General features: G+C 37.2%; 1 protein-coding gene across 4 annotated transcripts; it reads right to left on the reverse strand.

Moving 5' to 3' along the window:
• Positions 1 to 33,846: 33,846 nt before the first annotated feature.
• Positions 33,847 to 48,615, reverse strand: LOC125869233 (uncharacterized). 4 transcript variants are annotated; one of them, XM_049549800.1, is made up of 16 exons: positions 48,486 to 48,615; positions 48,323 to 48,368; positions 47,527 to 47,998; positions 47,143 to 47,422; positions 46,128 to 46,420; positions 44,484 to 44,660; positions 43,668 to 44,402; positions 43,469 to 43,563; positions 43,332 to 43,382; positions 43,107 to 43,195; positions 40,531 to 41,127; positions 40,349 to 40,423; positions 37,678 to 37,748; positions 37,528 to 37,585; positions 34,946 to 35,198; positions 33,847 to 34,839 (listed from the first exon to the last, which is right to left on the reverse strand). In XM_049549800.1, exons 1-16 carry the CDS (start codon positions 48,519 to 48,521, stop codon positions 34,199 to 34,201), a joined length of 3,969 nt encoding a protein of 1,322 aa, XP_049405757.1. In that variant the 5' UTR covers positions 48,522 to 48,615; the 3' UTR covers positions 33,847 to 34,198. The 4 variants fall into 4 exon arrangements, with proteins under 4 accessions (XP_049405757.1, XP_049405756.1, XP_049405759.1 ...); XM_049549799.1 differs by having other exon boundaries at positions 34,928 to 35,198; positions 48,486 to 48,608; XM_049549802.1 differs by having other exon boundaries at positions 34,928 to 35,198; positions 47,527 to 48,024; positions 48,323 to 48,588.
• Positions 48,616 to 72,089: the final 23,474 nt, after the last annotated feature.

Consider the following 72,089-nt stretch of genomic DNA (forward strand, 5'->3'; position numbering starts at 1 on the left):
AACGGTAGCTAAAGTGTCAACATGTAACATACATAAAAGGATCTTAAGTTACCAAAATTTAGACTAGATTGAGCTCATTTTATTCGACTGTCTCACTCCACAAGGTATTTAAAGGCTTTTACATTATTTGCATCTAAAGTTGCATTTGTACCATTTGTATCACGTTGGTTCATTTGAGAAAGATATAGTATATGCTTAAAAAATGATTGGTTACCTAGTTACATATATGAGCTGTAGCATTTCCAGGCACATCTTCTTAGGAGGATGTAACCAACTCTTGAGTTCTATATTTCCTCCATACTTATAGGATCTATTCCTATAGAAGTCTTAGTCTGTGATATACATAAAAGTTTCAGTGTTACACATGTTCTCCAAATTGATGTTGTTGAACCAATTTCTTTTAGTTGGAAAAAAGGTAGTGGCACAATCAGATATGTGGATGTATCAGTGCAATAGTGTTACTAGAGATCCCCTAATTGGCTGACAAGGCCCAAATTCTCACCATATATCATCCTGAGTATGTTAATATTTGGCTTTTATATGGTATGTGCCAACAACCCCGAATAAGTACTAATAACATTTGTATTCTTTTCATGGTTATAAAACTTAGGGATAAGTGCGCCAATTGTTGCAAATGATATATGTACATTAGTTCCTATTATGATCTATGTGTTCGCCATAGAGAAGTAGTATGTGACTAAAGGGTAAGGTTAACAAAAGGAAAATTGATTGGTTAGACCTCAGCTGTGATTAGTCAGGTTGTACATAGTGGGATTAGAGTACATGAAGCTACTAGTTTTGATTAAACGGTACTTGTTAGATAGGAAGAATGTGAGAATGAACCTTGAATGACACGGGTCGAATATGTATGTAGAGCTTCTAGTTAGAAAGAGATGGGATATGTCAAACTCCCTAAACATAGGAGTAGGGGTGATATGAGGATGCTATAGAGGAGTGAGATAGGTGGTTATGAAAGTGTGATTGTTAAGTGTATGAGGCAAGAGAATGGTATCAACTTTTCAACCCTAACGAGTTATAATGGCACACCTGGGAACAACTTTGTGAACCTTTGTTAGACAGAGAAGTCAATTTAGTATTGATTCAAGTCTTGATATTTGGTCTTGATAACAACAAGAAAAAAAGAGGTGAATTTCAAGTTACCTAGATAGAAGATATATGGGCCTAGTTCATCCACATCATTAGTACACAAGAGAAGTAGAGCATTATACACACGTATAGAATTCCATCAAATTGAATAGAGCTATTACCGAATTCATTTAATATATGCCTGTAGTAATAATTTGTCAGTCCTAGTCTAGTTAAGGGAGAGGAAAATTGATCATATGCTAGTTGTTCTTATTTTTTATCTTGCATGGGAAAAGAGTCGGAGCACCCTCACTTGTTATAAAAAAAAAGGAAATCTATTAGTATGGCCAGACCTATCTGGTTAAGCCCAAATCAGCTAACTCTAAGACATTATGAATCATGATATACTTTATAGGTACCTGACATTTACATGTTATTAGAGTTTATGTTTTATGGTGCGTTCAAGCTTCACTATTTATTTTCTATTATGACCTTCAAAAGGCACCAGACATTGAGTGTGATGTAACACAAATGAGTAATGAAGGTAAAGTTGACCTCGGCCTCCTACTCCAAATAATGAACTATTGAGGATCTTTCTTTTCTATCTTAACTGGAGTATTTATATTGACCGAGAAGCAAGCCAAGTTCCAATAGCAAAATACCTATAAGAATTCTTAGGAGATTGAAGAGAGTAGATGGGTAAAAATTGTATGTGTTTTGGGGTGAGTAAGGAATATGAGCAGAACTATCCCGCCTGTGACTTAACTCTTAAGACAGTGTGTTTGACCTTAACGTGGTAGAGTGGTTCTATAAGATATCTCATAGATTCCAATGATGGTTTGTTATATAATTATACATGTTGCATGTTCTATAACTTATCTATTTGTATGTCATTCGCCCTTTGTGGATTACTTTCTCACAGGTTACCTTATGCCATAGAATGCTTGCATGTAAGTGTTATCCGCTTCAGAGCACCCTTGTTTATTGCTATATGTTTTCGTAGGACCTTTTCCCTACATGTTATTTATTGCACTGGTTACTTTCCTCATGTCACTTGTCCATATTATGTGGGTACTACAGGCTAATTGATCATATGACTATTTCTATATATTTTACATGCCTTTTAGCCTACTTGCTTAAATATTTGAGCCTTATAGCTTTTCTGTGCATGTGTTATGTGCTCACTTGCTCATATTTCATATGTGTACTCACTGACATGTTAGTCCACCTATCCATGTGATATAACACACTTGCTCAATGTGATTTGTGTTCTGTAGTTCATTTTCTTTTATGCCTACATGTCTTATAGTCTACTTGCTTACATATTATATATTTCGTAGCTTTAGTACTCATGCATCATGTGCTCATCTAGTCCATTTCCTACATGCCTTATAGCTCATTCGCTCACACACTGCCCTATGAACCATATGCACGCGTACACCATATATTTCTATAGCTTAATGCCCGTATATTATGCGCTCCCTTTTGTGCTAATATGCCTATGTGTCATACCCAATGTGACTTATTTATCTGTATACTATGCCCCTCTTTGTATATTGACTTGAGTTTTGAACGTTTTTGGAAATCATTTCCTTGTATCACTAAGTAGTGAAGAATTTAACCAGAAAAGGTTCGGGATATATGTAAATTTTATCACAATCATAGATAAATAACTTAGCATAATGCCTTATCCGAAGGTGCGGCATAAAACTTTAAAGTTTATATTAACAACTATGCATTCTTATAAGACTCACCTTTGAAAAGCGTCATAAGATCAAAGAGAAGGGAAAGTAGAGCCCCGATAGATTAGGCCTATGATTTTATGTGTCAGTTCCATATTAAAAAAATTGGGAGATACTATAGTAATTCTTGATTGTTAAGGCCCGGAAGCTAAGCACAGAAGGTGTAACCTCCATTGAAGTATTATGGAAGGACTAGAATGTAACATAAGATACTTGGGGATAGAAGATGGTAAAGATCCTAAATACCCCTCCTCATTCTAAACATTAACATAAGGATTTGAGATTATGTTGTCCCTCATTCTAAACATTAACATAAGGATTTGAGATTATGTTGTCCCCTTATATGATCATAAGTCCTACTAGCATTTGTTCATTTGATATGTCAATTGCATGTTTTGTGTTTAGGTATATTAAATTCCTTATTTGTATGAGTTCTACTTGTGTATCTTCAGTGAATTACACGGTCAAGAAAAGGGTTTGATTTGTCATATTGTAATTTCATGGACCATATCTATTGAGACGTCATGTGAGACTTATCTATACGTGTTTTAGGTTAGTCTATATATTTTGGATAGTCCTATTTACAAAGGAAACTCTCGCAAATCTCCAAATGAAATTCCAAGGTTAATCAAACTATTAGCTTCACGTATCATTCGAGGACGAATGATCACAACAGAGGAAGGATGTAACACCCTATATTTTACGTGTACTAGTTCTATTTTTATGACGCTTATAAATTGCCAGGTGGTATAGTTATGGACTCAGTTTCCTATGCGACTAGTGACAATAGAATAGGTTTAAAGTGAACTGTTCGTAGATATTAATGCGACCCGATTAAATTGAAATCGATGGAAGTATTTAAACTTGAGATCATAAGGCTGTATTTGAGTCTACAGTTTAAATTGACATAGTGTATATAAGTTTTAAGTTAAGTTAAAGGTATTAAGGTCTAGAAATAGAATAAAATATTGAGGTGCTTGATTGACTTAACTAAGCTAGTAGGTGACAAGTAGGTGCATCACCTACTTTGACTTATTGACCAGCCCAAAGGACCAAGTAGGTGCATCACCTACTTTGGCTTATTGACCAGCCCAAAGGACCAAGTAGGTGCATCACCTACTTTGACTTATTAACCAGCTCAAAGGAAAAAGTAGGTGCATCACCTACTAAGACTCTTTTGACCATGTTATTGGGCCAATTACACTACCACCTACTTGAATTAATCTGGCCCAAGTTGATTTGAAGTATAGATGGATAATTGGCAGCAAGGCCCAACAAGTGTTGAAGTCACAAAGGACCAAGTTAAAAGGCCAAGTAGGTGGGTCACCTACTTGACAATATATGGCCCAAAATTGGCCAAGAAAGTCGGCCAATGCACCTCCTTTTTAAAGGGATAAAGATCAGTTTTAGATTTATTAAGTTTCTCTCTTGGTCTTTCTTGGATTAACACAGCAGCCCTAAATCACCTCAGGGTTCTTGAATATTGTCCCTTTTTTCAAGTAAAAGTTTGAAGGAGAGTTTCAGTTCTTGAAGTACAAGTTTAAAGGATAAATTTCCAGAAACTAAGGTAAGGCAACTTCCCATTTTTGCCTCTCTTTAAATGCAAGTTTTGGGTGGAGAATTTTGTATATATTTGTCAAGAACTCATGGATGGTTATAAATCCTTGAGTTCAATATTCTTTTATTATGCTGATTAATTTTTGGGGATTGATAGCGGCTGCCTTATGTATATTGTTGATGGGGGCAGCCTGGGTATCTTGGCAAAGGATGTATGAAGTTGTATTAATGTATAGAAGAAGGGTGTGGTGGTTCACCATTTGTGTAAGGGTTGTCTGGGCCTACCTTCCATCAAGTGTTTAGCTACTGCTTTTTGTGGGCCTTTAATGTCATTAGCTGCTAACATTTGATTAATCATGACTTATATTGTAGATTAGCACCAAAAAGGGAGGTTGAATCATGATAGTTATATTGGTCAGAAAATAAGGTATGTAAGGCTATTCGATTCCTATTTCTTTGGCATGAATCCAATACTTGTATTACAAAGTAAGATTTCTAAGTGACTAGTGACTGATCCATAGTTGCAGTTCCTACTCCCTAGAGCACTAAAGTGAGTACTCTAATATGAGTTTATTACTAAATTTACGTGCTTACTCTACCAAGTATTAGCATGCAAGGTTTAAACTTGTTTCATCGTTAAAGTACTCTTGGCAAGTATTCCCCTTATATAGATCAAAATGATCCTAGATTACATATGGTACATATGTTTTTATGTTGGATATACAATCCGTACATGTCATGCCAACTTGCTTCACTTGTCTATTCCATCATATATGTCATATTTTCACATGTTCATATGTTCCCTTTATTGGCTATTACTCCCATTGTGTTAGACTATAATGTTAACTCACAAGATTATTACTTGCTCTATTGTACATTTTATATGTACTTACTTGGAATATGTATCCGTCCTTAAGTTGAATCTGCCCACATTCTTCGTTGGTTCCACGTTCATGTACACCTTGTATTTGATATTAGTTAGTGAGTATTTGACTATAATATAGAGTTCAAATCTCTTGGCTGAATGTTAAATGTCTTCACTTGATATGTGCTTCATTTTGAGATGTCAAAATGCTTACTGAGTCATATAAGCTCCTAATTATTACATTTGTGTCACATTTGCTTCCCATGTCATTGTAATTATCGTAAGTCCATATTTATATTTCTTGTACTACTGGTCGATATTGATGAGTCCACAGATTGGACTCATTTAGGATTTTATTTTGATAGAAACAGTGTCCTCAAATGCTTATTTTGTCTCAATATCTAATGAAAACTCTTAAGTTTCAGGTATTTGAAGTTTTAGTGGAAGCATGGACACTTAGGCGCAAAAATGAACAAAAAGGAAGAAAAGAATGAAGAAGCTGAAGCCTGCGCATTGCCAAGCACGCTTGGCGATTCGCCGAGGGGACGCACTTCGCCCTTTGTTCCAGTATGCAAAGCCTTGAAGGAGCAGGATTAAAAAGGCGATGAAAGGAGCAGTCGGCATTTCATTGAATAATTCCGTGAAGCAGTACTAGGTCGCCTAATGACATAGAGCACGCCAATGCTGAAGGCTAGTGCAAGACGACGACAAACTACACCAAAGGGTGAATCACCGAGTTAATCGGTGATTCCGACTAACCTCGCCGAAAGATCCGCCAGCACTACTTTCTGGAGTTTATAAATATGAAACTTGTTATTAATTTTTAAGAGTCGAACCATTATTATAATTTTCAGAATAGAATAGTACTTTTTGGGATATTTTTCTCTCAAGTTTGGAGAGGGTTTTTTTGGAGACTTGAAGAAAGAAGGATTTCATCTTCCCCAAGTTGGAAGTGGGTTTTCCCCATTCTTCTTTCTTTGCTTAAATCAAGGTTTAATTCCTCATACCCATTTGATTTTAGTATCATTTTAGGTGTATTTTGTTATTTCTTGATGTGTGGCTAAAAACCCCACTCTTGGGGTGTGATTTAGCAAATATGTGTTGATATTATTGTTGGGTCTTGCTTGCTGATAGGATAGATGTATTTTAATGGTGATTTCACCTAGTGGTTGTGGTTTAATTTAATGGGTTTGTAGTTGCAAATATAAAACCACTCATGTGTTTTGGGCTTGCCCGAGAGGGAGGTCGCGAAACCAAGACCGCTAGACTGATAGCCTAAGGAGTGGGTCGACATGAGGTTCAGCCCGAGAGGGTGAGCCCTAGTCCCATATCCTAACACTCAGCTCGAGAGAGTGAGTGGGGTAAGGCGTAGGTTGGCCTTCATGCGGCAAATGGGTGTCCGAGAGGAACGCATTTGAAATGGGGTAAGTTGCCCGAGAGGGAACTTATTTCCATCTAAAGCTTAGCCTAGTCAGTATTATCTTGCAAATTTCCTATCGAAAGCATGTACCCAACGATTTATCTCAACTTGTATTGCGGTCACACCCTAAGAACTCTTCCCCATACTTGATTTTCTTGTTATTTGTTGTTTTTACTACTTGTGATAAAACCCCCAATTGATATTTGATACTTTTGTGTCACCCCCTTTTATTTACTATTTTTTTACTCGTTAATATCTTTAGCTACGACTAAGTAGAACTAACTTTTACTTTTCTATTAATTCTCAAAACCACTCCCTTGGGATACGACCCCAACCTTTAGTTGGGTTACTATATTATCAATGATCATAGACACTCGTATCTTAGGTTAGTGTTGTTGGTCATGATAAGCATCAAAATGGTGTCGGGGAGTGGTGTTGTTTGAGAATTGTTTGTTTAATAAAGTTTTTGTTCTTATTAGTGGTAGTTTACTAATTTAATTTTTAGTTTTGTTCTGTTGATTGTGTAAACATTTCAGAAAGCATGAGTGTTAAGGGTAGTAACGGGAGCCAAGTGGGCTATCAGGATGACATTGGCAACCTCAACGATGTCCAAGAGCCCAACCTCAATGATCCACATCTCATGGGAGGTGTTGGAGCCATCCGTCTACCTCCAGCAGAGGGAAATGCGGTGTTCCACATAATAAGCACCATGTTGCAACTTTTGCACCTAAAGGGACTCTTCAGTGGATTAGATCATGAGGACCCACATAAGCATCTTCGAAACTTCATAGATGTGTGTGGACCTTTCTCGTTCAAGAACATCTCTCAGGAATCAGTTCGATTAAGACTGTTCCCTTTATCATTGATGGGGGAAGCGTGCACGTGGCTAGCTGAGTTGCCACGTAACTCGATTACTTCGTGGGAGGAGTTGGTCACCGCATTTAATGTGCGATTTTGCCCTTCCTCTAAGATGATGACTATTTAGGATAGCATCCAAAGCTTTAAGCATCTGAATGGAGAGCCTCTGCACGAAACTTGGCTCCGGTTTAAGAAATTGGTGCTACAATGTCCAACCCATGGTCTANGTGCGATTTTTCCCTTCCTCTAAGATGATGACTATTTAGGATAACATCCAAAGCTTTAAGCATCTGAATGGAGAGCCTCTGCACGAAACTTGGCTCCGGTTTAAGAAATTGGTGCTACAATGTCCAACCCATGGTCTACTTGATAATGTGCTCCTTTAATACTTTTACCGAAGTCTAGACTCGGTAAACAAAAGTGTAGGTGACCAACTCTCGCTCGGAGGATTAATGCAACAACCATATGCAGAAGCAGCTCAACTTCTCGGTGGCATGACAACCATCAACAGGGCGTGGTACACTCGCGAAGACCAGGTCTCACCAGTCACATTTCAGCTATCCAAGGAGCAGGTTAATAAAAATAATGAGAGATACCAAAACATGGCTAAGATCATGACACAACTTGACATTTTATCCAAAAATGTCATGGGGGCTGGTACCCGTGGTGTCAATGCTGTGGGAGTCCGGGGTGAGAATCTTGAGGAGATGAAGTTTGAAGCCATGTATGACGAGGAAGTAAATTTTCTAGCTAACCAAGACGGGGGACTATCGTTCAAACTACCCAAGGCAGGGTGATAACCAAGGATGGATTAGAGATGACGGCTGGTAGGATTGAGATCATGAATGGAGGGACCGTAATCCAAATTGGAAGGATGGGGAGAAAAATAGATATGTACCTCCCCACAAGCGTCAGAAGCCCAAGGATTCAGAAGGTGGTAGGTCCGAGGATATGCTCTCGCTTATTCTAAACAAAGTTGAAGGGTCAAACAAAATGCTGAAAGGCATGAAAGAAGACGTGTCTACCCTCAACCAGACTGTCACCTCTCATTCAATTTTGATCAAGCAGTTAGAGACCTAACCGGGTCATATCTCATCTCATCTCAATCCAAGACAACAAAGGGGTTTGCCTACTGATACTATGGCTAACTCCAAGAGTGAGGTCTGAAGGTGGACTTGCGTCTTGACACGACGTTAACTAAGGCATTGTTTGGGAGGCAACCCAAAACCCTTTAAGTATTTCCTAATTACTAGTAGAATAATGGTGTGTTGTTTGTACATGTTAAAGTAAGGGAGGTGATTGAAATAGTATATGGAGGCAAGCAACAAGTCCAATTGGTGGATCGGCGAACACGATTCTTTCCGCCGTCTGACTCAAGGCACTGTCAGCTTGGATCCTGTAAAACTCGGCGGTCTGAANATAGTATATGGAGGCAAGCCACAAGTCCAATTGGCGGATCGGCGAACACGATTCTTTCCGCCGTCTGACTCAAGGCACTGTCAGCTTGGATCCTGTAAAACTCGGCGGTCTGAAGAAAATTAGTAGCGCATCATCTCGATGAAAATCATCGATTGGAATCCTCACATGAGCTGCAGAGCCTGTTATAGTTGGCAAAGAAACTAGACACTTGGCGATTCGCCGAGTGAATAGGCGAACTTGACTAGCATCGCCAAATGAGAGGAAACTGGACGGTTTATACAAGCCACAAGTTTAAAGGTTCTATTTCATTCACTTTCTCTCCTTATTTCGTCCTATGAAACTCACACCCACACTCTAGCCTTTTATTTCTTGCATTTTTAGAGTATTTTAAGTGTCGGACTGTGCATGGATTTGGATCTCATTGTTGCCTAGCACGTCAGTACTATCTAAATCGGCACCAAAGGTTGGTAATTGAACCCCTCAGTTATTTTATTAGAATTTGTACTCATTTACATAATGATTGATAGTATAAAACCTCTGCTGAGTCTCTAAGTTACTGGGATTGCATATATTATCGATTATGATTTGGTATTTTCTGCATGATTTGAGGGACCCCCACCTAGCTATGCTTGGAGTTGAATGTTGCGCGGTGGAAATAGATCTTTATATGGATCTTCGTTGAAATTGAGTTATATAAGCTTAAGTTGCATTATCTGGGGTTGCGGGGTGAAAATTGAAAGGCTGGGTTGAAAATAGACACGTTGAGCTGATCGACGAGATGAACAAAATCCGCCGAACTGCTCAGTGGTTTGCCTAACGTCCCAATTTTGCCTTTAACTGAATACTTTATGTAATGATTGATCTGTGACTTTCGGTGGTCAGTTTAATTCGCAAAATGCACTCGGTGACTCGCCGAAAATGCCTTGTTCGCCCTTTGTCTACGCCATTGTATCATTTGCACATCATTTTCGACGATTAGCCTAACAGGATAAGCACTTCGCCAACTAGCTTGGCTAAGTGATTCCACACTCAAAAACACCCTATTTGCTCCTGTTTGAATTATTATCTAACTTATCCTCGAAGTCTTTGCAGAAATGGCTAGACCAAAAGTCGCAGGGAGAAATGATCCACCCAGGCGCATAAGAGCACGAGAGTTTAAAAACGATGAAAAGAACCCCCTTTTATTTACTATGTTTTTACTCATTAATGTCTTTAGCTACCACGAAGTAGAACTAGCTTTTATTTTTCTATTAATTCTCAAAACCACTCCCTTGGGACACGACCCCAACCTTTAGTTTGGTTACTATATTATCGACGATTGTAGACACTCGTACCGTAGGTTAGTGTCGTTGGTCACGATAAGAATCAGATATTCCAAATCTCACCAAGGATTATGACCACCAAAACAACAATCTCAAATGAGTTATGATCATCAAAAGAACAATCTCAAAAGAGTTATAAACCCCAAAACAACAATCTCAAAGATTAAAGAAGCTAAGTGAAGCAATCTGTATAATTATGGGTGGCAGCCCAGGGGAAAAAGCCTGGCATGTTTCGATCCCAATTGGTATATAGAAGGGTGCCAGCTCAGGGTCGAAAGCCTAGGATGGGCCTATACCAATTGGTATAGAAGGGTGGCAGCTCGGGGGCGATATTCTAGCATGGGCCGATCCCAATTTGTGTAATTATGAGGACAACATCCCAAGGGTTAAAATGCCTAGCATGGGTCATCCTCTTCTACCACTGATCAGCTGGTCATTTGTATCACATTCCCTACAAAGATTATAAAGTACATAAAAGTAAAGAAAAGAATGTAACATACAAGATTCCACAAGTATAAGCAAAGGTGGTCTCAAACCCTTATCTATTTGTATTTGATTTTATTTGAGCTCTCATTTTACATTATGCCTTACATATTCAGTACATTCTTTCGTACTGACGTCCTTTATTGGGGACACTTCATTTCATGCTACAGGTACAAGTACTCAGCTAGTAGATCTCCCCAATAGAAGCACATGATACTCAGCGGTTGTTGGTGAGCTCCAAGTTGATTCGGGGATTTGTCGAGTCTTTACTATGCATATTTTCATAGTGGTACAGTCATGGATTCCAATAGATGCTTTGTGGACATTGTAAAGCTATCATCTATATTCATAGTTTTACTTGTCACATGTTTTGGTTCAGCTAGTCGACATGTGTTGTATATGCAGCTTCTCATTAGTAAATCTATCTGCATAGTAGTTCAATGTCTCATCATAGATCACTTGTAAAGCATGTGTTCATATGGTACTTGTCCGCCTCACCTTGGGTTGGGGTATGACCAGACAACAACTATATGATATGTATGCGGCAGAAAAAGGAGAAAACAACAATTCTACAAAGATAAGGTAGAAACCTAATGAAATGAAATATTTTTCACCATAGGTGATGTTATTCATATATTAAAATTAAATTATTCTACTGAAGTATATATATAACAATCATTCATGATAACAACCAAGTACACTTTTTTGGTAAACTTACCTCTCTATGATAGTCTTACTCAAATATTAATAGAGTTATAAAGATATGCATGTTACATATAAAGATAAAATATTAAAATATTTATGATAATCCTCTTTAGTGTCATGCGCATACTAAATTTCAAATATGAATATTTAAGACAAAATTTGTACTTAAATGGTGTACATCATTTATGTTCATAACCTCAAGAGGAAAGGCTATTGGTGATATTTTTTGAATGGATATTTTTTTTCTATTTTTTTTTGTTAGATTTTTTTACAAAATTTATTGAAGTAAGAAATAATATTGTTAAAGAAATGTCACTTTCTCCCATATTTAAAATTTGAATGTATCTTGAAATGTTTTAATGATATCTGGTTATTTTGATCTCAAAATACAAGTAACTCTATGTCAATATGTATTAATAATTTAAAAACACACTTGTCCGATGTTCGTACAATTATAAATTATTTACTAAAAAGCTTCAATTTAGTAATATTAATTCTATTTTACAACATCATATACTATATATACGAAGCACATGTGCAATGCACGTGCTGTAAACCTAGTTAACTTAAAAGCATGAACTCCTAACTTGAATGTTAAATTACTATAATATCTCTAACTTAGGTTCTGACTTTTTCGATGAGTTGTGACTTTTCTCGAAGGGTTGTGATTTTTCGAGTTGTGACTTTTCCAAGAATTTGTGACTTTTTCAATAAGTTGTGACTTTTTGAAAGGGTTGCGACTTCACAGAAATGTCATGACTTTTCAGATATGAAGCAAAAAATACTTGTTCATACTATCCTTTGTTGACTATAAATAGAGGGGTTTCCTCTCATTTTCAACCACAATTTCTTTAATCTTCTACTCTTCTTCTTCTTGCATTTAAAAAAATTTCATGTGATTTATTATCGTTGAGTGAGTTCAAAGTTTAACGGAATATGAGGTACCACTATTCTGATAAAGTAAATTATTCTATCCTAAGAGGGTATGTCCCTTAACCTCGAGTACTTGAGGAAGTAATTAACATCTTAACCGAACCTCCACAACTACAACCTGTATAAAATCTAGTCCAACATAATAGTTCACAATTTACATAGCCCACAACTCAGCAACAACAATCTAACAATTACATATTCTCAACAACAATCTTAGTACTCATCAATCACAAGTTCCACAGAAAGGCACTGTTGCGTCCAAATTGCACACGCAAGTGCACGTGGTTGTTCAAGTATTAAAGTGGCTCTTATAAAGAGCCAGGTATCGTACCCATAGGGACTTATGCTTAGAATCACACAGTCTCTAACTTTCAAATAATCGCAAGTGTTACCAAGAGTTCAAAAGTGATTTAGTTTCTAATTCTAGAGTTGTCACAAAATGCAATAAAAGCGATTCAATTTCAAGGGTTTAAAAACAATGATTGGGTGAAGTCCAAGGATGCAGCTTCTATCAGGATTCATGCAATCAATATCATTTATATGGGTATTTATCAACTATCGAATCAATGAATTACTAGGTTAAATGTATGATCATGGTCTCCCGACCTCTACTCGCCTACGATAAATAACACCCTAACTACATCATTAAGCAGGGATAGGATGGATTAAGTACCGAGCATTAAGATTTCTTCCTGTATAGTGACCCAAGCAAGGTTTCTAGGTATATCCCTATCCTAGATACACATTAACCCTAGTTGTTTAGAATTAATCATGCTCCTTATGTCCCACGTTCTATCCTCTTATTCCTCTCCCGATTTCAATTTGGACAATGTATTTATTTAAATGGTGATTAGTCACAAAATACGAAAAATAAGAAAGATTAATATGATAATTGACATTAACCCAATGAAAATTTAATAGATTACAATAATCATGTAGCCACAGCCCTAGAACTAGAGTATTTAGCTACTCATAATCCAAGATACAATCAAGCAATGTTCAATAAACATAAAGACATTGAAAGGAAAATAGTTTAACAAAGAACCCTAAAAATGGTGAAAACGTTCTCCCAAGTCGTCGTTCTTCAAAACCCAGAAAAAGAATATTTAATAAAATAAATAATGACTTATTTATACTAAAAGTCGAAACAGCCAAAACTGGGGCTCAGGAGCGCGACACGGAGGCCTCTTTAAATTTTCATTTGCACATAATTTCACTTCTCTGCGATGCGGGAACTCTACGGAATGCTCTGCCTCAATCTCGCTTCTCGCTAATTAATTTTTTAACCCTCTCCGCGATGCGGAGTGCATCTATAATTTGATGTGCGAGAAAATGCACCCCTCCGCGACGCGGCTGCTACACGGAGGGCTCTACCTCAATTCACCATTTCAAGATCCAAAATAGAATTCCTCTCCGCGACGCGGAGAGGATACGGAGATGACTTTGAATGGCATTTCTTCAATCTTCTTCCTTGTTTCTTTTCTACTCGGATCTTTTGTGTTCCCCATTGTCCATTTCGATCTCGTTTCTCCAATTAAGCTCACCTACACAACTAATCATGTTGGTTAGCTCATAAACACACAAAAGACTCAATAAAACTATAAAATGAGCAAATATTGAATTCAAACTCAGCTTAAATGCGGGCATTGTTAGATTTCTAAACATATAAATATGTCTAAGATCACTACCCCACACTTAGAGCTTTGTTCGTGCTCGAACAACTTACTAACTACTCCTAAACCTAGACTCACTACTATGGTATTTGTGCATCTGCTGTTTTCTTCCAAGGATGTATAACCAGTTAACACAGGCATGATTTTATTCAAAGTATGCATGACTCCTGTAATTGACTTGACAACTTTTAGCAACCAACGCATTCAACAACATGCACCATTACATATCACCTATCCTTCATATAACAAATGCCCCTCACTCTAAAGAATAGTCCACACACTCAACTCAGCAAGCTGAATATATTTTAAGGACTTTGCAACCAAGGTACACTCTCACTCAACAGAAACATCAAATATGTATGCATTGAGAACCATAGGCTTGCCCATTATGTACATCTCTACTAATAAAGTGTGTTATGCTCAAAATCAAACAGGACTTGTTCTGGTTGTAATGTAGGCTTAAGGTAAGGGAGGATTCATTTAGATCAAATTAGTGACTTATCCTCCTTAATGCATCATATTCTACTTTCCTCTTACATTCACAACTTTTTCTTTTTGTTAGCCCCCTCCTTCTTCATAGGTTTCCACTAGTGTTACCAACCTTGCCTTTATTTCTTACTTGCCCCTTTATTTCTACTCTTTTTTTTAGACACTCAACAATAGCTATCCAATTTTTGTTAGGGTCAGGGTCATCATTAAGGTATTTACTAAGTTAGCCACCTTCAACTTGGGTTTCTCCTAGTCGAAGTGCACAATGCCCTAAGGATCAGGGCCAATCTCAGATTCACACTCATGGGGTATCATTTTACCTCCTCTTTCCACTCTTCCCCAACAACTAAAAATTTCCACCCTATTTACTCTTTCCGTTGTTTTCACTTTTCCTCCTAACATGTCCTAGGAAGCTTCTAACTTCCTTCACTGTGATGGGGGGTGGCAACTTCTCAATAACTTCCACCTTAGCTTTGTCAACTTCTAGCCCATTCTTGGAGATCTTGTGCCCCAACACAATTCCCTCTCAAACCAGAAAGTGACACTTCTCCTAGTTTAGCACCAGATAGGTTTCTTCAAACCTAGCAAGAACTCTGTCAAGATTAGTCAAACAAAGTTCAAAAGACTCACCAAACACCAAGAAGTCGTCCATGAATACTTCAACAAAATCCTCCACAATATCATGCAAAATTGCCATCATACATCTCTGAAATGTGGCTGGGGCATTGCACAAGCCGAATGGCATGCGCTTGAATGCATACGTGCCATACGGGCAAGTGAATGTAGTCTTCTCCTAATCCTCTACTGTAATGACAATCTGATTGTACCCTGAGTAGCCATAAAGAAAACAGTAGTATTCCTGACCTGCCAGCCTATATAACATTTGATCAATGAAAGGTACCGGATAATGGTCCTTTCTGGTGGTGTCATTCAACTTTCTGTAGTCCATGCATATCCACCACCCAGTCACTGTCCTTCTGGGGATTAACTCATTCTTCTCATTAGTCACCACCGGCATTCCGCTCTTCTTGGGCACACATTATACTGGACTTACCCATTTGATATCTAATATTGGGTACACAATTCCTGCATCCAACCACCTAATCACCTCTTTTCTCACCTCATCCTTCATCAATGGGTTTAGTCTCCGCTGATGTTGTGCACTCGGCTTATGCCCTTCCTTCATGTAAATTTTATGCATACACAGAGCGGGACTAATTCCATGGATGTCGGACATTTGCCACCCGAAAGCTACTTTCCTCTTCTTCAGGATGATTAATGATGCTTCCACCTGTGCATCAAACAATGCTGCAGAAACAATAATTGGTAAAGTTTTATTTTCACCCAAAAATGCATACCTGAGGTGGACTGGCAATGCTTTTAACTCCAACTTGGGTGCTTCTTCAATGGAGGGCTTAGGTGGAGAACCCAACACCCTATTTAGAGGCTCTCATCGATCTTCAGATGTACCTACAAGTGCCACATCAAGAAATTACACAATTTCATGTGCCTCAGCATAAGCATGAATAACGTCCCCTACTAACACTCGCTCTAACGGGTCCTTCGATGCAATATAGCGAGCCTCTGCCTCAAGATCTATCACAATAATGGCAAACAACTCCTCATATACCACTGGCATATTTAATGTTTTATACATGTCGAAAACCTCCACTTTATCATGTGCTCTCATAGTAAGTTGCCTAGCTACTATATGTATCATAGCCCTCACAGTCGCCAAGTACAATCTTCCTAAGATGAACGGGACCTCAAGATCTGGCTCAAAATTCAGCACAACAAAATCTATTGGGAAAATCAACGATCCCACTTGCACTAGAACATCCTCTACAACACCCTCAGACCTAGCTACAAACCTATCAGCCAACTGTAAGATAATGGTAGTAGGTTTAGGACTACCCAACCCCAGCTTTTTGTACAAAGAAGTCGGCATCAAATTTATGCTAGCTCCTAGATCACACAATCCTCGCGCATGAATGCTCTGCCCTATAGTGATCTGAACCGTAAAGCTACCCGGATCTTTCAGTTTAGTGGGCAACTTATTTTGGATTCTGGAGCTGCACTATTCAATAAGTGCAACAGTCTCATATTCTGTTAGCCTCTTTTTATTTGCCACAATCTCCTTCACATATTTCACATATCTGGGTATACCCTGCAAATCATCTACCAATGGCAAGTTAATGTGAACTTGTTTCAAAATAGAGAGAAACTTACCAAAACATTCATCCTCCTTCTATTTCTTAAACTTTTGAGGAAATGGAGGAGGTGGTTTGACTATTGGTTGCACTCTTTCTTCTTGTGCAACAACTTCGCCCTCCTTGGGTTCGCTTTCTTTATTCGCAGTTTCACTGTTCCTTTTCTTAGGAGCTAAGTCCTCTAATTGCAAACCACTACGAGTACGTACCGCGTTTACCTGCTTAGGATTTGGATCAGTATTTCCCGGTAAACCTCATTGCGGTCATGAGTTTTGGGCATTAGCAAACTGTCTGAATTGCTTCTCCAGATTCTGTGAAGCCAATTGGTTATTTCTCACATCAGCAGCTAACAGGGGTTGATCAACCATGATATTTTTCAGCATCTCTTCCATGCTCATGTTACCAGATTGCTTATTTGGCTGCTCTCGTTCGGCCTGTGGTTGGTACCTTTATGTATTTCCTTGGGGTCTATACTGATGGCCTTGACCCTGATTTTGAGTTCCACCCCAAGAAAAGTTTGGGTGGTTGCGCCAACTTGGGTTATAAGAGTTCCCATAATATGCTGGCCTCCTCCTCGTTGTGCATTTCCTACAAAGTTGGCAGTATCCAGGTTTGCACCACATATCTTTGCGCTATGGTCACCACCTTCGCAGATCTCACACCAAGATGGTGGTTGTTGAACTGCATTTACCTGCGCGGGCTATTGTCCCAATGCTAGATTGTTGAAGTGGGTGGTCATCATATTCTGCATAGCAGCAATCTGTGCAGTTAAGGCAATCGAGGCATCTACCACTAGCATACCTGCAGTTTTCTGAATCACCAGTTTCACCCTTCCTCCGTTCCATTCGGGGTTTCTCTGCGATATCTTGTTCAACAAGGTCAATAGTTCAGCATATGTCTTCTCCAAATCATGACCACCAGCAGCTGAATCAAGTAGAATTTTGGTGTTAGGCTCCAATCCTTCAATGAAGGTATTGACCAACATCTCATTAGATTGATGATGATGTGAGTACCTCATCAACATCGATTTAAACCTATCCCAAGCTTGGTACAAGTTCTCCCCCCCTTTCTGTCTAAACCTTAAGATGTCACTCCTCAACTTAGCTATTTTTCCAAAATCTAATGAGAAACTTCTATGCTAGATCATTCCAGGAGGTTATAGAGTTAGCGGTCTCAGAGTTCAACCATCTTTTTGCCTCCCTAAGCAGAGAAAAGAGGAATAAAGTGAGCCTCACATAATCTACATTCACTCCAGGTGGGGTATAAGTATCACTGATCTCGAGGAAATTCTAAATGTGAACTGTTGGATCCTCGTGCGATAGACCAGTGAACTGTCCATTGGTGTGTAATAGTTGCACCATACTCTGCTTCAATTCAAATCTTCCACCAGCTTTAGGTTTCTGAATGCATGATGTCACATTGGTGGGACGTGGGATTGCCACGTCACCTACCTTCATCTTAGCCACTATTGTTTCAGGTTCCTCTTGCTCAACTCTTTCTACTGGAGATGTTGGTTCACTAGCAACAAGAGGGACCAGATAAGTAAGTCGTCTTTTCCTTCTCTGGTAGTGAACAAATCTTTCCGATTCAGCTAGAGGCGATATTAATCCTTCATCGTCGTCCAGTTTGAAGTTCTAATACAACCTGCAACAATGAAATGCTAAGATCAAGTTGTCAACACTTGCTTTTTAACTTTAAAGTCAGAAAAATCATATAATTTCTAATTCTAAAGTCCCCGGTAGCGGCGCCAAAAATTTTGTTGTGTCCAAATCGCACACGCAAGTGCATCTGGTCGTTCAAGTATTAAAGTGGCTCTTATAAAGATTCGGTATCGTACCCACAGGGACTTATGCTTAGAATCACAAAATTTCTCTAACTTTCAGCTAATCACAAGTGTTACCAAGAGTTCAAAAGTTATTTAGTTTCTAATTCTAAAGTTGTAACAAAATGCAATAAAAGCGATTCAATTTCAAGAATTTAAAAACAATGATTGGGTAAAGTCCAGGGCTGCAGCTTCTATCAGGATTCATGCAATCAATATCATTTATATGGGTATTATCAACTATCGAATCAATGAATCACAAGGTTAAATGTATGATCATGGTCTCCCAACCTCTAATCACCTACAATAAATAACACCCTAACTACATCATTGAGCGAAGATAGGATGGATTAAGTACCAAGCATTATGATTTCTTCTTGTACAGTGACCTAAGCAAGGTTTCTAGGTATATCCCTATCCTAGATACAAATTAACCCTAGCTGTTTAGAATTAATCATGCTCCTTATGTCCCATGTTCTATCCTCTTATTCCTCTCCCGAGTTCAATTTGGACAATGTATTTATTTAAATGGTGATCGGTCATAAAATACGAAAAACAAGAACATAAGAAAGATTCAAATGATAATTGACATTAACCCAATGAAAACTTAATAGATTTGAATCATCTTGTAGCCACAACCCTAGAACTAGGGTATTAAGCTACTCATAATCCAACATACGATATAGCAATGTTCAATAAACATAAAGAGATAGAAAGGAAAAGAGTTTAAGAAAGAACCCTAAAATGGTGAAAACGTTCTCCCATGTCATCGTTCTTCAAAACCCAGAAAAAGAATAATTAATAAAATAAAATAATGACCTACTTATACTAAAAGTTGAAACAGCCAAAACTAGGGCTCAGGAGCGCGACGCGGAGGCCTCTTTAAATTTCCATTCGCATATAATTTCACTTCTCCGCTACGCGGGAACTCTATGGAATGCTCTGCCTCGAAGTCGCTTCTCGCTAATTAATTTTTTAACCCTCTCCGCGGCACAGAGACACATCTATAATTTGATGTGCGAGAAAATGCACCCCTCCACGACGCGGCTGCTACATGGAAGGCTCTGCCTCAATTCACCATTTCACGAGCCCAAATAGAATTCCTCTCCACGATGCGGAGAGGATACGTTGATGCCTTTGAAAGGCATTTCTTCAATCTTCTTCCTTGCTTCTTTTTTACTCAAATCTTTTGTGTTCCCCGTTGTCCATTTTCGAGCTCGTTTCTCCAATTAAGCTCACCTACACAACTAATCATGTTGGTTAGCTCATAAACACACAAAAAACTCAATAAAACTATAAAAGAGCACATATTTAATTCAATATCAGCTTAAATGCGGGCATTATTAGATTTCTATGCATATAAATATGCCTAAGATCAAGCACTCACAAGATCAGCAACACACAAGATCAAGTTCACCAATGATAAAGATGTGCAAGGCAATGTAATGCAATGTCAAGTATATAGTGATGCATGTCTGACCTAATGATACACACTCGCTGTCTATCAGTCCGAGACCCATGGAGGACATATTTGTAGGATATACTGGCTTTCCGGTAGGAGTAGAAATAGAAAAGGGTATAGAAAAGGGTTCTAAGAGTTGTTCAGGGTTGAATCTAAACTTCACTGCAACATAAGGAGTCACAAAAAACAAGGTAGCATCAGGGTCTAACAAATAATAAACATCAAGGGAGAAAACATTTAACATACCGGTAACAACATATGGGAATTTTCCTGAACCTGATGAGAGATAAGGCATATAAGCAATTTCGGCCACCATTCGCACTTGAAGTAGTGCCCTTTTGTGCATTTCTGCCTACTAGAGCTGATGATGTAGTGTATTGAATTATTTTACCTCTATTGACCTGCCTCATAGAGGGGAAATCCTTGAGCATATGTCATGCCTGATCACATTTATAATACCCATCCCTACCATAAATTTAGTCACTGGGATGATTCCTACCACACTTGTTGCAAACATGGTAAGGTGAGTACTCTTTGGCAACACTATCTTGTGATCGAGAGACGCACTATTTTCTCCTCTAATCAATTCAAGGTTTAGGTGCTGATGCACTAGTTAAAGATGGAGTTAGAACAAATGACCTCTTCTGAAAGAATGATCGATACCCATTTATGTTCCTCTGATGACTGCACTCATGGTGTGATGTTCTAGCTCTCTTATTAAAAATATGTTTCATATCCTTCAACTTATCCTCCTTAACCTACTGCCCATGAATCACTAGCCCGGATATGTCCATAACCCCAATCAACATCATTGTCTTACCCTTCTTTCTTGGAAGATAGGGGAGTCCCGACACAAAAAAGCTCAAGGTTATACTCATGCACGCTCATAGAGTCTTACTTCAAGTTGCAGAAATCTCTGACTTTTGTGATTAACTCTCGAAAAAGAAGCATCCCATGAAGGCATCTTCAAACGCATCCCAACATAGAGGTGGTGTATTTTCACCCCTAGTCTTCTTCCACTAATCAAACCATATCCTTGAAACATCCTTAAGTTGGTAAATGATTCCATCTCTACACTCTCTACATCACAAACATGCATCACCTGAAAGATCTTCTAAACCTTATCAACAAAATTTGTGGATCCTCATGAAGCTTAAAACCTAGGAACTTATGTGGATTCATCCTAACAAATCTATGAATCCTTGAAGTGTTTGGCACACATTGACGTCCAACCTGAGTTGTAACAACCTGAGTCAAATATGGATGGCTATCGAAACCAAACATTAGTAACATCAGCATTTGGTTCCTGAACAGCAATTTCAGGAACCCTTGGTCCGATGGGAACTTGTGGCACTTGGGAGTTTTCATCTTTCCAAGTAGAACATCATTTGTTCCTAATTTGCGTCATATATATAATCACTCTTTGTGCAGGCATGAGCTGAAACATGAATAAGCACAAATTAGAAAAGGTGAATATAGTTAAACTCTATCGCACAAATGATATTATGAAAAAAGAAAAATGTTTCCTCATTATCCTGTAGCCTCTCCATTATAAGTGTGGTACGCTTCACACCCATAAAAAAGACTCTACTAGATGCGAATTTTTAGACATTCTAGACACTTAAACCTAATACTCTAATACCAAGTTTATCATGACTCAGTCTACACCTTAGGTGTGATTGACACTCAAGATTACGAATACCCTAAGGGAACCCTTGGTACTGACATGTTGCTAATGAACTGATAGGGCATTTTATGAAAATACAAAGGGAAGTTGAAACTTAGTTAGTTGAAAACATGTTCTAAATATAAATATTGAGTAATATAATCATGAGATCCATAGAAATGAAAAAACTAATGTTAAAATAAAGACTCTATTGTCTGGAATAGAAGCAATAAGTTTGTCAGGACATGGCCCCAACTACCTTAAACCAAATAATAGAACTACGATAAGACTAACTACTAACTAATCCATGTTGTCCCTGAATGAGAACTCACCAACTACTTACTGAAAAATTACAACTTGTCTAGCCACAAGTCTGAGAATGAATGCCTGAATCTACATCATAAAATGATGCAGCGTAGAGAGAAACATGTGGTCAATACGTGGAATGCTTAGTGAATGATATATCGAAATCAGTGTGTAAATACCACATCATACAAAATCTTAATGATGATAGAAGTACATAAAATTATTAGTAACTTTATTGGGGAGTACAATGAACATAAATCATGTGAGCAACATGGGGTCCAACAACTAACTCAGTTGGGAGGAATTTCCTATACATTTCCAGGGTATAGAACCTATCTAATGTGGATTCAATAATTAAGCCTCAAAGGGATAAAGGAGTTGACTGACAAAGTATCATACTCAAATCCTATGGTTGCACCTAGTCATAGGACTTGGGTTTTCCAAAACTGCATCCTCAACTAAATAAGCCTCCTAGAACAACATACTTTATGACATGCTCATAATTAGGTAAACTAGCTATATGTATAAATAAGGTGTGAGATAAATCTCAAATCTTTCTAAAATCATATGATAAAATCTATTTCTAAAACATATCTTTCAAATCAAGTTCATAGCTTGAACCATGAGAAACTTTATATAATAGGCACATCTTCTGATTTCTCAAAATAATTTCAAAACTGCATAACGACTATAAAATTATGTCTTGAAATATAAGCCTCATAAGTTATAAACAATATCATGTCAAGAACCAATAAGGATGACAATGAACACCATATTAGGTATGAAAGAAAGTGCAATAGTCAAGAATCCATAGTCATGAATATATAGTTCAAGAAATTATGTAATTCGGGTTATAAATATGGTGAATTTAAAAGTGGGTTTGATAATCTAAACTATTGAATTAACTTCATAAAAATTGAGAAGTTTTGGACATGAAGATGAAAGTAATTCCTCATTGAAGGATTACATACATTAAAGTCTCCTCAAATCTTAATAAATAATTCTAACTTGATGATGAATGATCAAAAAACCCTTTCTTGAGATTCTTGAATTCACTTCTTGGAAATCTTATGGCCAATGATTAAGATTTCTATTAACAATTCAGGTTTAGACAATGGAATTTCATTAGAAAGCTTGGAATCATTGGAGAAGGATTTACATTGATGAAGGAGGATGAGAGGAGGAGAGAACACCAGTTTAGGTCTAGAAAGAATAGCCAAGGAATAAAAAGAAACAGATTTAAACCGACTTAAAAAAGGTTGTCATTGTTGCCATGTGTTAAACGAAGTTCCCTTCGTACTTGGTATTGTGTGAATCACACAATACCAAGTGTGAATCATACTTTCTTCTATTGAGCAACTAAAATTGTGCGGATTCAAGTGCATTTCGCACTTGGCATTGTGTGAATCACACAATGTGAGGTGTGGGCCACACTTGATGTTAGTGTGTTAGTCATATTGCCACCGCTTTATAAAATCATCATAACGTTTTACTCTAAAATAAAATTCAAGATAGGTTGGCGAAGTTAGAAAGAAGAATCAAAGATATTTAATTTAATAGGTTAAGGGACACATAACTCTTTATATACAAGAAACATGGTCGTTTGAATTTGAACCTTACATAAACTCATGCAAAAAACTTAGCCAATAGGAAAGATTTGAACTCGACTTAGTGCTAAAGGTTCCCTATGACCCTAATTCACAGATACTACACTTAAAACACTTAGTAGAGGACCTTATCACATTTAAAAATTAGAAACTATCGGGTTCAAGTTTATTTGCATATGGAGAAGGTTTAGATCTATGTTTAGAAGTTGGGGGTGTTACAATTACATCGTTAGAGCAAATGGTAAGGTCTTGATTCAATTGAGTTGTGTGAATGAGATAAGTTGTGTGGTGAACTTTTAGGCAAACCTTGAAGGTTTATTTCATTGACTAGAGATGTTTGTAAATGTGCTTTAGGAAATGATGTTCCTACTTTTAATTGAAAATTGTTTATTTAAATGAAAAATAATTTCAAAGAAATGACGTGTTTCTTATGAACATAGCATTACCAATTGAGATTTTTTGTTTGTGTATAGAGTCTTTTATTTTGAGATTGCTTTTTTTTATTTGATTTAAGTTGATATGTGGAAATCCTATCTGCAACCCTTATATCATAATCAGTCCAGTCCAGTGCTTAATAAATGTTTTTCTTGAGGACAAGCAATAATTCAAGTTAGGAGGTTTGATAAGTTGGTATTTTATCAACTTATTTACTTCTTAAGAATGAGTTATTGCCTTGTTTTAATGCTATTTGAAGAAATTTTATGTCGTTATTCTATTGTATGCAAGCATTTATTGAACATTAAAAATAGTAAAGAATTAAAACTGAAAAATAACTTGTTAACTATCAATTCAGAGCACGCGTGCCACAAAATAGAACATGTAATAATGCAAGTTCAATGCAGAATTTGGAGAAATCCTGGTTGCCTACATGTGTGCCACAAGTTGGCATCTATGTCTCAGAAATTCTAGGACAAAAGGACCTGAGAAAAACTGGAATAACATGTTAGTGCACTTGCGTGCCATAAGTCTTAACATGTGACACGCAGGTGCCAGCGCAAATAAGTTGATGAAAATTCAAAGGGAAAGTCACCCATGAAAAACTGTTGTACTTTAAAGCTTCCAAGGTCATTTTGGAGATTTGCAAATAGAGGAGAATTATTCTTTTTCAATTGGATATTGTGCATCGTAGAAAATTAAGTAGTGAATAGAGTCATGGGCGGAGCTACCCTTGCCCGAGGGGTGTCAAGCGACACCCCTTCATCGGAAAATTACGTTGTATAGGTAGGTTAAATTTTGATTTTATTCCTATATATATTGTAGTTGACACTCTTTAACACAAGATGAAGAGTTAGCTTAGTGGTTGAGGGGCTGCAGAATTTCTCCTGAATCTTTGGCCTGAAATTCAAGGATTCGAACTTGGCTTGGTTTTTTTAAAATTTTTTAGCATTTTTTTAATTAAAATTAAGACTTCAAGAAGCGTCTTTTTTCTTTAAATTTTAGAAAACTGAAGCGTTTTTTCCACCAATTTTTAAGCGATTGACATAAATAAAGTTGACTTTAATATTTTATTTTTAAAAAGAAAAAATGTACTTTAGGGATTAAACAAATTCCTAATTTCAAAATTAAAGGGTTTGAGGAGGAAGAGCCCAAATAAATCATTTGTGTTCGCTGCTGAGTCGCTACCTTCGCTGTGACTTTTTGTCGTGCATCACCAAATGATTGTGATAATGTACTTATTTTTTGCTTTCATTAGTAAAATTTATCTTGCTTATTTTTATGTGTACTTACTACTTTGTATTTTAACACCCCTCAATGTAAATCCTGGCTCCGCCACTGAATAGAGTACACTTGATATTACATTCTTAATTTCTTTTTTGAATATATAAACACCATTGTTTCTAAATCTCAAATTTGAAATTGATTATATTTTCTCATGATTAATGTAATTGGGGAATTCAACATTTGTATTATTTTATTTATTTTATTATGAGTAGTAAAATTTTCTTCTAAGAGTGTGTGCGCGCATAAGGAGTGTTTAGATTTGATTGAGTAGAGACTAATTATTCTTAAAATTAATTATAATGCATGAATCTATTATTGTCTTCAAATTTTAATTCAAAAAATAATGGTTGCAAAACTTTAATTGAGCTCTCTAATTAATTTTACTTTTGCTTGAGAAAAAAGGAGTGATATTGAGTAAGACTTCAATTGTAACGACTCGGAAAATGATAGGTTGAACTAGAGCCTTAATGTGAGGGTTAATGTCAAGAGTTAAGGGGTTTAGTTGCTAAACATTAAAATAAGTACTATACCCCTAAGTTAAGAAGACCTTTTAAGGTTTGTATGAGGGTTCAAGGCCAAGAGCCAAGCCAAAAAAGGGAAAGCCTAAGCCAAACGCCAAGGCTGCCCCAAGTTGGCTAGACACTGCCCAAGGACCACGACCACTTTCACGACCAGTGGTCTTGACCACAGTCCATGAAAGGGCTCATGAAGGTCCCTTAGGCATATGTGAGGCATGGCATTTAGGACTAGCCACTACCTAGGAACCCCGGCCTTCACCACGACTTATGGTCTTGACCACGGAGCGTGGGAGGTGTCGTGGTCTTGCGTTGGCATTATGGGAGCCTAAGGTGCATCAAACACCATCTAGAAACTGACTAACCTCACCACGAGGGTCTTACAACCCGTGGTGGCCACCACGAGCCGTGGTGCCACCCGTGGTGGCAGGACAAGGTGCTTAGAAATCGTGACAAGATAAGGCACCCTTCACGAGCTTCACAACTAGGATGAGAGATTGCCCAACACTTTCGGCAAAAGGGAGAGAGTCCAAACAAGCTTCTCATGATGGCCCGGATCTTGATGCTCCAAAGAGAAACCACTTTTATGTGCTTCAAGCTAACAAGGACAGTGGAGTGGATGAAAGTACTGGTAAGTTGATAGTTCCTTATGGTGTGAATGTCTTATTGAGGTTGCTTTGTAGTTTTCATGTTGACCTTAGTATGAGTTTGCTCTTAAGTGGGGGATAGTATGTTGAATAGTAGGTTGTGGTGAGTGTTGATATCCTTCTCTCTTTCCTTCTATTCCTATTCAAGCTTGAAACCAAGAATTCCTTGTAGCTTGTTTCATGTTTTTGGAGTTATGTGTGATTTTGTGTTTTCCATAGTCTCCTTATGTTATGCATGTTCTAGTTGAATCCTTGTTTAAATGAGAAAATGAGTTTTCATGTTTTATGTTCCTCATGTTGATGTGCATTTGATATGAGTTGTCTATATGCTTCATGAGGTTAATTGTTGAACATGCCTAAATGTGCTTTTAAGAGTAATTGCATAATGTGCTTATGATGTTATGTTGAGCATGATGTGATTTGGAGAAGGAAGTTCCTCTAATGAAATGAGAAATGTTGATGTTTTGATGCATAATGAGTTGGTAGATGTTGTTCCTACTTTCTTGTTGTGTTTTGAGCCTTGTGATGTGGAGTTGATGTTTCCTCCTATGTTTATGCATTGTTTATGATGTTGCTTGATTGTTGGGCATTGTTGGGCTTCTAGTATTGAGTCGTTTTCCCTTAATGTGTTTAAAGTGTCATTCGAGGAAGAATGTTCCTAAGTGGGGGATAATGTAATGACTCCGAAAATGATAGGTTGAACTAGAGCCTTAATGTGAGTGTTTATGTCAAGAGTTAAGGGGTTTAGTTGCTAAACATTAAAGTATGTACTAGACCCCTAAGTTAAGAAGACCTTTTAAGGTTTGGATGAGGGTTCAAGGCCAAGATCCAAGCCAAAAAGGGGTAAGCCTAAGCCAAAGGCCAAGGCTGCCCCAAGTTGGCTAGACATTGCCCAAGGACCACGACCACTTTCACGACCAGTGGTCTTGACCATGGTCCGTGAAAGGGATCGTGGAGGTCCCTTAGGCATGTGTGAGGCAGTATTTAGGACTAGCCACTAACTAGGAACCCCGACCTTCACCATGACTCATGGTCTTGACCACGGAGCGTTGCAGGTGTCGTGGTCTTGCCTTGGCATTGTGGGAGCCTAAGCACGAAACACCATCTAGACACTGACTAACCTCACCAAGAGGGTCTTTACGACCCGTGGTGGCAAGACAAGGTGCTTAGAAATCGTGCCAAGCCAAGGCACCCTTCACGAGCCACTTCACAACTCGTGGTTATGACCACAGATCATGGGAAGGCTCGTGGGGTGGCCTTAGCAAAGTGGGAGTGGTGCATGATTGAGGAGGCTACTGCTTCAAAGACCACGGGCACCACCATGAGCCGTGGTACCCTAGACGGTCCATCAACTTGAGCGTGAAGCACACTTAGCCTCAAGGTAAGCAAGGCAGCTTTCACTAGCTACTCCCTCCATGACCACGAGCATCACCATGACTCGTGGTCTTCACCACAGATCGTGGGAGCTCACGTGGTCCTCCCTTATCCCCTTGAGGGCTTGTGAGGATGGAGAGGCACACTAGTCAAAGGACCACGGGCACCACCACAAGCCGTGGTGCCTCTCATGACCCGTACAAGTGGGCGTGGTCCTTGACTGGGCTGCCCAAAATTGGGGCATTTAAGTAATTTCGTTTGGTTTAATTATTAGGTGGGGTTGATTTTAAATGGTTTATATCACTAGTATATATAGTTTTAAGTCCTAAAATAAATCATTAACTCCTTATTTCTCTAAAACCCAAAAGAAGTTCCTCTTTTCAAATATTATCTCTCTAAACTCAAGGAAGAAGAAGGAAGCCATTGAAGCTAGGGGTTGGTGGATTTCCATGGTGTTTCTTCTTCATTTTTCATGGGGAATCAATAGCAAGGTATGGTAGTCTTGATCCTTGTCTAACTTTTCATTCAAGGAGCCAATTCAAAGGAAATTTCAAACAATGAAAATCTAGGGTTCTACTCAATCTCATGGGCTCTTTCATCAAACATTTTCAAATGGTTTATAATGTCAAATTAGTATTATATTGATGTTTAATTGATGATTTAAGATGAATTTTACTCTATGAACCCATGATTTCTCTCAATTTCTAAATTGTGACTTATGAAGTGGGTCTATTGATTATGAATGAATGATGGTGAATTTATGATTAAATTTCTTTAGATTATTGAATTGTATCATCATCTATGTCTAATTATGGTGAATTGTGGTGAATTGAGGAATTGTGATCATAGCCTTGAAAGGGCAAGTTTCACCTAATTTCATGATAAAGTAGAATTGTTTTGAATTGTTGATCCACTTGAAAGGTGGATGTGTTTACTTATTATGCACATTGTGATCATGGCCTTGAAGGCATATTGTGAGGAATTGAAGTATTATCATGATGGTGTGATGTGAAGCATGTGTGTGACCTAAATTAATGAATGAATGAAGTCAGATAATGTTAATGATGAAGTACTATTTGAAAGGCTATTCTCATATTGTACTCTAATGACTGAAAAGACATGTTGGGAAAAGACTTTCTCACAATATGGGATTCTTAGGTGAAAGGTTGTTCTCATCTTTGAACTTATGAGCTTTCCAATAAATGAATGTTGGGTTGGGATGGGTACTCATCCATGAGTTGAGGCGGAGTACCTAGTAACAATCTTTTATCCCATAATTGAATTAATGTAATGAATGTAATGCACTCTGTGGGGAATAATGCTAAGCACCGAGTGGACATGGCTTGAGATGGGTGCTCATCCGGGAGTTGAGGCGGGGGTACTTAGTAGAAATCTCTTGAGATGGATGCTCATACGTGAGTCTCAGCGGAGTATCTAGTAGTAATCTCCCTATCCCATAAACTTTATGCCCACATAGGTCTAGCTAGTGGAATCCACTTAAGCTAAAGAACAATGGTCCTACCTTAGGCAAGTAGAAATCCCTTATCCGGTGAGGGTGACACTGGGATTCCATGTCAAGCTCTCATGGTCTGTGTCGGTTAAGGCTTACCCCCATAAGAATGTTAATGAACTATGGATTCTTAAGGATGTACTACTTAGTTTGGGTGGTGGTATGGGACGCCATCTATACATTGCACAAGTAGGCATTTGAGGGACGTCATGGTGTGTTCCTTTATAATGGTAATGAATGAACGGACTCTTATGCTCATGTTAATGAAGAATGTTGATATTGCATCTAATGAATGAAGGTGTTCTTAATGAAGTTAATGAATGGTGACTTGAATGGTTGTATGAGTAATGAAAGAATGCATGCTATGTTTTGGATTGTATATATGAGTACTTCCTTGTTATGACTTGTTGAGTATGAATGTGCCTAGTCTATGGTGGCTTCAAAGGAACACTTAGTGTGAGTAGTAGTATGGGATGCTACTTGCACATTGTACAAGTGTGACTTAGAGTTATCTTAGGCGATGGTCCTTATGTAATGATCATGTCTTATATAATGTTTATGTCTTTATGAATGTATGTTGTTGAAGGTGGAAAGGTTGAATGGCAAGTTCACTTTTGGTGACCTTAGGGTGGTGCCTTGGTGTGGATAGTGGTATGGGACACTATCCATACATTGCACAAGGTATAGCCTAAGGGTTACTTTATGTGAAGAGTTATGTAAAGGTAATGGGTTATATGTGTTGAACATATCTCTATTGTGATAAATGACTTGTATGTTGGTTATGATTAAGTATTATGACTCTTATACTTGTATTTAATGAAGTTTTACCAAAATAGCATAAAAGCATGTCTTTCAAAAAAAATGTCCTTTTTAAGCATGTTTTTGCATGGCAATCATATTTAGTACATTTTGTGTGCTAACCCATATTTTCTTTACTCTTATGAATTGTAGGGATTGGCACTCAATTTGAGTCCCCTTACTGAAGCTTGGACTAGACTCCTTCCAAGACATCTTTTGGGTATGTCCTCATAGACCGAGGACAAGGACTTTTCATGTTTTCTAGTTTTTTTATATTTTTAGACTTTTGTTAAGACTTCGATTGTAAAGGGTCGTGACCCTATCTTGTATAAAGTTTTGTCTATGATGGCCATGTGAGACTTAGTATTCCGCTGCTTTATAAATGAGTTTTCGACTGTTGGTTTTATTAAGAAAAGTTTTAAATTCCGCACTGTTTTTATTACCTATGCGATGAATGAATGCTATGAAGCTTATATTAAACCCCTTCAGGGTCGAGTACGCCATGTTACGACTAGGGGGTGCTCTTGGGTCGTGACATCAATGGTGAGGAATTGAGGTTTTAATCAAAGGATTAGAGTTAGAAGTAGTCTAAATCGGATGGGATCCTCATTTAAGGGATTGAGCTAGAAATAGTTTATACCCGTTCCAGCTAATGTTTGATTATTTTAAATTATTTTGGGATTCAAAACACAAAACAGACTCATTAATTGGGTTAAAAAACATTGAACGTAGTTCAAGATAAATGTTATCCATGTGATAATTCATTCTAAGATAGTTAGCCAAGACTTATCAAATTGACACCCCGTCGAATGCACACCTCTAATCTATCCAATCTTGATAAAACAACATTTGTGTTAGGTTTGCTATTGAAATATGAAATTGATCATTTGTGACAAATAAAAACTCCAAATTTACATTAATTCATTGTTAATGCAATATACATGCTCTTGTGAGTTAAGAAACAAATCTTGCTAAATTCTTACTTCAATCCACACGGGATTCGACCCTCACTCATAGTTGAATATTTATTTTACAGTAGTCACTTTCTTAATTGGAAAGTTGTCTTGGACATTATAATATATAAATATTATGATGGGCTAAGGATATGGTTATATTAATTTTAGTCTAAAACACTAAGGGATGACCCAAAATATATATTTAAAAACAAAGTGAAGTATCTCAAACTGAAACACGGTCATACATGCTGAAAGACTAGAGTCCGCGGAACAGGACATGCACCACGTGTTGGACTTCGTACCTCAGGTAATGGTGATTGAGAGTTTGGGGAGAAAATTTGATGCAATGATTTTTCAATGCACCGAGAAGAAGACAAAGAGGCAAGATGGACCCTGAGGTGCAAATCCCCTACTCTAATGGCCCTCACGTCGCATATCCCTATTTTACAAATTCATAGCTTAACAAGTTAAAGCAGAGCCAAATTGAAATTATGATTTCAATTCTATTATTATAAATAGGTTATGATGACGATGTTTTTGAGGTTACACACTACCATTAGAAGTTAGGCACTATCGTTATAATAGAGTATTCATCATTCTTTGTTGCAAACTACTTTAGAATTGGTCTTATGGTTAGTTACTACTTTCTTATAAGATTATTATGGAATGAACAAGATGCTCTTGTAAGAGTTGAACTAATCAAAAGTTTAATTTACTTTCTTTCATCTTAATGTTCATTAGTTGTTTAAATTACTTTTATTATTATTCACATCTAGTTATGAGTAGCAAAATCTTATAACTAGGGTAATGGAACTTAAAGTTGGGGTAAATATAATGAAATCTCTACATTAAAATATTCACATGAAGGGGTAATCATTGTGTATTAAGGTTCTTTCATAAAGATTATTTTTTAATAATTACAAATATTAAGAACTCGATCATATTCTGATTAGCGTGACAAAAAAAGTTAAGATTAGGAAAGAGAATCATTGACAAGGAATTTAGGGTTACCAATTTCCATCTAATAGTTTGAGTTAGATATAGGATAGATAACCTGAGGCATATAATGAATGCCCAAATTAATTCGGCACCCTAGTGTCGGCAAGGAACTAGGGTGAAATTATCTTAATTGGGCTGAGGCTTTAGGAGACCAATAGATTCGTCAGTTTTGCACAGTAAACACACCTAAATTGAGTTGATAGTAAATTATTTGTTTGAATTTTGATATCTAAAAACCGTAACTCTAGTTCGTATTTAATTCTTGATAACAACTACATTAATATAATTTAGTTAATAATTCTCCTTTTAACACCTTCAATTAAAATAGTAGTGTCATTAGTTTGAATTTCATTTGCAAATTATAAAGTTCCCTCACTCTTTGTGAGATTCGACCCCAACCTTGGTCGTTTACTATATGTTAACATGGACCGCTTTATTGTCATTTGATAGTGTAATTTAAGTGTCATCAAACTCGTATATTTATGGTAGTTGAGGTGAAAATATGTCATGCCCTATATTTGATTAAAATAAGATTTATCAGCATTCCCTATTTTGTGGATATCATACTATGCACATGCATTACATGAGATCGATTATGAATAAGGATTGTGCATCCAGAGATCATCCGTATTGCAATCGTTTTATGTTTTTGAACTGAACACGTGAAGATCGTCCGTGCAAATAATTAATTAACTTTTTGATAATGTGTTGATATCGTCCGCACGAGCATGTAAATACCATCCGTGCTGGTACATGAAACTCTCTAGTCCTCCATGGATCCCAATTATCAAACAGAGAAAGTGGATGTATGTCACATTTTGTCAGTACGGTGCATTCTCATTTTGATTTAATGTTAAATTATATATTAAGATGGCTATGGTACTATTTGACTTGATACATCTTGATACATCTGATACAACAATTGTGATATTATTAGTGGTCTAACTGATAGTTTTGAAAAAAATACTTGTTTTAATTTTCATAATGAGGTGATTTATTTTATAACATAATTATACTAGTGAAAAAAAATGAAAATATTTCTCATTATTGTGTCTAGAAAGGGTTAGTAATCAAAGTTTGCCAAGTACACATGTTTTTCATACCCACTCTATACTTGCTACATCATTTTGCGTACAGAAACTGAGTCGAGCGACCATATGGGACCATTTAAAACTTAATTCAGACAATACACATCTTAGAAATGAAGTTACACAAATACAGATCAGAAAATTATGGCTTTTAGACAAAAACCATACCTCCATCCACTGATGTAATCTGAATCCTGGTTTGAGCTAACAAGTGTTCCATCAAAGCAAACAAATGCAGACTAAATCTATCATCATATTTCAAGTCATAGCTAAATTAAACCAAATACGATGATATACAAACATGAAGAGTAATGTCCCATTCCCATGATAGTTTGTGAAGATCAAACCAATGCTTTAACATTGCAATTTTCTGACAGAATAATCTCCTACAATCACACGTAACAGAATGTATAGAATTGGGAAAATGATAAACATAAATGAAAAAACAGGAAAAAGGTCACCACATAGCATTCCCTAAAACTACCACAGCATACAAGCACAAAACAAACCTGAACTGTAAAACCTTACAGAGACCGATATAGCCACCATGACCGTTGAACATGTAGAGTAATAAGACAAATAAACAGAGCAGGCAAACATTCGAGAATGGGATGACTTATAAGAAGTGATCTTATTGAAAAATAAAAATCTATATACAGAAGACGTTCCCTGACCTGTATTTCTAAATCCAAAGTACAGTGCTTCTACGATACTATGACTAGGGTACTGGTTGACCATTGTACAAAAAGATCTTTACAGTCAAAGTCATCAACTTATACGAACAAAACCCTTCTCCTCCAAGGGTTCACTCAAAAATGTAGCAGTACACAAGTAGCCCAAAGAATATGCAGCCCTAATTATGGACTTCAAAGTCACACAACCCACATGTAACTGGTGGTCATATCTGGACAACAAGGTTTCTCCAGTGAAAGATAATAAACAGGAATATACATCAAAAGAAGCTTCAAACCATCATATTCAAGTCTGACAAATCATCCATTGGAATCTCAAGACCCAAGAAGTCATGATCTTGTAATCCGTCATCATCAATGTTCAACCATGAGCCTATGTCCTGTCCCTGACCACCAAGATCGTCAGGGTCACCTAAAACATCCATTCCTGGAAGTTGCAGGCCGGATAAGTCAATGGGATCCTCTAGTTCCTCCAGGTTACAATCAGTCCTAGCATTTCCAGTGCCAGTGGCACTCGTACCACTTGATTTAGCTGTTGAAGATCCTGGCAATTTAGGCTCCGACATCCTGCCAAAAAGCCCATTGACAGAGGTGGATAACTGAGCAGTTTTCTGCTTACCTTTTGTCTTGGGCTTTCTTTCTCCCTTGACATTGGAAGAGGCAAGTCGACCAATTTTGGTTGTTCCATTGCGGGATAATGCGTCTCTGCCACTTCCTTTTCCTTCTCGGTCTCTCTCACTTCTCTTCCCTTTTGCACTGCTTAAAAGTGAACCACCTATGCCTGAAGAAATACCAATGGTAGTACCGAGAACATCATCCAACTCCCTCCGCTTGACCCTACTTACTTCAGAAGGCAAATTGACTTCAAAGGATATGTCCTGTTTCAGCGATGGGCTCTGCTGTGCACCCAAAGCTGTAGAAGAGACATCACAAAATTATACGACACATTTTAAGAGAGTGTTATACTAATTAACACACCTTGCTTCAGCATTAATAAATACCTGAAACTCTAGCTTCACCTGAACAGCCGGATGTGTTGATATAAGATTTTCCAGCTTCGCCATCAGTGTTCGAATCTGTTTGTCCATCACTAAGGCGGGATATCCCAGAAAGGAATATATCCTTGTACAAAGGCTCACTGAAACAACTCTTTCTTGTCTCCTCAAATTCTTGGCATCGATGGAAAGTTCGCTTGACAAAAGCTAAGGCAGCTTGCTTGGCCATTTTCCCGCTAGCACTCTTCATCCCATGAACATTTGGACCCCAACAGCTCTGTCGAGGCAGAATCATTTCAGTTCAACAACTTCAAGATTCAAATTACATGATTTAAAAATACAGTATCATGCTTCACACAGTCCTGAAGTGCAGTACAGCAATATGTACAATTATGTATATATCTATCAACAATGATACTATTAGCAGCAAAGTTACTTGCTGTCTACATAACTATTTGAAGAACAAGAATGAAGGAAATACAAATATAAGCACAAAGGCGATAAAAACTCTGGTGGGCTCTTCTGCAAAGACACAGACCGAGCACATTGACAGAATATCAACTTGCACAAGAATAATACATGTAGGGCACAAGAAGTTACAAGTATTAAAATTATAACTTCAACTTCCTGATTTCTCTTTGGGGATCAAAACTAGATGAACATGGCAATCAGCTTTAGTCTTAACACAAGTTGAAAAGTAAAGACATAAGTTTAAAAGAAGTCCTACACGAAATGATTATGAAAAATGTACTTCTAAAGCAAGGGGAAACTTGCAACTGATACAAGTTGGTGTAAGAGCTGTATAAATATGTTACTGAAGCTACCATTACACAGTAACAGTTCAAGCTTTTTATCCGGAGACAATAAAAGAAGAAGATCAGCAAGGATCAAAATAGAAAACTATTATCTTGGTAATAATAGTTTGACCATATTTCACATGACGGAATCTTGATTTATCATTCAGCAATATGAAATGAAAGTTCACACCATAAACAAATTACAATATATCTGAACTAGATAAGGGGTGTGTTTGGTAGGAAGGAAAATGTTTTCCAATTTTCTCATGTTTGGTTGGGATAAATGTTTTGGAAAATGTTTTCCAAATCAACTCATTTTCCTCAAATTTAAGGAAAATGACTTCCCTTCAAAACTTAAGGAAAACATTTTTCAAACTCTCTTCCAACTTCCAATTAAAAAAAAAATTGTTGAAAAAATCAATTTATTTTGTCCCTACCCTCAAACTAGCCCCCCAACCACCCAAGAAAAAAATAAATTTAAAGTTTGTTTTTAAATTCAATATTTTTACCCCACCCTCACCCCTACCCCCACCCCCTACCACCACCCCTCCAAAAATATATTAAAAGTTGTTTTTAAAAGATATTTCTAATTTCAATTTTTTATTTTTTTACCCCCCACCCCCTACCCTCCCCCCCCAGCCCCCACCCCCTTCAAAAAGAAAAAAATTTAAGTTTGTTTTTAAAAAATATTATTTCATTTTTTCACCCTTACCCTCGACCCCCCTACCNATATGTGTCATTTCCTCGTAATAAAGGGGAGTGAAATGGCTAGACTTGAATTTAAGACTAGGCCAACTGAATTTCACTTATAACCAATCAAACTTAAGAATTTAGTTGAATTGATGAAATTAGTAAATTCAACTAATAATTAAGTAGAACGAATTTAATATAACTAATTAATGAGCTTCTTAATCTTAACTAAATAAAATAATTAACTCAAATATAAACTAAATAATTTAGAATATAAACTATTATATAACTAAACTAATTAACCAATATTTAATTAAAACAAAATCCTTTTGAGACAATTTTTGAATATTCATAAAATATACTAATTATATACATAATAATGTAAAACATATATACTATCTAAAAATCACAACAAGTGACAAAACTATTTAAAATAACTTGAAAACTATATTTATTTTTTTATTTTTTTTAATTTTATAAAACTAATTATTTTAAATTATTTGAAATTGTAGAAGCTAGAAATGATTAATTTATATTGTGGAGGTCCAAAATTGGGTGTCAACACTTGTTAAACTGTAGATGATTGTCAATTGAACTTTCATTTTTAGGCCTTGTCATGCTTAACATCAAATAATAATCTATTTAATACACAATGCTCGCTTGAACAAGAACCGAAGGGACAAAAACTTAAATAAAAAAATTTAAGTTTTTTTTAAAAAAATATTTTTAATTTAAAATTTTTATTTTCACCCCCTCAATTCCCCCCNCCCACCCCACCCCCAAAAAAAATTAAGTTTGTTTTTAAAAAATATTTTCAATTTCAAAAATTATTTTCTACTCTAGTAAAAATAAAAGAAATTTTTCAAAAACATTTTTCATTCATAAATCAAACAAAAAAAATCTTTTCCAAAAAATATTTTCTATTCACCAACCAAAATGAGAAAATAAGTCAAAAATCAACTTGTTTTCCAAGAAAACATTTTCTAGGAAAACATTATCCGTGGAAAACATTTTCCTTCATACCAAACACACCCAAGTAGTAAGCTACATTTCATCCCTTTCTCCAAGGATGTAAATCTAAAATTTAAGAACAAATATTGCTTAGAAGCTTCAAATTACCATGTATTTTTCGTATGTCATTGCAACCAGTTTATCAAGAGCACGCTGTTCGAACTCCCTATAAGACAAATAATTTGAAGTGGTCACAACAATGAATAGTATTAAGCAACTGTCAAGGTTAGGCATCTGAAAGAAGCATAAATTGTGTACTTCTCATGAAACTCTCTCATCTCTGTAGATGAATTTAGCAGTTTCCCGAGCATCATTTTCTTCTTAGGAACCTGCAGAGTAAGCAATCACATGAGTGAGGCTCCCAATAGAAAAACCAATTGCTTGAAAAAGTTATAACAATAAAGGAGTCCAAGCCCCTATTTATTTTAGTTAAAATTAAGATGTCCAATTTTGAACTTGTATGATCATTATGAAGTTTGTCTCTAATAGTAAATAATTAAGATTTCTTGTTCTCTTAGTGTTTGAATTGATTATTTTCTTTTGGCTGAGAAAGTAACCTTATTAAGATTGGAAACAACTCCCGTATACAAAAGATATACCAATAGGTCGAGAATCTACATCAAATACGAAAGAGACCCAATCATCAATACAAATTGGAATCATAAGCGTGCACCAGAAGCAATCAAAACAAAAGGATATTACTCAAATGTACAAAATCATTTTCAATCCTCTCAAACATTTCTCTCCCTCCATATGACCCAGATAAGAGCTAGAAATCAAACCACATGATTTATCTTTGTTTAAAATCTATATAAATAATAATTAAAATATTGGCAAAATACATAGGTAGGCCCTTCAAGTTATCCGGTTAGACATTTAAGTTAAGCCTATGACCTATTGAACACTTGATCTATGCTCAAAATGCGCCTATTTAACACAAGTTGAAGTGTGTATTTCACTTGTCTTTGACCAGACAAGTGCAACCAATGAAAATAAGACAATTCAAAAAGAAACTTCAAATTAAAAAAATTAGGGGAGAGGAGTTAACGGGAAAACAATTCCAGCAGGAGGTGACCTGAGCCGTTTCATGGCAAATCGAAGCAGCTCGGTAACAATCCCCAAGTCAAGATTTGAGAGTTACGAAGGAATGTTGCCGGAACAACAGAGATTGACAAGGTCTTCATCGTGTTGTCTAAAGAGGGAAGAGCTTCCAGAGGATCCATGCGTGCAGATACATGAAATGAAATGGAAATGGAAGGAATCTAGGGTGGAAAGCCAATGATCTACGTCGAGAAAGAAACGCTCACCTTCTCTTCAATCCCAGACGTTGTGAGAGGCACAATCAGTAAAGAACCAAATGAAATCAAGGTAATAAGCACTGGAGAAGAAGAGGGTAGAAGAAATGACGTTGGTTAGGTATAGAAGGAAGGAAGGGCACCTGAAGCTATTTGAGGGTGGTCTTCAATATGGTGATGCCGGGGTCTCGAAGGAACATCCACGTGGAGAAATATTCATCAAAGAATAGAAGCAGATGAGTTGGATTGAAAATGGTCAGAAATTAATATTCTGGTGAAACTTTTTATTTTTCAATATTTACGTGCTCAGGTTCATGTGTGAGACATGCCCCTTGCCATGTCACAAATGGGTGTTCAACGGACACATTTTAAGCACCAAATCAGGTGTTCAATAGGTCATAAGCTTCATTTAAGAGTCTGAATGAAAAATCTGGCATGGTGCTGTAAGAACTTTGTTTAAGGTCCTCTAAAATATTATATCCACAAGATATTAGAGAAACATTAATTTACACGGTGCTGGAAGGACTTTGTTCGATGAAGCACACCTGGCAGTAGGGGGGTTTGGGGGGGAGTGACAATGAAGGTGGTTCATTTTGGAGGCTAACAGTGGAGGTGCTTGACGCTGGTGGGTGTGCAGTGCACCTGGCAATGGTTATTGTACAATGGTGGTTGTGTGGTATAAACTGATGGTGATAGCCGTGTGATAATAGTGGATAGTGTAACGATAAAAAATCACCTTCACATGAACTTTTAGATTAAGCATCTTACTCTGTACAAGATTAGACTTGGATGAAACAGACCTATTAAGAGCAAATGAGTGCTTGTAACAGAAGAACTGATAAAAATAAAAACAAATGCACTTAGAGCCCGTTTGGATTGGCTAAAAACGTAGCTTTTAAGTTAAAAATAAAAAGTCAAACAGAAATGACTTTTAAATCAAAATATAAAAAGTAAGGGGAGACCTAATTTTGGTTTTTGACTTATTTAAGTCATTTTTAACTTATTTTAAGTCATTTTTCACCTTGTCAAACACTTCCTAACTTATTTTAATCATTTTTGACTTATTTTAAATTTATTTTTTATATTTGTCAAACACTTCCAGAAGTCAAAAACTGACTTAAAAGTAGGTTTGACCAACTTTTAAGTCAATCCAAACACCCTCTCAGTGGGGTAAGATTGATTCAAATCCAGGATTCTATTAAGTGGAAACAAACTGCCTTATATCATTAAATCTGATTGCAACAAATAAGATAAAGCACAAATGTAAAGATAGAACACAGAAGCTGATAGTCAAAAATATTCTATGAAGTTCAACTACAAATGCCTAATCGCTCGTGAAAAATATAGATAGAGACAACCAAGATTCACGCTTATATGTTATAACATCCAACCTCATAAGAGGAGGAAGCATTCAATCCCTTCTCATTTAGGATGACAGGATGCATGAAGTTGAAAAGCAAACTCATTGTCAGCCCACCAGTTAACTCAACGAATCAAGGGGAGCAAAAAGAAATGCAAGGCAGACAGTGACAGGCAGAGGAAGAGAGATTCTTCTTTAGTTTATCCAAAAAACAAATTAAAAAAAAAGAAGAAGAAAGATTCTTCTAAGATACAGAATTCCAAAAAGTACCAACCATTTCCTGGTGTTCCTCTCGCAATTTACTGATCTCTGCACTGATCTCTTCATTTCCAGACTCAGCTAAATCAGACTACATGGAAAATAAGGAATCAGCAAAACAAGGAACAGTGAACTCTGAGAAGATATAGCACAAAGTACACACCACTAATCCAACATACTGAAATTCCACCAACCTACCTGCAGATCCGGATATACTCCGATACAGTGGATCTCCAGGAGAAGTCGCTCATGAATTGACATCTCATCATACTGATACTCGGAACAAACAAAGCCAGGCACTGTTCGGTGTTCTCGAAGTAGACCATTTTGGGACTGATCATAGCTTGAAAAATTCCCCACTTCTAAGGTGGATGTAACATTATCAGCCTTAATGTAGTCCAAGTTATCAATGAAACACCCATTGGCATCTATCCTGAATCCATTAGAAGCACAGTATTGTGACGTGTCACTGCTATATAACATCTGTGCACAGGAGGTATCGGATTCTGAATCCATCTCCATTTCAAATTCAGATCGATAAACATTGGAGTTAAGGTCTTCCTTTCCATTGCAATAAAGCTCTTCAGGTACTAAAGCAGCCATCATCCTTTGGTACAAGGAAATGCTCTCGGGTTTACTTTTTCCAGAGGCTACATGTTCTGAGGTATGATCAAAACTCTGTGTTTCATTTGTCTGTCCCCCAACATCATTCAACCCAAAACCACTAATTAAACTGGAAGCATCAGCATACATAGGCACAGAGGCTGGTGCTGCTAGATCAGTCTCATGATTTACCTGTTAAGAAAAGAACAATAAAGATTAGTATATATCGGAAAAAGTTATCTGTAGAGGCATTATTTTTATATTAAGCAACCATGGCATTGTTTTACAGTATCAAATGGTTTGCATAATATAACATACTTTTTATTGATCAAGTAAAATTCATGAGTCCTATGTAACTGTTCTTTTTCTTTTTTGACTGAGAGATCTGTGGGGCAAGTCAACCTTTAAGACCAACTGCAGCCTTCAAAACCTGGTGAATTAGTTTGCATGGTGTGGGGCTATGTTACTTTGTATAGGTCAATTTCAAGTATACACTGATAACTAACTGCAAGACAATATGGAGGAACCTATCACATGTTGCACAAAATAAACTGCAAGCTTGTGCACACGTTCATCACCCAAACAAAAGGAAAAGGAAACATGTGATTTCAAATTGAAGAAACATATATTTGCACACACATAAAAAAATAGTAATGGGGACAAAGAAGCTTCTAGCAAGATTCTTGGCTTGGTCACTCTCCCCTCAAGGAACAATTTCCCAAACTCTACAATGTTCCTGCCAACCCCTATGCGGTGATTTCAAACTTCAGACCTTACAAGGTTGGGACATCACATTCAGGAAAAACTGCAATGTTTGGTATCTAGAGGGGGTATGTTCTCTCTTATAGCTTCTGAGCAACTCCTCCAACTCAGGTCAAGACTGGACTATCTCTTGTGGATGGGACAATCTAATTGTCAATGGAACATTCCAATCATACTACTCAATCATAGTGTAGAAGTGAGTGACTATCTCATCTGAAAGTTTAAGCTATGAGGCTTAAACCAAGAACCTCTACCTACTCTAATACCATGAAAATAAATAGATCTTGAGTTTTCACACAACCCCAAAAGCTAGTTGATGAAGTGAGAATCGCCCAAACCATATAAAGAGAGCGCAACCATTCCCCAACCAGTATGGAACTTACCACTCCTCCGCATCCCCAACACTGGGACAAACAATAACAGGGGTTGATCTAGCTCGGTGTTGTCAAAAGTGCGCTTAAGCCCTGAAGCGAGGATCAAACGTGTTGAGAGCATCGCGTCGCTTAATGCACACTTCAGCTCATCATCGAGGTTCTAAGGCATACTTTTCCTTGCTAATGAGTCTCTTCTGAAGAGGCAACACTAAAGAATTAATATTTCACTTTATCATAAATTTTTTTCCAATTTTTGTGTACATATAATTGGCATTCATGATTATTATTATTAATCTTGGAGTAAACATATATTTTTATGATTTTTCTCTCTTTGCGCCTTTTTTCATTAAAACCCACGCATTATTTCCCCAACGAACCTTACAGGTTTTTTGACTGGCCCCTCTTTTCTTATTCAACTTCTTATATTTATGCCTGATGACAAAAGATAGCTAGAAGACCTGAACTTCATTGCTTATCCAGTTTTATTTTGAGTATTAAAAGGAATACCAAATGAGAAGATGGACGTATACTACTATCCTTCTTTCTCTGCTATTACAAAAAAGACTACTATAGCTGTATACTATGAATAGAATACAGTACAGGGAAAAAATAATTGTCACAAGATATAGCAACAAAACCAGCCACCACTTGACTCAACAGAGAAAAGTAATATGGAGTGGAGTGAGAAGAAGAAAAGTATATATCTCTATGGAACTAACATGCATATGTGATAAGAACTACATAAAGGACTTCCAGATTTCTTTGTTTCCTCCACCGAAAGTTATGCATGCAAATAGTCATACCAACAATTTCCAGTTCGCATAGCAGCACCCAAAAAAGATACTATTGATGTGTTAAACAATTGGCATGGCAGGAAGACAATCTTGCCATTAATTATCTCACCATTACAACGCCCAAAAGAGTTCCTCATATATTCTAAGTATATTAATATACACGAGTTTGAAAAAAGAAGATGAGTTGCCCATATGCTCATAAGTAGATTAATACACAAGTTTAACAAAGAAGACTTTTCACCTGTTGCCTCAGAAAGGCTGTGTCTATTTCAGAAATAAAACAAAAAAGTGGCTCCATTTGCTTCCAGAATGAGCTCGAAAGGGCTTGAGCTGCAATAGAAATAGGATCACTAAGTAAGATTTTTTTTAAAATCAACCAATCAATAAATAAGTTAATAACAGCAGGTTCAATTAGTGACACAAAGATAGATGCTTTCACAGAAAAGCATGGTGGCTGATGGTGTACCAGTGTTGGCAACAGCACTTGCAGCAGCCAGTAGCTCTTCATGGCCATCATCTGAATATATAACAATAAAAATTAACAAAAAAGAAGATGGTCATTCAGCACCTATAATAATCAAGCCTACATTGCTTCTACATTACCTAGAAAATCCGCTGCAGCATCCATCGTTGCATGCTTCTGTCGTTTATAAGCCCTACGATCAGAGAGCTTTCTTGTAGGTGGTCTGCCTCCCTTGCTGCAGAAGTAGTTGCATAAAATCAAGAACAGTTACTCTATTGCACTAAAAGGTAGCAGAAAAGGCATACCAGCCATCACATTGAAAATGAGTGAATGTTCAACCTTTCTGTCTTATCCAGAGAATGTCTAGAGGTTCTAAGTTGTTTTGCATTTCCAACATTGCCAAGCTTTTCAGCCATCAACGGCATTAGGGACCTAGCAGATGTAAAACCTCTCCCACTCCGCCCTTGCCTGCGAATACCATCTCCAAAGTCTTCTCCACTTGCAACCTTACTTTTCCTTGGCGGTAGAAGCAATGTTGACATCTTTTGTACATTCCCAGCTTTCTCATCCACTTCATCAGACCTCTTGCTCTTGTCTTTAGACTTGATTTCAGTAGCTCCTGATTCCTCAGTTTCAGATACAGCAGGAGAGAAGAGATCACTTTTTAACTTTTGTTGGGGGGAAGAGCTAGACAAGCGCCTCTCATTACGCAGAACATCACTTGTGCTATCCAGGGTGGAGATTTCATCATTATTGGGAACAATGGGAAAATTGTTCCTTCTGGCGGGTCGAGAAATCTTTTGGGGCCTTTGGCCGGCCCATTGAGCAACAGGTGGTGATGAGGACCTTGTAGAAGGGTTGCGCTTTCGATTACCTGCCCCAACAGCAGATGGAAGTTTGTTTGTGCAATGAGAGATTTCCCAATCATTAGCAGCAGCTGCCCGCTGAACCGGAGGAGACAATTTTGGTGCAACACCTGAACCTGATCGTGGAGCCCTAGTAGCAGAATTCAATTTTGTGCTCGATGTAGGGCTAGGTGATGTAAATTCTTCACTAGTAGCGGCCTTCATTGTACTGGATGAATAAAATAGATAAAACGTATGAGGAAAGTAAGAATAGGAGGAAAAGAATACCTAAGGAGAGAGATCACCATACTTGTTGACTGTTCTGAGATTCACCCTTTCTTTATCTGAACCAAGAGGACGATCTCTTCTATCTGGGAGATGAGTATGGCTATCTTGGTCAACCTTAGACAAGGCAGAACGCATGCCTAAGGTAACTTGCTGTGTTGCAACATCAGTTTTTCCAACACCTCCAGGAGTAACCCCAGGTCTACTTGAACACAACGAAGATCAGCTCAAAATAAAAGAAGTGTTCTCTAAACATAACAAAAGAATTACATTTTAACTAATTATTATGCATTCACAAAAATGATCCTGAATCTCAAAGGAAAAGAAGATTTAAATGGGCATCAACTAATTATTGTGTATCCCTGAAGTAACATATTTGCTCACATCCAATTATAACTCTTCTTTTTTCAATCTGTAGATAGTTATGATTTGTCCTATTACATCTCCAACAAAAAAGATACTTTCTTCTATAAACTCACAAAACTTGTCTGACTGAATTGAATACCTCCTAGTAAGATAACCAAATTGACTTTCTAAAAGAAGTACTTCCTCTGTTTCAAAAAGAATGACCTAGTTTCCTTTTTAGTTTGTTCCAAAAAGAATTACCCCTTTCCTTTTTTGGAAACACTTTAACTTCAACTTTCCACGTGGCATGTTTAAGGCCACAATATTAAAGGGCATTTTGGTACATTTGACATAACTTTAATTCAGAACCACGTGATTAAAAAGTCTTCTTTCTTTTCTTAAACTCTGTTGCAAGTCAAACTAGGCCATTCTTTTGAAACAGAGGGAGTATATTTTTCGTGACCTTGTTGCTCAATACTTTGCTGGCAACTAAATAGCATGTGCAACATCCAAAATTCACCATCTATACATCTTCAACTGAAGCCTAAGAATCTTCAATTTCTTCAACATCAATACCAAATAGAATATGATGCATGATGTGACACAATCATGTCAGAAATGGAAAAGTAACTTGTCATAACTTGTTAAAGAAACTTCGAGGATCAATATGGTTATGTCTCTACCATAAAGCTGGCAGTTCCATGCATGTGTTAATTTTATACAAATCGATTTCTTTAATCAAAACAAAACTAAGGTGAAATTGAAGAAAATGGAATACATTGAAAATAGAAATTTCTATGTCCCTCCTTTCCTTTTATCTCCTTCCAAGATTCTCCACTCAATCAATATTTTTCTCGTCAAGTTCTCCACACAATTTAGGTTTTGTAACTCTATTTATAAACATTTGAATTACTTTAGCCACTCATATCCATCCTGGATTCACGAATCTTATAAATTAGATCATGAAGGATCCAAATTCAAGGCCTACCATTACCCCAAAAGCAAAAGATAGGAAGGGCAAGAAGTTTCAATTTTACTTACCATTGAAGGACTTCAATTTTTTACTTAAGAGGAGTGTCCGGATACCACTACTTTTCTGGACCTACGCACTTAGTATAATTAGTTACTGAGAGGTAGTTGTTGAGATAAAAAGCACTTCCCAACTTTAAATCAAGCATAGCATAGAAAAGTAGCCTATAAAAGTAACCACAAGTAGCTTGAGGACGTCTACATAATCCTGGAAAGAAATAGAAGAAATGACACAAAACCTTGAACACATGCTTTCCTCTGAGTTTAAATTCAGCATTGACAGTTGAAGCACTACCTGAAGCCGTGGGTATCAGTGAATCTTGATCTGCTATCACTAGGAAGTCGTGGCTGCACTCCTTGCTTTGGTTCCCTGTGGCCATCAATAGGTTTTGACGTCAACGAACTAGTAGCATCTGGTTTAATTCCAGAACGCTTCTTTTTCATCCTCGACTTCTCCCAACCCTCTACAGCAACAGATGGAGTATGATCTTCTCCCTGACTTATGCTACCATTTGGAAACCTCAGTAACTCCCTATCTCTATCTATGTTCCCAGCCGGTCTTGTGGGAGTGTTTGCCCGTACATCAGGCTAAAATCAAAAACAACAAATCTGTCAGTTTTGAGAATGTTATGCCATGTCCAAGCATAAACTCGAATGAATGAATGGATTTAGGTGAGGAAGCATGTAGCCTAGCAAAAGATTAGCATCAAGTAAGGAAAGCGCAATATATCATATATATTATGGGAAAAAGATATGTTTACAGGATACTTCAACAGCAAGTATCTGTGTGGTTGCATATATGTTTGGACAAAAAGGGAACTATTTGAAACACTTCCTAGTAAACTCTGGCATTTCTTTCCACGAACATACAAAAAAAGTTTTAGCAAGGAAGAAAGATTCTATATCAATGCTCAACAATATAAAACTACCATTTTTTCCTGAGACAAGTATCCAACCACATCAGTTCATTTGTCAGTGTTAACCAGCAATTTAGCAAAAAAAAAGAAAAAAGAAGATCCAATCTTAACGCTCAACAATATCAAAGCTTCATTAGGTAGTTACAGTGTTAACCCACATTTAGCTGATCTTACCCAGTCAAGGAGCAAAATTAAGGAAGCTAATCTTCTAAATGAGTCAGTCTTCTAGCTTACTCAGCAATACTATTGCAGGAACAGGAGAAACACAGAAGATTGCAAAGAGAAATCTCAACCGAAGGCTGGCAATGACAAAATACCTCTTTTTGATGAGGTAATGTAAATTAAATACCCCAAAAGTAGGTACAAAAGGATACAAAGAAATTATGAACGAACCCTCATATCCGCCATAGACGTTCGAGTTCGTTTGCTTGGAACAGCAGTTTTAACCCTTTCTTCAGACTTATGTTGCTCAAACTCATAACCACTGGGAGAAGAATGACCCTGTATACTTGTTTTACCAATGCCTGTCCCTGAAACTGATCGATCACTTGGAAAAAATGTCATGGGTCGGTCATTTGATAAGGCATCAGACCGAGATCTCTTCCTTGATGGAATGCTTGGAAAGCATTTGTTGAGCACAGATAAAGATTCGGTGAATATCTTTACACGTTCCCTGATATTTCAAGGATTTATATGAGTACAATATCTCTTAAGAACCTCATTCCAAGTTGACTAGGAAAAGCATATAAGAGAAGAAGACAGTATCCAAATAAGTACCTAGCTTTAGTGCAGCTTTCACGAAGACCAGTCTTGAGGCGTCTGGCCTCCTCCACAGAGGGAGAAGTGAACAGTTTGGCTTTAGAAGACACCAAAGGAGAATCCTCCACTGAGACTCCTAAGGTTAAACTGGTAAGGCGCTTGAAATCAATAATCCGATTAAGCCTGTGGTCGGTAACCATAGCTTTTGGATCAAAACGTAAGCACTGGAAAAAGTTGAGTGCATCTGTACGTGTTACTGTTGAAGTAGTTGTTGTCATGTTTGGAATTGGAAGAGAAGATAAGATTGGATTGTCCATGTTGTCACGGAAGCGATCCAATGAAGCAGTAGGTGCACGCTGACTAGAGGCGTACAATGGCCTATCTGGACTAGTAGAAGATAGATCAAATTTGGTAGATGCTGCTGACATTGCATCAATTTGCTGACACTCTTTGTGTAACCCACCCAGAGAAGAGAGCTGTGCATGGCACTCTGCTCATGAAACCCAACTCAATCTCCTAATAAATGTGTGGGGAGGATACCATCATGAAACCCACTCCACAAAAGTAATAAAATTTTGAGTTCAGAGGAGCTATGTTGTTGAACTTGTATAATTTTCTTTTAATAGACTGCAGTTACTCATACTTTTTCTTCACAGCATTCATCAAGTGGCAGACTCAAATTCAACCTTAATTCTGCTTTCCACTTTTAAATAAATAAATAAAATATAAACTGTGATCAAATACCCACACTACTTAGTTACTTCATCATGCTCCTACACTTTAACTTGAACAAAAAATATTACATATGCTTTACCTGGCAACTTTAACTGTAACAAACAACCGCCTTGGATAGGAAAAATCTGAAATTAACACAAAAAATTAAAGTAACTCAGGGTTCAATTAGGGTTTTAAAAAGTTCGATTTTTCTTTTCTGTATTGTAATTAATAATGAAAATCAATCAAAAGGAATACCGTACACATTCAAAATCAAAATGAATATCTGAGATATGCATGAATGAAATGAATAGAGAAAATTGATTACAGGAAGGTCGAAAGAGTCGTTGATCGGTGAAAGGAAGCCTCCCCGGTCACTGGATCTCTTCACCCGCTTTTTACTTAAGCCCAATAATGAACTTTATCTATTTTGGGCCTCCAGCCCATTTATTTGGAAATACATTCATTACAATATCTACTCATACATTCATATAATTTAATTATGACAAATTACATAAATCACATACTTTTAAGGCAAAATTACAATTTATTTCTTAAAAGTTTATAATTAACGAAATCTCTCAAACGGATACAATAATATAAGCGCCAATACATTAATCTGATGTGCAAGATACATTAATCGTTAAATAAGATACATTACATTTTATACATGATACACTAATCTGATGTATATTTTATACATGATACATTAATCTGATGCGCGAGATACACTAATCTGATGCGCGAAAATGAGGAATTTTGGAGATTTGTAAAACTTATAGGGGATAATAGTAATAAGTAAATTAAAAGGCGGGATTTCTGTAATTTTTCCATTTAATTAATTACCTATTATGTATTCCACTATTTATTATTAATCATATACCAATACATAAATCACATACCACTCTTTAAAAATGGAGTCCTACCACTTAATTATCTATCTAAAATAGAGTCCTGCCGACTTAATTATTCATTCACTCTAAATCAAAACACACTCTAATTATGTACCACATTTGAAATCAGATACATCACTCCTAAAATATAGCCTAAAATAAATTCATACCCATTTTATTATCTCCCTAAAATGGAGTCCTGCCACTTAATTATCTATCTAAAATAGAGTATTATTCATTTAATTATCTCCCTAGTTTATTCCTTCACTCCAAATCAGTACACACTCTCTCATAATTTTTCTCCTCACACGTTCGGACTCCAACATTCTTATAGTAGTAGCAATAACCATGGCTGACAAGTTTCAATTCTTCAACGCCATGGCCGGCAGAACGTCCCCTCATTAGTTTGGTTGAATTTTCATATGAGACGATATAGACAAAAGTGAGAGAAGTAGAGACGGTCTTATAGAAGCAAGCCGACAAGTTTCAATCCATCAACGACATGACCAACAGAACGCCCATCGCTGGTTTGATGGAGTTTTTGTCTAGATACGATGGCATTTGATCGGAGAGAAGAGAGAGACGAAGGGAAGCGGATGAGAGACGGTAGTCAAAATATGTATCTAACAAAATATACGCATGCCGTCAAAATGCCCCTCCCAGATTTGGTGAAGTTTTCACCTGAGACGGCGATCTCTAGCCAGAGAGGGGAGAGTAGGAAAGACGGAGATCAAAATATGTATCTGATACAATACACACATGTGGCTAATTAAGAGCTCAAGTACATTATAAGTGTATATTATCTAAGTTAAGATCATATGTATTTATGAAAACCGATGCTTGAAAAAATGGGAAAAATAGAATTTCAGGGAAGAACACGTGATTTGCTCCTAAATTGATGTGTTTCAATTATATTTCACACTTAGATACACATAAGACGTATTTGCTTATATGTATCCGATATACGTATATTTAGACGTAGTAGATATATGTATCTGAAAATCAAAATATGGAAGGATTGTAATATCGAAAAATCACAGGAAGATTGGTAATTAGCTCCTAAACTAGTTGGACTTGTGTTATTTGCTCAATCACTTTTTAAGCTACTAATTACGATGTAGCCACAGTTACAAAAGTAACTACTTCAAATTTAGTCAATTCATAAGGAATTAGACGAAATAATCCCGAACTAGCATTTGGCCATGATTTTTATTTTTTTGAAATTGAACTTCTTCATAAATCAACTTTTTAGAATTCTCAAGAATTTTAAAACATCAAAAATGTGTTAACTTTTTTCACTCCAAATTACGCACAAAAAATAAAAAAATAATTCTAAGTTGTATTGAAAAAATTACTTTTTTCAAGTTTTACTATAAAACATAGCCAAAGACTGACTAAACCTACCTTCTTACATGCAAAATTTCACATGTTGCCTAGAATATGTTGCTTCTATGTTGTGCTAAAATCATTTGCTTAGTAATAATCATCATAAGTGTAGTTATTCAACATATCTCTATAAAATGTAATGCATAAAATAGACGCATGAATTTATTTTGAGATTTCACTTGGACATCTGTCACGACCCAAGCCTAGGGCCTAATCGTGACCGGCGAATAGGGAACCCGAAGGAACCCCAAACAAGCCTCATAGCGTATCTTACACATCATTGGTCGCGGAAGCAATTAAAATGACCATAAGCGATAAGCATAATCAAGGGGGAAATCGGGACTAAGGGAGCAAGAAAAAAAAAGAAGAAATGATACATAAATACCATAGATGAATCAAGCTCAAACATAATACACAACTTGTCCAACACCACCTCTAAACATAGGTACTTTAGCGGGGGCCAAGACAAACAACTGGGCTCACCCTCATAGACAAAACATAACTAAAAGGAAAAGTCTTATACATAGCAAAAGATCATAAGCAACGTCCCCGGAATGGAGGACTCACCAATAACCTTGATAGAAAATCGTATTAGCCACGCGGAGGACGAGGGTCAAGCGGTGCTCCGGTCCCTACATGGTGACATCATGTAGGCATAGAGTATGCGTTAGTACGTTTGAATGTACTAAGTATATGGGATGCAATGCAATGCAACAAGGGATGGACATCATAGGCAAAATGCATAATCGTACCCGATAGATAGCATATTAATGAGATGATATGTATAATGATGCTTATATAAAAATCATATTTAGTAGGGCATAGTATATGTGTAGTGAGTGACCATCAATATAGTATTTCCAAGGCCTACCACCCCCTTGGAGAGGCGAAAGAGGTACAAACCCCTCAATGTGGTTACCCGGGCCTACCACCCCCCGAGCTAGGGACCAAGGTACAAACCCCTCGATATGGTTATACGGGCCTACTACCCCCCGTACTAGGCAACCAAGGTACAAACCCCTCGATACGGTTATACGGGCCTACTACCCCCCGTACTAGGCAACCAAGGTACCAACCCCTTGATACGGTTACCCGGGCCTACAACCCCCCGAGCTAGGCTTGGTCGACTCACACACTATATAGAGAAAATCATATACATGTATCCATTTCATCATCATTTCAATACTTATATAATCATCCGACTCATAGGACGTACATTGGACCTTCCATTTCATAAGAATTCTATAAATGGCATTTTATCAAACATATGGTGGGCTACTTGTTCATGTAAATAAAATCATGTGTTTCAAGAGTACTAAGTCCAACCAATTTCAAAATCCATATAAAACAGCCCACCAACAACATACATATATATATACATATATAACAACCTTCATAATTTGATCATGGAGGCATGAAAACCATAAACATCATATAATCATTCCATTTCATGATAATATACAAAAATAGACCATAATAGGATGTGTAGTAATAATTCCATAATTCAAGAGTTCATAAATGATCATAAGGACCCATAAACTTGAAGTAAAATAGAGGATAAATGGTTGGACTTGTGGAAAGGAAGGTTTCCACAATCAACCCACATACCTCAACTTTGGAGAATTCTTGATGAAGATTGGAATGGAGAATTGCTTGAGATTGAATCTTGAATCCGGAATTAAAGCTTGGGATCCTTGAATTTGGTTGATGATCTTGGTGGAATTTTTGGAGAGGGTTTAGAGAGAGTTTTTGGATGTTTTGAAGTTAAATGACTAAGTATGGATATGTCCCCTTTTTATAAAAAAACGTCCCAACACTTAGAAAAAAAATTGAGGCGGGTGAACAGTGTTTTCGGCTACTGGAATTTGCATTTTCTGCCGGACAGGTTTTACGAAAATGGTCATAACTCCTTCATCCTAACTCGGAATGAGGTGAAACAAATTGCGTTGGAAAGCTAACTCACAGAGCTTTAATTTTGATAGTTTGAGCTCCTTCCAGTTCCTTGTGTGCTGAGAGATATGCCCCTTTAAAGTTGACCCTCAAAATCGCATTTTTTGCGATATTCGAATTTTGATACGGTTGTTCTAAAATTCGGGTTAGACTCATTTCCCACTCAATTTGACCCCCTGAATAAGAATATGAAGTCGAATTTCCGAAATGATGCACGGATTTTGAGATATATGGAAATTACAATTTAAGGTGTTTTCGAAGCACATTTTCGGGCATTTTTGGGGTCGTTTCAACATCTTAATTGGGCCCCACATCATTTGAACCTTCCAAAAGACTTTTACTATATAATTTGGACACAAAATTAATATGCAACAAAACACAAAAGGTGAATACAATACACGTCAAAATAAGAAATAAAATGAAGACACGTGAATTTTAATTAAATATACATAAGAAAGTATTTTACAAAAAAACATTATTCTTTGTTTCATGTTCTCATGCCTCAACTATAACTGTATCTAAAAAAAAAAGAAGTGAAACCCCCATTCTCTACCCCATCTTTTATTTCTCCTTCTCAACTCTTCCTCTTCTTCAAACTTTCTTTCTCCGTATCTTTATAAAAAAAATTAAATTTTGTATTTCAAATAATTTTTTTACGAAACTCCATTAATTTTGACAAAGTCTACATAAATTCGATTATTAAATTTAATATCAAAGTGAGATGAAAAGTTGAGTCTTAATATTTTCAATAAAACTTACAATTTTTTTTCATATCCAAATAAAGTTACCGACCAAGTTCAGGGGTATTTTCAACACTTCTCTAAAAGTTATAGTGGAAGAGAAAAGAGAATCGAATTTCCAAAGCATATTCTTCATTCCATAACATTAAATTTTACATTGACTTTCTTGCACTTTCAGAAATTTATATTTTCGTTGAAAATACCATGAAGGTATGCCACTTATGCACATTAAAATTTGGACTGAAAAAAATTAAAATGTCTAAAACTAAAAAAAAGTATGCAGTCAGTAAAGGAAATTATACAGTGAATATGTAAGATGACACTAAACACAATCATAAAATAAAGTAAAATAAATGAAAGACATATCAAAATCAGTGTATAAATGTCATATGTAAATCGCTTTCAGAATATAAAAGGAATCTATTCCTGAAATTCTGAACTGAAAATATTGGTCAGGTATTATATCTATAAAATCATGATGATGATACACGTATATAAAATTAATAATATTTTTACTTAGAAGTCTCTTATAGCTGACAAACACCACTTGAGATCATGATGTCGAACTTACGATTCAGTTGGAAGGGCTTCTCTATACCTTGTCAGGGTAAAGAACATGCCTGCCTAATATGGATCCACTAACGGAACCTCAAAGGGATAAAGGAGTTGATTGACAAGGCAACATACTAAAGTCCTACAGTGACATGTGGTTATGAAATTTAGATTTTCCGAATTTGCGTCCTCTCGGTGTTAAACAATCATAATTAGGTACTATTTATCTGAATAAAGTGTGAGACTAAACTCAAATCTGTAAGACAAAGCTCAAATTCTTCTTTCTAAAATCATATGCTGAAATTTCTTTCTAAAATATATCTTTCAAATCTTGTTCATAGCTTAAATCATGAGAAAAATTCTAAAATATGCATATCTTGTACTTCATTTTTATACTTATTAAGATTTTTCATTTCCATCCTTATTAATTAGTTTTGGACAACAATTTTTTTATGATTCATGATGCTTATATTTCAAATCAAGAGTTTAGAGTCTTTTTGTTATTTAAAAAAACCTTCATAAATCATAAACAATGTCATGTCCAAAACAAATTAATAAGGATGACAGGGAAAACCTTACTATGTATAAAATTGAAGTATAATAGTCAAGAATTCATAATCATGATAATTTAAATAATCATGCAATTCGGGTCATACATATGATGAATTTGAAATCGGTTTTGACAACCCTAATTATGGAACTAAATTAATGAAAACTGAGAAGTTTTGAACATGAGGATATAAGGAATTCCTCATTGAAGTCATACATACATTAGTGACGAAACTTGATGAAGAATCCTTAAAGAGTACCCTAAGATTTTGGATGAGAATCTTGAACTTGGAGCCTTTAGAACTTAGAAAAATGGAGAGATCACTTTCTTGATGTTCTTGAGTTTTCGAAGAAGGAGAATTAGGTATTTGCGGGAGCTACAATGCATATTAGGAGGTTATTAGGCTATCAAATAGACTTGGGGAAGTTCATTGAGGGTAAAAGGGCAAGAATACTCCTCTTGAAACGTAAGAAGACTAGGAAAATTGATAAAAATGACCTTTTAATAAATCACGTTGACCAATTCGATGATTTGGAGGCCCCATCACCAAAATTTTTGTTGGATTGCCAAAATTAACAACTTTGAATCGCCAAAGTAAAAGTTTTTGAAGATTTTTGGACAATTCTATGCAGTTCGGCGATACGCCAAACTATTCGATGATTTGCTGAACTGACAAGCGCCATCGTCAATTTTTCTAGTCTAGACATGTTCTAGTAAAATGACTATAACTTTCTATTCTGAACTCATATTAATGAACGATCAGTGGAGTTGGAAAGATGACTTATAGACCTCTAATTTGATAGGTGTGGTCTACCTAACTCTTCATATTATGAGAGATATGGTTACTTAAAGTTGACTCTTGTATGACTCATGGAAAAACTTAATTGGTAGAGAAGTTTTGAACTCAACTTATTGCTAGAGGTCTCTTATGACCCTAAACCACATCAGCTACATTTCCTACACCTAGGAATAGACCTTAACACACATATACAGATTAAAAATCTGTGGGTTCGGGTCTACACACAAAAAAATGATTCTGATCTTTGTTAGAAGTTACGAAATGTTACAATATCTCCCTCTTGGGATCATTCATCCTCGAATGATGGTCGAGCTACATAACCAACTAAAGCTAACTTTTCTCAACCAAAATCTCTAACAAGATCATTACCTCTTAAAGGGAGACACAAAGGAAGAGGATGAATGTAGAAGCTAAAACACTTAGACACATGATATAAATCTTGAACCTGAAGTAAGAGAAAGGTAAGAACCTTTGGCATTTTCATCTTGAGGAGTGAACAATTGTGGGTATCTAGCTTTCATATTTTTTTCGGCTTCCCAAGTAGCCTCTTCAACAAATTGATTTATCCAAAAAATCTTAACTAACACCACCTCCTTAGTTCTCAACTTGCGAATCATCTAGTATCTGAATCAATACCTCTTCAAAAGATAAACTATCCTTCACCCCAATATCTTGAAAGGAACAATGAGTGATGGAGCGCCAACAAACTTCTTCAACATAGAGATGTGAAACATAGGACACACTGCTTTCAACTCCATATGAATCAATACCTCCTCAAACGATAAACTATCCTTCACCCAATAGTCTCAAAGGTAACAAAGAGTGATGGATTGTCAACAAATTTCTTCAACATGGAGACGTGAAACATAGGACGCATTGCTGCCAACTCCATAGGCAACTCTAGCTCATAAGCTACTTTCTCAATTCTGCTAAAAAATATGATAGTGACCAATCTACCGAGGACTAAGCTTCCCCTTTTTACCAAACCACATCACTCTCTTCATGGGTGAGACATTCAAGAAGATTCAATCATCAACTTCAAACTCTAATTCTATTCGCCTCACATCAGAATACGATTTTTGCCAACTTTGAGAAGTTCTATCAACCGCTCTCGAATCAATGTAACTTTCTGCATGGCTTGGTAGACTAAGTCCAGTTTTATCAAAGTAGCCTCACCCACCTCGAACCAACCAATTGGAGAAACTACACCTTCTCTTATATAGTACTTCAAAGAGAGCCATTTAAATACAAGAATGGTAACTATTATTATAGGTAAATTCAATAAGAGGTAAGTGATTATCCTAATTATCTTTAAAGTCAACCGCCCAAGCGCTCAACATATATTCTAAAGTTTGAATAGTGCACTCTGCTTGTCCTTCGATCTGTGGATGAAAAGTTGTACTAAGGTCCACACGGGTGTCTAAACCCATTTGGAAAGACTTCCAAAATGAGTAGTGAATTGAGTATCCCTATCCAAGATGATAGATAAGAAAACACCATGAAGCCTGACTTACTCGCGAATATATAATCTGGTGTAATCCTCATCTGTATATGTATTCTTAACAAGTGATATGCCCAAATTACACCTCCCTAAAGAAGTATAAGCGGTTGTTGTCAAATAAAAAACCTAACAGAGGTTAAGGTCGATCCCGCAAGAAATAAGGTCTAGACTTAGGCCAATTTACTGTTGATTGCACTTTTAGTCAGATTATTTCCCTAAAATGGGGGGTTTTGTAACACAAAATATTGATTGATGTTAGTAACAAGTAACCAAGTAACATGATTTAATGTTTTGTTAAACCAATAAAAGATGATACTAGGATGTATGTGTTCCCCATAAGTTCTTAATGCAGTAAACCTTATAATAGTAACCCTTATCTAGTGTTTAACATGCAAAGTCAGTAAGTTAGGTATCTCTTAAGTAATTGATCGTCCAAATATGAAATTTCATCACACAACTTGGTCAGTCTACGGGTGTATGCTTTACTAACCCTTACCCCTGACCCCAAATCTCACATCTTTAGGTTAGGCTATTAGATAGCGGATTATCAACACTAAATCTCTATTGTTTAATCTCTTTTCCCATTCATTACTTCCTTGGTCAGGCAAGTAGGAATACAATGAGTTCTAATGCTCCACACCGTTAAAAAGCAATCAAAAGAAAGAGATCAATAATACATGCATAAACACTATTCAAGGATTACTTAATACATGCATAAACACTATCAAGAACTTACTTTTAGAGTAGATGAAATCTAGAATCTTGAATTGATGAACAAAAAGCAATATTAGAAACTACACTACAAGAAATTAAATGCACAAAGTGTTTGAAAATTAATTCTCAAAGCCAAAACCAAAAATATCAAATTGTCTAACTCCCAAAAACAAAAATTACAACTAATAGTTATAGACATCAAATCCTAAATAAAGTAGAAAATAGAAATCTAAGAAAATTTGGCTTAGCAGTTGTTTCTACGGTTTATTCCTACGACCCATAAGAATTTCTACAATTTGTAAGAACCTTTTGTCAATCAGCAACTACTCCTCTTAAATCTAGACTCTTCTACGGGTATGTTCTACGGACTGTAGAACTTTGTATCACCCGTTCTTACATTCCGTCATTTAAGCACTGGAGCTCAAACTTTCTGAAAATTTTCACAACTAAATTCTACGACTCGTAGAAGTTCTTGCTCGTCATGTGGATTCATCGTTAGACTTAGCCTCAATTTCCACTGCCTTAGTCCACGACTCATACCTACGACTTGTAGAAAAGTCTACGACTCGTAGGTCGAGTCGTCAATCATAAGAACTGTTGCTGCTTCAAGTCTTTTAATCCCGACTGCTCCAAACCTATTTTCCTGGAATATACATGCAAAATACCATCAAATTTAATTACAAATGCTTAAAACACATGCAAAAATCCAAGTTTAAAGCATTATAAGTACTGTAAATACACAGTACATCAACACCCTTAACTTAAAATCATTTCTTGTCCTCAAACGACACTTCTAACTCTAAACGACATGATGCAAAAGCAAACTCAAAACCTAAGCAATCGCATGACATTATTTTCACCGTCAACCCACAATTACCAGCTTTTAGCATAGTGCAATCATTAAGTTCAACAACAAGCTAAAAACATGTAGATCAATTTATGACATAGACATACCAACATACACATTCACATACACAGTTAGCAATCACCAAGATACCAACTCTTCGACAGTTTCACTTGTGCTCTCACTGCAAAGAAATCCCTTTGTCCATACAAATAATGATTTTTCATTAAAGTTTAGGGATTCAATATACACCCACTCTCATAATTGAATTCAGTACTATACATGCACAATACCATAGGTTTTCCCTTATTTTCTACACTTAGACTTTAATACCATTGAATTATGATCAGTATAGGACTTTCTTAGCTTATAATGTATGCTTAGGGTCATGGTATGGTATATATGGATTTTAAGTGACTTTTCTACCCTTCTTGACATTACATTTACTAGTTTCCTCTTTTACAACCAATCAGGGTATCACATTTATCTTTCTTTTCTCCTTATTGTTCATTGAAGCTAAGGTGTGAATTTTCTTCACATTTCTTTATCGATTCAACCACACCATCTAATCTTTTAGTTTCTCACTACACAACTCTTTTCATACCCCTTTCATCTTCTTGTTTTCCTCTCTAGTGGCCACCCTCAACTTAGACTTTTAGCCTGAGTTGAGGTACACGATGTCCAAGCAAGGCAGGGCCAAAACAAAGGATAACTATTTTTCTTTATAGTATCAACCCATAACTTAGGAGTTTTACCTCAGTTGAGGTGCACGATGTCAAAGTAGGGACCATAGCCAAAATAAAGGATAAGAATTTTCACAGGGAAGGTGAGTTGGGTAAATTGAAAGAATGATATAATTCAGGCTCAGTACTTTGGATCGAAGAGTGCATTTTTTCATTTTGTCGGATGTTTTTAGGCTTAAGTGGATTCAATTTAATGGTCTATGATACTTCCCTAATTCACAGTTAAATCATCTTCGCAAGACTAACGGAGCAAGTTCTAGATTGGCATATACAATAGATTGAACAACTATTTTCTCTCACACACATGGAACATTGCTTCACTTATCAAATTATCAGTGTACCTGGTTCATGCTTCAGCTTAAGTCAAGTTATCCGGTTGGTTCCTATCATGTCATAAAAAGATCGTACATAGTTAACTTATCAATCACACAGATAAAGCACATAAGTCAAAATGCTCTATTTCCATCATGCTTTTATTTCTAGTCTACTTCTACAATTTACATCCTCAACATGTTGGTTCAACATAAATTAAATAATACTTAGGGAAAAAGATCATAGTTAAGAAAATTCGAAGGCATAAGCAGAGTGTTCGGGTTATTCACACTTCACCTTTACATCCGCGTAATTTCCTTCGGATTGAGCCGACATCCGTTATGGTCGTCATTCAATTGAAAGAATCTCCTTTCCAGAACCACACGTGAGATTTTCACTTCATACGGCTCCTCCCTTATTACAGATTCACCCCACTGCATGTGAAATACAGTGTAGTGCCCTCAATGCATAAAAAATTAAAAATGAAGGGTGAAGACAAATCTATGGCGCATAAGTGCGGAACACCTAATTAAAGACGTGGTGGTCCGTCGGTGTAGACCCTGGTTCATCAGCATACACTTCTACATCAATCTATGTGGCGCCATCGGTAATGCCCTCCAAAATAACCGAAGGAGCACCATCGGTAATGCTCTTGAACGTTATGAGGAGCATCATCAATAGTGCCCCTAGAACCTGAAGGTCCAATTGCCAACTCCGTCTCTCTGCTATGACAACTGCTCATCAGCTAAAGACTATCGTCATGTAGCTTCAAGCTCACGTCTCTTTGTCTCTTTTCTTCACTCTTCGTTCCTCTGCTCTATTAATAACATCATCAGAGGTCCAAGTCTGCTTTCATGCACGAAGAGGGTCAAAAGAAGGGGCATCATCACCAAATTAGGCAAAAATCACATCATCCCAACATCTATTGGTACATGATCCGGTGCAGAAGAGACCGCAACAGACAATGCATTTAAATCTGCTCAGAGTGTAGCCAACTTCATTTGGAATCCTGTAAGATGAGCACTCGGCGTAGTTTGAGGTTTGGCTAGTACCTTCACCCCGAAGGCATCTATCCTCTTTTGTGTGTCAAGATTCTGCTCCACCATAACAACCTGCATCCTTACCTCAAAGTCCTCAACAACCTACCGCATCCAAGGCCTATTATGTAGTAGTAGCATACTCATTTATGTTTCCAGCTTTTGAAGTCTGGCCAAGGGGACCATAGGGATACTCGAAATAGGGGAAGCATGAGGTGTTCTCCCAATCGGGACTGATATAGAATGAGCAGTTGTCTTAGTTGTCTCAGTAATAGGGGCTGGAATATTGCCCTCTCCAGGCTGCTCCTATGCAGGTGTCTTGTCCATAGGCGACATATCAATCTGAATACCTTGTCTTGGTGCAGAAGGGTTGGCCTCATCATGGATTAGACCAGCATCCATGGTCTTCATCACCTCAATCATTTGACCAATACCAATTACCGGAATAGTGGCCTCTCTGCATTGGTGAAATATCAAACAAGGGAATGGCAGTGTAATAGTCTTTCAGAATGCCCTCTCATGTATCTTAACAATCAATACATAGGTGAAATCAATCTCATGCCCGACCATCAAACAAGAAATCATGACTGCCTGATCCCATGTCAATTGATTATTCACCATCGTAGGAGACAATCTAGCATGGACAATCGACCACCAAAACTTGGCAGAAAAAATTTAGTGTGGTCTTCTTAATAGGGAGTGTAAAATCCCAAACCCATTCAACTTCGACCCTCTGCTCAGTAATATACCTATCTACCCATCGAGACAAGGCCTTTCTCTACTCTAAGTCTCTCATAGTAACTATGTTCTGAACTAGCTATATCTGGTAATCAAACTCAACTGTATTAATCGATTGTGCATGAGATGGACCGTAAATAAAATGCCAGACCGTGACCTATGATAAATCTAGTGGAATATCCCACATTAAAATATCCAAGAGCGGAGGCTGATTTAACTCCTTGACCCTTGGATGCAAGGCATTCTTCATAGTGGCTGCGTAGGAGGCATAAAACTACCTTACTATGATAGGACTATAACTGCCCGGTGTTTTCACCATCCACTCGCTCATGTGCCTCCAAAATAGTTCATGCATGGCCAGTATTATGTGAAGGCTGCCTATAATAACCTATCGCTTATCCGTAATAGGGCGGGCATGCTTCTACTGAGCATTCTAGTTGATGGAGTCCAGGTAGAGATGAAACAAACCCTAAACACACCATCTATTTGGCTCGCCAACAATCCGTACCAGCTCAAAAAGACAAGTGAGAGGTATATCATGTGCCTCTTCGGGCTCAGCAGTATCAGAAGTAAATGTTGCAATTGAATCTGATCTGGAACCTTACTCAGACTACGAGCTGGAATGTGAACCAGAGATTGACCCGACCTGTGTTCCCTCTTCAGATTGGGAAACAACTGCTTGAATGGGGGAGTTTGCCTCATCCGGCATCGACACAATTTAAAGTCGCTTGGACTGTTGGCATGTTATCCTTGGTGCCTTAGGTGAGTCTGTAACACCCCGTATTACACATATGCTAGTTCTATTCTTATGATACTCTTGACATAGCCCTATCATATAGGTAAGGGACCATGTTTCTTATAAGATTAGTGTTGGTTTAAACTAACTTGGAAGGTGATGCGATGCCTTGCACATTTCAACATGTGTACTCCAAGTTAACCCCGACAAAAGTATTTAAACTCTATATAGTAAGGTTGTAGTTGGGTTTAAAGCTGAAATTTAAGTGCTAAGTTAAGGAAAAAAGGATTAATATTTAGAGAATGGATTGAAATAAGTGAACTGCTTGCTTGACTTAACTAAGCTAGTAGGTGACAAGTAGGTGGCAAGTAGGTACATCACCCAGTTAGACTTATTGACCAGCTGAAATGACCAAGTAGGTGCATCACCTACTAAGATTATTTTGACCATATTGGGCCAAGTACACTACCACCTACTTGCACTATTTCTGGCCCAACTTGAGTAGAAGAATAAGGGATAAAATGGATCAGACTTAGGCCTATGTTAATGGACTCAATTGAGGCCAAAACTAAGTTAAATAAAATGAAAATGAAATTAAAATCTAGCAGCCAAATCTGCTAAGGCCCAATGCAAGTTAAGCCCAACTAAGGAAAAGGGCAACTAGGTGAATCACCTACTTTGACCTTTTGAGCAGCTTGATGTACATAAGCAGGTGCATCACCTACTTGACCGATTAGTGGCTGAAAATGAAGCTAAAAAGAAGGAGGTTCTAGAGGATATTTTTAAGGGTCAAGAAAGCTCAATATAAGATAATTGGCTGCCATTTCCACTCCTTTTAACACATAAAAAAGTGAGAATTAACTCCAGCTCTCTCTCTCACTTTTCTATTAAGGATTAAAACAACAGCCATAAAATTCTTTCTAGGTTTCTTGAAGAAACCCTCATATTTGCAAACCAAGGTAAGAAAAACACTTATGGATTTAGCTTAATCCTCCCATGGAAGACTAGGAAAACTTGTTATTCATGCTTAATTATAAGTACAAGGCAGAAGTTCCTACAAGCTACTGCTCATTTTTCTTCTTGGTTATTAAGAAACTTTTTTCTTCTTTTTGGTTTAAGTGTGAAGGGAAGTTGAAGTTCTAGAAGAGTTCAAGTTATAAGGAAAAGTTGCAGAAATTGAGCTAAGATGACTACTCCATTTTTTCCCTCCTTATGTATGAGTTTGAGTGAAGAATTATGGGTGTGCTGTCATTAAGAACTCAAGGGGTGGCGAGCTCAATAGTTGGTTGTATGATAAAGAATATTTAGGGTTGTTTTATGTGTATTGTTGTTGGGGCAACTTGGGAAAGAATATATAAGGTATGTATTAGACAGAGAATGAGTGTGTGGTGATATACATTTGTTTAAGCATTGTATGGGCTCATTGTCCGTCAAAGTTAGCTGCTGTGTTACTAAGCTCACAGTGTAATAGCTGCTGATTTTAGTTTATCATGACTTATATTGTGGATTAACACCTAAAAGGGGAGGCCAAATCATGATAGTTGTACTGGTCAGATAATAAGGTATGTAAGGCTATTCGATTCCATATTCCTTGGCATGAAATCTGATATTTGCGATTAATATCAACAAAGTGAATTTCCTAAGTTCTATTCCTAGTAAAGGAAACATAGGGGCAGCGTATAATCTCCAACATGGCTAATGCTATTTTCTCCTCTCTTTAGTAAGTCAAGTTACTCAGTATATGTTCATTACACTATATTTCTGTGTTTACGTGCTAGTATAGAAATGATATTCACAACAACAAGCTTGGCAAATTCACTTCTTGGTCAATTGAAGTCAATTGTGTCATTTAAGCTCATAAGTAATGCATTGATGTTACATAGATCCTTATGTCATTGTTACTACCTTGAAGTTATTATTTTCATGTCCTCTACTACTGGTCTGTAGCTTGAAATCTCAAAAATAATTATGACCACCAAAACAAGAATCTCAAACATTAAATAATCTAAGTGAAGTAATCTCTATAATGATTGGTGGCAGCCCAGGGGCAAAAGCCTAGCATGGGTTGTACCCAATTGGTATAGAAGGGTAGCAGCTCAGGGGCAAAAGTTTAGCATGGGATGATCCCAATTGGTATAGAAGGGTGGCGACTCAGGGGCGAAAGCCTAGCATGGGCCGATCCTAATTTGTGTAATTATGTGGACAACATCCAAAGGGTTAAAATGCCTAGCATGGGTCATCCTCTTCTACCACTGATCAACTGGTCATTTGTATCACATGTTCTATAAAGATTATAAAGTACAGAAAAGTAAAAGAAAAGAATGTAACATACAAGATCCCACAAGAGTAAGCAAAGGTGGTCTTCTGTTCTGATCTATGCAATATATTGATACTTGATTTCATTTGAGCCATTGTTTTATATATGTTATTGCCTTACATATTAAGTACATTTTTTTGTACTAACATCCCTTGCGGGGGATTCTACATTTCATGCTGCAGGCACAAGTGCTCCAGCTAATAAACCTCTTTATTAGGAGCACACGACACTCAGCTACTTTTGGTGAGCTCCAGGTTGATTCGGAGCTTTACTGAGTCCTTGGTAGATTCATTTTGGTATTGTATCGTAGTTAAGGGTAAGGCGGTGTCTGTCCCAACCTACGCTAAAAGATATAAAACCTTAGAGTAGGTTGGGACAGACCCCGCCTTACCCTTAACTACGATACAATACCAAAATGAATCTACCAAGGACTCAAAAAGCTCCAAATCAACCTGGAGCTCACCAAAAGTAGCTGAGTGTCATGTGCTCCTATTGAGGAGGTCTACTAGCTGGAGTACCTGTACCTGTAGCATGAAATGCAGCGTCCTCCGCGAGGGACGTTAGTACGAAAAAATGTACTGAATATGTAAGGCAATAACATATATAAGTAAGAGTTCCAATGAAACCAAGTATCAATATATGTGTGCATAAATCAAAACAGAAGACCACCTTTGTTAACTCTTGTGGGATCATGTATGTTACATTCTTGTCTTTACCTTTATGTGTGTTATGATCTTTATAAGGAATGTGATATGAATGATCAGCTGATCAGTGGTAGAAGAGGATGACCCATACTATTAACCCTGGGATGCTCTCCTTATTCATAATTACACAAATTGGGATCGGCCCATGCTAGGCTTTCACCCCTGAGCTGCTACCCTTCTTTACCAATTGGGATCGACCCATGCTAGGCTTTCGCCGCTGAGCTACCACCCTTCTATACTAATTGGGATCGACCCATGCTAGACATTTTCCCCGGGGCTGCCACTCATAATTATACAGATTGCTTCACTTAGATTCTTTAATCTTTGAGATTGTTATTTTGGTGGTCTTAATCATTTTTGAGATTTGGAAATACGGACCAATAGTAGAAGACATGAAAATAATAACTTCAAGGCAGTAACTATGACATAAGGAACTTAAATGACACAATTGACTTCAGTTGACTAAGATGAGAATTCACCAAACTTCCCTTTGCAAATACCGTTTCTTTACTAGAACATAGGAGGATAACTACACAAGTATAGAGTAGTGAACATGTAATGAAGTAATTCTACTAACTAAGGAGAGGGGGAAAGATTGTTAGCTATTCAGAGATCGTACGTTGCCACTATATTTCCTTTACTAAGAATAGATCTTAGGAAAATTAGTTCATTGATATTGATCGCAAATATCAGATTTCATGCCAAGGAATATCGAGTCGAATAGCCTTACATACCTTATCCTCTGACCAATACAACTATCACGATTCAGCCTCCCCTTTTAGGTTTTAATCTATAATATAAGTCATGATAAACTAAAATTAGCAGCTATCACACCGTGAGCCTTGTAAAATAGTAGCTAACTTTGATGGATAATGAGCCCATACAGCCCTTAAAATAACGTGTATCACCACATCCTCCTTCTCTGCCCAATACATACATTATATATCATTTTTCAAGATTACCCAAGGTAACCAACAACGATACACATCAAACAGCCTCAAATATTCTCTATCATACAGCCAACTATTGAACTCACCACCCCTTGAGTTCTTCATGACAACACACCCATAATTCCTCACTCAAACTCATACATAAGGAGTAAGAAAATGGAGCAGTCACCTTACCTCAATTTCTGCAACTTCTCCTTATAACTTGAATTCCTCTAGAACTTCAACTTCCCTTCACACTTAAACCAAAGAAGAAGAGAAAAATATCTTAATAATTAAGGAAAATGAGTAGTAGCTTGTGGGAACTTCTACCTTGTACTTATAATTATGCATGAATAACATGTTTTCTAGTCTTCCATGGGAGAATTAAGCTAAATCCATAAGTGTTTCCCTTACCTTGGTTTGCAGATATGAGGATTTCTTCAAGAACCCTAGAAGGAATTTTTAGGTTGCTCTTGAGAGAAAATAGAGAGATAGATAAAGTAAATTGTGAATTTTGTATGTTAAAAAAGATCAGCTCATATTGGATTTAGATGGAACCTTCTTGACCATAAAAAAATAATCCTCTAGAACCTTCCTTTTTGGTCCATTTTCAGCCACTAATTGGTCAAGTAGGTGATGCACCTGCTTATGTACATCAAGTAGCTCAAAAGGTCAAACTAGGTGATGCACCTACTTGCTTTCACTTGGGCTTAAATATATTGGGCCTTGACAGATTTGGCTGCTGGCCTTTAATTTTATTTTCCTTTTATTTAACCTAGTTTGGGCCTCAAGTGAGTCCATTAGCATAGGTCCAAATCTGATCCATAAACCTTGGCCTTTTTATCTAGATCCATACAGCTCAAGTAGGTGATGCACCTACTTGGTCCTTTGGACTGGTCAATATGTCAAAGTAGGTGATGCACCTACTTGTCACCTACTAGCTTAGTTAAGTCAAGCAAGCAACTCACTTATTTTATTCCATTTTCTAAATATTAATCCCTTTTGGTTTAACTTAGCACTTAACTTTCAAATTTAAGCTCAAATACCACCTTAATGTCTCGAGTTAAATACTCCCGTTGGAGTTAACTTGCAGTACATATGCTGAAACGTGCGAGGCATCACATCAACTTCCGAGCTAGTTTAAACCAACGCTAATCATATAAGAAACATGGTCCCTCACTTATACTATAAGGCTATGTCAAGTATCACAAGAATAGAACAAACATATGCATAATACGGGCTGTTACATCCTTCCCTCCTTAAAACACACGTCCTCGAATGTTAGCATGGTTATCAAGCCCAAACAAGTTCAAGCCTAAGTTAGTACTACTATTAATCACATTGAACATATAGACTTATACTTACTTGTCAATGCCTCAACTCAACATTTTCATCTTTCTCATTGGTCTAGAAAAGATGAGGATTCTTCAATTTCATTGCTTATTCCGCTTCCCATGTAACTTATTCTACTTGTTGGTTCCTCCATAATACTTTTACCCAAGCTACTTCTTTATTTCTTAACCTCCTAACTTGTTGATCCAGAATAGCAATGGGTACTTCTTCATAAGTGAGATCTCTCGTAACCTGTACATCTTCAGTAGGAGTAATACGAGATGGGTCACCTACACATTTTTGAAGCATTGAGACACGAAACACCGTATGAACGATTGAAAGCTCTTGAAGTAGCTCTAACTCATACGCAACTTGGGCAATTCTTCGGATAATCTTATATGGCCCTATATAGCGTGGACTCAACTTTCCTTTTTTTACCAAACCTCATCACCACTTTCATTGGTGACACCTTCAAGAACACCTAATACCCTATAGGAAATTCTAGTCCTCTCCTTCTAACATTTGCATATGATTTATGCCGTCTTTGAGCTGTTTCTAGCCGCTACTGTAGCACTTTGACCTTTTCCATAGCTTGATGAACAAGATCTGGCCCAATTAAGGCAGTTTCACCTGTTTCGAACCATCCAATTGGGGATCTACATTTTGTACCATATAAATCTTCATAAGGTGCCATTTTAATACTTGAATGGTAGCTATTGTTGTATGCAAACTAGATCAAAGGCAAATGATCATCCTAACTACCTTTGAAGTCCAATATACAAGCTCACAACTTACTCTGAAGTGTTTGAATTGTACGTTCTACCTGACCATCTGTTTGAGGGTGAAATGTTGTACTTAAATTCACTTGCGTTCCCAAACTCTTCTGAAATGAATTCCAAAAATTTGCAGTGAATTAAGCTCCTCTATAAGATATTATAGAGATTGGCACTCCATGTAGTCTTACTATCTCTTTAATAGACAACCTTGCATACTCTTCAGTTGTATAAGTAGTCTTCACTAGCAAGAAGTGCGCTGGTTTGGTGAGTTTGTCAACTATTACCCATACAGAATCAAACTTCCGAAATGAGCGAGGCAAACCAGTGAAAAAATTCATGTTGATCATGTCCCACTTCCAAATTGGAAGTTCCATACACTGCATATAACCTTCGGGCTTTTGGTGCTCTACTTTTACTTGTTGACAATTTGGACATTGAGCCATGAATTCCGCAATGTTCTTCTTCATGTCCCCCAACCAATTCATTTCTTTCAAGTCATGATACATTTTAGTTGACCCCGGATGGACAAAATATCTCGAATAATGTGCTTCCACTATAATCCTCTTTCTTAATTCCTTTACGTTAGGTACACACAATCTGTTTTGACACCGAAGTACTCCCTCTTGAGTAAGCTGAAATGCCCTTGTCATACCCTGTTGTACATTCTCCTTCAGCTGTAATAGAATAGGATCAGTGTACTGCTTCTCCTTCACTCCCACTACTAATGAGGATTCTGCCGCATTTTGCACAATTACCCCTTCATCTGGAGATTCAAGAAAGCGAACCCCCAAGCTAGCTAGTTGGTATAGATCTTTAGTTATATCTTGTCTTCCCGTGAACTGTCCATAAGTGCTTGAAATCTTCTTTCCACTTAAAGCATCAACTAGCACATTTGCTTTCCCAGGATGATACAAAATATCCATGTCATAATCTTTTAATAACTCAAGCCACCTTCGATACCTCAAATTCAGGTCCTTTTTGCTTAAAGATATATTGCAAACTCTTGTGATCAGTATATATGTCAACATGAACTCCATACAAATAGTGGCGCCATATCTTCAAAGCAAACACCATTGCTGCTAACTCTAGATCATGGGTTGGATAATTTTTCTCATGTGGCCGCAACTGCCTTGATGCATAAGCTATTACTTTACCATGTTGCATCAATACATACCTAGGCCCACTCCCGAAGCATCTCAATGCACTTCATACCCTTCCGTTCCTTCTAGAATTACCAATACATATGTAGAGGTTAATTTATTCTTCATCTCTTGGAAGCTTTTTTCACATGCATCACTCCATTGAAACTTGGTTGCTTTGTGTGTTAGTATTGTTAAGGGTGTAGCAATGGGAGAGAATCCTTCAACGAACCTTCTGTAATAACCTGCCAATCCAAGAAAACTACGAATCTCCGTAGGAGTTGTTGGTCTTGGCCAGTTTTTCACAGCTTCTATCTTTTGAGGATCAACCTTTATTCCTTCGTCAGATACAATATGACATAAGAATGCCACAGATTTCAACCAAAACTCACATTTAGATAACTTCGAATACAACTTACGATCACGAAGAATTTGTAAAACCTGCCGCAAGTGATTAGCATGGTCCTCTCTCGATCTTGAATACACCAAAATGTCATCTATCAATACTATCATGAACACATCTAGAAATGGCTTGAACACCCGATTCATCCAATCCATAAAATCTGCTGGTGCATTTGTTAGCCCGAATGACATGACTAAAAACTCAAAATGACCATACCGTGTTCGGAAAGGTGTCTTGGGAATATCTTTGTCTTTGAACCTTACTTGGTGATACCCTGACCTCAAGTCGATTTTTGAAAAACACTTAGCACCTTGTAACTGATCAAACAAATCATCAATTCTAGGAAGGGGATATTTGTTCTTAAAATTTACTTTATTCAACTATCGGTAATCAATGCACATTCTCAACGAGTCATCTTTCTTACGTACAAACAAAACTGGTGCTCCCCATGGGGACCTACCTTATGAATCCTTTTTTGAACAAGTCTTTTAATTGCTCTTTCAACTCTCGTAATTCCGCTGGGGCCATTCTTTATGGAGGGATGGATATAGGTTGAGTATCTGGAATCACATCAATACCAAACTCTTCTTCTCGTTCCGGAGGCAAACCGAAAGATCTTCAGGAAATAAATCGGGAAATTCATTTACCACTGGAATGGATTGAAGGGTTGGTGACTCCACATCTATATTTTCACCCTTACTGGATGACATATGTATAATTTGGACATCATCTTCTTTGCCTTAAGGTACGAAATAAACTTACCTCTTGGTGCCCCAATATTACCTTTCCATTCAAGGACTGACTCTTTTGGAAAATGGAAATGTACCATCTTAGTTCGGCAATCTACCATGGCATAACAAGAAGCTAACCAATCCATACCCATTATAACATCAAAACCTACCATTTCTAGCTTAAAAAGGTCAGTCAATGTATCACGATCACAAACAGTTACAATGCAATTACGATAAACCTTTCTAGCTATAATAGACTCATCAATCGGTGTAGACAATTCAAATGGCTTCACTAATAATTCTGGAGTTCTTTTGAACTTTCCAGCAATCAATAGAGTAACATATGACAATGTAGACCCCAGATCAATTAGTGCATATACAATATGTGAAAAGATGGACAATGTACCTGTAACCACATTCGGTGAAGCTTCCAAATTTTGTCGATCCCCTAGACCATATGTGCGATTCTGAATTCCACTAGAACTAGCTGCTCCCCTAGATCCTCTACCACAACCTATAGGCATCTGTAGTCCCCTACCTAAAGAAGGTGCTGATGATGATGATGCAATAACTGATCTAATAGGTTGTCCCACACCATCCATACCCCTATGAGGGTAATTTCTCATCTTATGACCCGGTGTACCACACCAAAAACAAACATTTGTCCCAAATCGACATGCACCTAAATGAATTCTTCCACATTGTTTACAAGACTATCGAGGAGGTCATGATTGGCTCATACTTCCATGCTCTTCATACCCCGCTGTTCATGAACCTTGTCTTTCACCTCTTTGCCCAAAATAATTGCCCCTAAACTCTTGAAACTGATGTGGGGAACTAGTTGTAGAGTACGAAGATGATGACCTAGGCGATCTGTTAAAGAACCGAGGCCTAAAGTCACCTTAGGATGGTGTAAACTACCCCATGGATCTGGCCCTCTTAGAATTCGCTGTTTCTAACTCTTGTGTCTTTCTTCTTTGCCTTTGATCCTCCAACTTTTGCACAAAAGCTTGCATCCTTGCTATATCCATATCTTTGTTCAATGAAGCAATGGTACAATTTCCAACCAGATATAAATCTAATATATCCACATATCGATGAACTCTATCCTCAATAGTAGCTACTACATTAGGGGCATACTTGGCCAAGGAATTAAATTTGAGATTGTACCCTCTCACGCTCATACTTCCTTGATGGAGATTCAAGAACAGATCCGCATGGGCCTCTCGAATCTCCAATGGCAGGTGATGCAATACAGATTGCCCCAAGTCTATCCATTCATGAATTTCAACGCTTTGATGTAATTTTCACAAGGATGGAGGCTCTTGGGCATGTATGGATGACAATGAGGGAGTTTCATGCCTTGCATGGGAACATATGCACCTTGAATAAGCTCCTAGTTGGGCAACACCATGCTTGAATGATAGCTTAGAGCGTGGGAAGCCTAACTAAGCGAGGAATAGCAATTGAAGATGTGCTCCATTCAGTGAGAGAACAGCCACTTCGGCGACTCGCCAAACCCCTTTGGCGAGGGTCCCAAGGTCGTCAACTGGTCCAAGGAGCTACACAAGGGAAAGCTGACTATTCGGCGAGAGAGAGACCATTGGCGCATCGCTAAGTGGATTGGGCGATGGTCCCCAAACTGCCCAAAGTTCCAGTAGCTCCCCAGCCAAGGCAAAGAGCAGAGTTCTTCGCCGAGTCCATTGGGCGCATCGCTGATCTTTTAGGCGAGCCCGACTTGGCTCGCCCATTGGCCCATTTCGGGTCACTTTTGGGACCATCTATGTAATAAGTCCTAAAACTTTAAATATGCCTTTAGGGGTTCATTTTAGGGTTAGATTGATTTTGAATATTGTGGTTGTGAACCTAAACTCCTTGTGTGAGTGTTGAAAGCTTGGTAAGCTTTTGTTGAACCTTGTTTAGAAACGAGGGTTGCTTGGGATATTGATTCCCTCGAGGTATTCGTAAGAGTTAGGTGCTTCTTGTTGGATTAATGAGGTGTGGTCTTTGGGTTTAACATACCCTTAGGTTGCTCTTTGTT

This window comes from Solanum stenotomum, chromosome 6, assembly GCF_019186545.1.
Source record: "Solanum stenotomum isolate F172 chromosome 6, ASM1918654v1, whole genome shotgun sequence".
NCBI classification, from domain to species: domain Eukaryota; kingdom Viridiplantae; phylum Streptophyta; class Magnoliopsida; order Solanales; family Solanaceae; genus Solanum; species Solanum stenotomum.

Bases quoted from the DNA above. Each gene is read 5' to 3' on its own strand.
- LOC125869233 (XM_049549799.1), bottom strand. From the start codon at position 48,521: ATGCATATCTCAGATATTCATTTTGATTTTGAATGT. The intron at 41,128-43,106 runs GTGAAAAGTCTT...TTTTCTTAACAG, and splicing joins CAGCCTTTCTGAGGCAACAG to GTAAATCATGAGACTGATCT. The intron at 35,199-37,527 runs GTAATTTGAAGC...CTGCCTCGACAG, and splicing joins TGACATACGAAAAATACATG to AGCTGTTGGGGTCCAAATGT.